At 41.6% G+C, this 71823-nt stretch overlaps 1 protein-coding gene across 3 annotated transcripts; it reads left to right on the forward strand.

Moving 5' to 3' along the window:
* Positions 1-13245: 13245 nt before the first annotated feature.
* On the forward strand, positions 13246-52591 carry JAG1 (jagged canonical Notch ligand 1). 3 transcript variants are annotated; one of them, XM_016427768.2, is made up of 26 exons: positions 13246-13787; positions 14603-14908; positions 25467-25518; positions 30434-30688; positions 33258-33318; positions 37338-37468; positions 37743-37862; positions 38402-38515; positions 39638-39751; positions 40491-40604; positions 41020-41066; positions 41405-41578; positions 42009-42159; positions 43710-43874; positions 44624-44737; positions 45437-45550; positions 45641-45754; positions 45842-45958; positions 46398-46425; positions 46598-46683; positions 47260-47373; positions 47814-47923; positions 48020-48256; positions 48737-48868; positions 49121-49268; positions 50561-52591. In XM_016427768.2, the coding sequence occupies exons 1-26, from the start codon at positions 13710-13712 to the stop codon at positions 51016-51018; spliced, it is 3654 nt and encodes a 1217-aa protein (XP_016283254.1). In that variant the 5' UTR covers positions 13246-13709; the 3' UTR covers positions 51019-52591. The 3 variants fall into 3 exon arrangements, with proteins under 3 accessions (XP_016283254.1, XP_007476747.1, XP_056669863.1); XM_007476685.3 differs by lacking the exons at positions 13246-13787; positions 14603-14908 and adding an exon at positions 15472-15976; XM_056813885.1 differs by lacking the exons at positions 13246-13787; positions 14603-14908 and adding an exon at positions 16081-16594.
* Positions 52592-71823: the final 19232 nt, after the last annotated feature.

Below are 71823 nucleotides of genomic sequence, written 5' to 3' on the forward strand. Positions count from 1 at the left end.
TATTTGGTCAATCTAGGAAGCTTTTATTTTGGTTCCCTTTCTTCAATAATTACTTTTTTAGCATCAATCTCACTGAATCCCTTCATTCCTTTGATATGAGTCTCCTTGTTCTTATCTTTTCTAGAAGCTTTCCAATTTTCTGGACACTTAATAAATATCCCATCTCTATACTTTTGCCCCAGCCCCTTCTCTCTCTCTCTCTCTCTCTCTCTCTCTCTCTCTCTCTCTCTCTCTCTCTCTCTCTCTCTCATCTTGAGATATTTTAGAAATCCCTAGCTTCATTCAAGAATCACTTAAAATGCCACCTCCAGAAAGAGCTAGTGCTTTCCTATCGAAGATTACCTTGCACTCACCCTATATGTGTCTTGTGTGTGTGTGTGTGTGTGTGAATGTATTGTCTCTCCTATTAGAACAAGATCCATGAAGGCAAGATTTGTTTTGCTTTTATTTCTGTATCATCAGCACTTAGCCCAGGTCCAAACTCATAATAAATACAATAAATACTTGTTGATGAATTCTTCTATCAAATTCATTATTCCCTACTCCATGCTGGTGCTTTGATTATTCTTTTATCTTCCCTCTGTTCAACTACTTTTGCCTGTAATTATCTTGATATTTTCCTCTATTCCCCATTTTTCTCTATAGCCTATCTTATCTCATCTACAAGTTGGTACTAGCAATTTGGCAATATTGTCCTAAGGGGCCTTTTTTTAAAGATTTCTTGCAATAAAATTCAACTCATCACAAATAATGTCTGTTGGGACCCTTTCATAGAGTAAAAGAGCTTTGACCTAAAAATAGGAAATTAGAAATCGCATAACTTCATATTCAACATATCCAAAACTAACTTCATTCTCATCTTTCCCATTTTCTTCCTGTTCCCCACTTCTATCAGATAATGATCGATCATGATTTTCCCAATGGCCAGGGCTTTAAAATCTGGTCATCTTTAACTCTTCCAGACTCTGTAACATAACTGATGATTAATCCAGATCCTCGTCATCTCAAGTGTGGTTTTGCAGGGCTCCCTATCTCCATTTTCATCCTTTCCCAACTATTTTTATATAAACTGAATGGCTTTCAATGATGGAGATGCTGCCCAGAACAGTACAACCTCTTGTGTATGTTATAAAGAGATGCTTAATCATATTGGGGTAGGATGAGATGATCTGATAGCTTTCCAATTCTGAGCTTCTGTGATTTTTTCCCCGTTGATTCTAGTATCTTCTTGGCAGTTGGTTTTATCAAGCAATATCACAAATGCTTGCTTACTCCTTTCCCCATGTGTGGATGCTCTTCCACAGGGCTCTGCACCCAATCTCAAACAGGGTTGTAAGTTCCTCCAGAGCTTCAGGAGATTTTGCTTCTCTGGAAGTGCTAATAGAATTGTTTTTCATACTTAATAAATATTGGTTTACCTAAAGCTGATGTCTGTGTTGGGAACCTAGACTTCTTAACAGTAGCAAGACCACCCTAGCATTGTTCCTCCTAAAGATATTCCATTCTGCTAGTTCTATTGCACTGAAATAAGCTATGGTACTCTTTCTACCCCTGGACCTCTGAATGAATGTGGATAGGCCAGGGAAGGGCCAGGCACTGTGCTAATCATTTTAGAGATCGTTTCTCATTTAATCCTCATATTAACTCTGGGAGATAGGTATGGTTCTTGTCTCCATTTCACAGTCCAGGAAACTGAGGCTGACAGGATAAATGAGGAAAGCTAAATTCATTACTCTAAAAATAGTTTCATATTTGTTGTTCTGTTGTTTTAGCCATGCCCGACTCTTTAGGACTCCATTTGGGGTTTTCTAGGTAAAGATACTAGTTTGCCATTTCTTCCTTTAGGTCATCACAAAAAAAAAAAAAAGTTGTTTTTTTGCTTGTTACCTTAAATTTCGCAGGGATCTTTCTCCCTCCTACTCCTTCCTGCATTAAAGAAGGCATCCTTTGACAAAATGTTTGTGTGTGTGTGTGTGTGTGTGTGTGTGTGTGTATGTATGTGTGTATGTGTGTGTGTGTGTGTGTGTGTATAGAAAACAGAAGCAAACAGGATTAAATGGCTTACCCAAGGTCATACAGCTATTAAGTGTCTAGGGATTGAACTCAGGTCTTCTTGACTCCCAACCTGGCACTCTATCCACTGCAATACCTACTTGCCTTTAGTTTAAATTAGAATAAATTTAGTTTAAAATTACTCATAGTGTTATTTCTCTGAAACACTAATGCTCCTAAAATTATTTCCCCTACCATTAAAGAAAGATCTATAAGAAGACTGCTAACTTGAGATGGATTAGATAATTCTTTAATTTAAAAAAAGTTAGGTCTATGCTAATGCTGGATGAATCTTTACAGAATTTTAGATCCAATATTTTCAATTTTATTTGTTACTTCACAGTCCAGGAGGATGGAAGGACTGGGAAATATAGTCTGGAATGACAAGAATGGCTTCCTAATGGGACCTTTCCAGATCTTTTCCCTACCCACAGATTGTTTTCCTTTAATCCTATCTATCTTGAAGGTACATAGTTGTTTCCATGTAATCTTTCCCATTAGAATGTGAGCCTGTTGGAGGCAGGGACTATGTTTTGGACTTTCTTTTTACCTCCAGGGTTTAACTCAATCCCTGAAGCATAACACAGTATGATTGACAAAATGGAGAATTTTGACTCTTTTTTTTCTACCATCAAAGTTATGAATAGAGCAACTAGGAATTGGTCGTTATTCAAAGCTCAAGAAGTTGGAGATTCAAGAATTCTTCTCTCTTACCCCTACATGCCAAACTTTATCCTCCCCTTCTCCTAATGATCAAATCTCATGTCCTTGTCACATTTCTGAAGTGATGAGGATGATGACCCATTTCCTAAAAGTCAAAGGGTAAAATATCACTTTGAGGTGTCTGTGTGCTTAACATCCTGGAGTTATATTTTAAAGTTTCCAACAGGGATTGAGAGGGTAAACTTATAAATAAATGGGGAGAAGATTCCCTAAGTTTCTGGACCTTCCCTCAGGAGCAGCCCTGTAATTTCAGCAGGCATTGAGCCAGGTGAACAGTTTGAATCAAGTTTTCAAAGTATAATCTAAGCTTAGGCTCACCTCAACCCCATCTTACCTCCAGTGGGTGCCTCAGTGAGAGAGGGGGGAAAGGGAGGATTTTCAACTGGATTAAATGATCTGAATAGCTTACAGGTTTCCAGTGGGGGCTGAGCTAGGGTGGCTGCAGCAGCTGCTCAGAGGGGAGAATAAAGGATTTGCTGGAGCTTTGTGACTCTGTGTGTCTGCTGTGGATTGATCTGAGAGCCTTTTTTATCCTTCTTTTTGGGAAGGGGGGAGGCTTTCTTTTCAAAGTCACATTATCTTTCAACAAAGGCTGACCCAGGACGAGTGGTATCTAGGGAATTGTGCACTTGCTTGAAGAGGTGGGCTGCAGCCTGTTGCAAGGAGTAGGCAGGCAGGACTCAACAGATGGGTCTAGAGCAAAGGAGGGGGTGTGGGTGGGTGAACTCCGGCCTCCCAGGCTTCTCCCACCCCTTCAGCCCCAAATCTTCTCCCAGGTGGCTTGTGCTCATTAGCATGTCAGTATCATTCAGATCCCTTCAGTGAAGGACCCGTATGTGTACTGTTCAGGGCATGTGGAGAGGGTGGCTTCACATAGCTCAGGAAAGGAGAAGGGGTTGGGGAAGATCTCTGCCTCGACTGGAATGTTAGGCAAGTTTTATTTAAGTAGATTCCACCTTTCCAATTGTTTACCACTCTAAGTTTATTCCCCTTTCTCCTTTTATAGAAGAAATGAAGCTAGAATGGGTGACTGCAAGTCCCATCCTCTTTCCCTACGATTTGTACCTAGATTATTACAGAGAAAAGACAATGCATTTTCTTACTCTAAAAGTTAAAACTCCTAATATTAAATTCTATTCGCTTCAACAAGACTACTATATGTAAGGATCTGGGGTAGTGTGGGGGTTGATATTAAATTTGGAAACTTCAAAAGCAAAAGCACTCCTATTTTTTTATTAAGAATCAAACATTCAACAGGGGGGCATATGTAAATCGATAATGTTCCCAATGACTGCCACACATACGGTCTTAATAATTGCTTATTAATTGTCTGAAGTAAATACATCATAGTTTGAAAAGGGAAAGAGGATCCTCCTCCTTCACCTTAGTTCATTCCTGACTCTCAAATAGCATTTTCTGGTCCTCGATGGTTTGTTCCTTCAAAACAAATTCCACCTGAACTCTCTGATGCCCCTTCTCTTTTTAATTCCTGATAGAAAGAAAAGCATATTGTCTTCTGTGTAGTGTATGATTAATTAGATAATGTACGTAAGGGACTTTGTGATCCTAGTAGAGTCAATTACTTGTTATTGTTATTGCTTCCAAAGATCTATAACACTATGAGAGTTCTCACATTGGCAGAAACCCTCATCACCTTAGTAACCAATAACTTGAGCCATAGAACCCAACATTTCCATCACCTGGTGGGCCATCGTTTGATGAACTTTAAATTCGGCCAGGCGGGTGATCCCCAGGTGATGGGCCTTTCCAATTTGTAGGTAGGTAGGAACTGCCACTACCTGACTCAACTTCTGTTGCATCGCCTTCAGAACTCGGGGTGACTTAAATATCACAAGGAGGTGTCCGAGTGGGACTTCAGCCAAGAATTATTAATACTATCGTGAGCCATCAAAGAACTCTAGATTTCCTCTCAAACCTTCCTATGAATATTGACAAGCCTCAGATTTTCACCTGTATCTGATATGCATTCAAAGCATCAGCAGCTCTGTCAAATTACTTGAGTAACTTACTAATTAATTGAAAGTTACAAACAGTAGAAGGCGTGTAATCATTGGGGGAGAATCAATTAAAAAGCATTCATGAAGCACCTCCTACATGCCTAACCTGTACAGAATAACCTACTTGGGGCAGTTAGGTAGGAGTGCTGGCTTTGGAGCCTGGAGGACCTGGTTCAAATCCAGCCTCAGACACTTCCTAGGCAAGTGACCTTGGCAAATTCACTGAATCCTGACCACTTTGCCTCTGCCACTCCGCCTTAGAATAAATGTGCTTATGCATTATATGTATATTTTTTAAATGAAATAGCCCCTTGCCCTTAGGAAGCTCATGCTCTAATGGGCCTTTGCTAGTGACTGTTTTTTTAAGGGGAAACCCCCTCCAAAGTGTGTGGTTAGACAAAGCTCACAGACCAGCCTTGTTACCAAGATCTCAATCACTCCTGTAATCATTCAGAAGAAAAACTAAGTTCTTCAGGCATAACCCACACAACGTTGTACAAGCCAAAGCTCTTTTGTGTCACTAATACATTATCAAAACATTCTATCCTACCTAAGCGCCACAAAATTCTACTGTGTTGCCTTCCTGCTGGTGTTCATCTCCCTAATCTTTCCCCAGGAATTATATCAATATCACCCCCCCAACTTATTTTCCCATAGTTCCAGCTAATGGAGATATTAATAGCTATATTCACAGGCAATAGCTATATTGTTAAATTCCCAGATAGTAGATATATCAACATATTCCCAGCTAATAGATATATTAATAGTTATATTCCATATATATAGTTCCTCCTGAAGGGAAGGAACAGGAAATCAAGGACAAGCACTGAAAATCCTTTCTTTCTCAAAGACATTGGGTAAAAGCAAAAATAGGGATAAGTAAAACTGAATGTGAATGGCAGAGATGGAGATGGGAAGCGGAGAAGTACGGAGAAATAAAATAACTGTAGGTGATCCAGCAGAAAACTTATATTATCCCACTTCAAACTCTAATTATCCCATCTATATGGATGGATGTGAGTAGAAAATGGCTTTAACATTCTCCTCTCCCTCCTTGTTGCCATTCATTTAAGACATTCTTTGTTTCCTTTGGAAAGAGAAGGGAGAATCATAAAGGAGAGGTTGAGGATAAAAAAAGAAAAATTACATAGTCTCAGGTCTCCATAAAAAATCTACTTTAAGTTCTTTACTTTTGCTGACCAGGAAGGTAGCTCTCATTTATAATTGTTCTTATAGAATTAACTGCTCCCCACCCCCACCCCCATATAATTGTTTCACCTGAGGCACTTTCACAAAACCAAGCAACAATGTCATTTGATGATTTTTAGGCCCTTCACCATCCTGGCCACCTCCTTTGCACCCATTCCAGTTTGTCAATACCCTTCTTAAAATGTGGTATCAAAAGCAATCAGAATTCTCTCACGGTGGTCTGACCAGTGTCTAGGACAGCAAGACTTGCTTCTATGAACATAGCTTAGGTTTTCCCTATAAGCCATTTCTTTCTCAGCTTTCTGACCTATATAATCATTAAGGAAAGGAGCCTCTCCAATCACATCTGTGTTTGGGAGGATTTGTTTTTATCTATTTACTTCCTAGATTTTTCATCAGCCAACAAATCCCATCTGAAACTACACTAGAGAATTCTTAATATTGCCTCAACTTTATGAAGGTCAAATGGTTTGAAACAATGATGCTTATAAAGGTCTATGTTTGAGACTAATGTGTGTGATTTTTCTAATGAATATATTGCACCTGTAGTAACACATGATTTATTGAATTTCATTCTTTTAGTGTAGAAGAAAAACAGTGGATTTGGAAATGAGAATTACCTGGGCTTGAATTCTTGCCCTGTTTCTTACTCCTCCTCCTCCTCCTCCTAGTTGCATTTATATAATGGCTTTAAAGCTTGCACAACACTTTGCATGGATTGTACTAGAAACCATTTGAGCTGGTGCAGCAAGTCTTCTAATTCAACTGGTGCTGTTTCCTTATCTGTAAATGAAGGGGTTAGTCTGGAAGCCCTTTAAGGTCTTTCCCAATTAGAAATCCCATCACCCTATTTGTTCTCAGGGCATTAAAACAGCAACAAAAATGCAAATCCCCAATAATTAACTTTCTAACTGAAAAAGTAAACATTAGCACAAGTTATCACATTACCAGGTTTAACCTACTTTGATGTGCTAACAGCCCTTAATGAAGAAGGGAAACTGTCAGTTAAATAAATAAATCATTGGATTGAGAACAGAAATGTCAACAGAGGCACAATCTGATAATTGGTTGATTGTTGCTGGCTCTTAACTCTAAAACACAAATACTGTCACCTTCAGTTTTGTTTCTCTGGTGTCGCTTTTGTATGCATTGTAACTGCCCCCCCCCCTCCACACCCCCATTATCTGCTTCTTCTCTCTTAAATTGCCAATTTACAATCCAAAATGAATCTTTTCTTTTTATTAGGCTCAGTGCAAGGGAAATGAAGAGATACCATGACACTGTAATTGTGTATTGGCTTCTAAATTCTAACTAGCTCTGGAAGTGTAATTTCCAAAGTCTTTTAGGCGATGAAAAGTCTTGCAAGAATTCAGTCACACTTAGTAATTATAGAAAATCACTGGCTATGTTTAGATCAGTCGGCTGTGTCAAAGGACTCATTTGGTGGAAGATGCATGCGGCTCAATAGAATTATCAACTAGTACCTCAATCACAAAGGTACTGTTAATATCCCTGAATTGTCCTTGGACCTTCTATGACTTGTGCATCCATAGATGAGTGTCAGCATCATAAAACGGAAGCAAAACATTTGGAAGGGATTTGGGAAAGGGTATATATCAATTTAGGGAAATAGCGTGATCATGGAGAAAACAATAGACTTCTGGAAACTTGGGTTCCATTCTGCTCTAACTAGCTATGTGACTCAGAATTCAAGTAATTTAACTGGAGTCTCAGTTGCCTTGTCTTTAAAATAGGAACAATAATAATTCATAATCATTATATAATGGAAAGAATGCTAAATCTGGAGTTAGAGAACTTGCCACTTACTACTTAGGCATCCTTCAGCTAGTCATTTAAATTCTCAGCCTCAGTTTCTTCATCTGTAAAATAAGGGGCCTAATTCACTTCTTAGGTTCTTTATAGCTTTTAATTTATAATTCTATGACAAAACGGCAGGGCTGCTGTAAGGAAAGGACACTGTAAACCTTAAAGTACTATGTAAACAAGAATTATCATTGCAAGTCCAAGGTTAAAAGATATGCATTTTTTCACCAAGACTATTTTTTGATAAGACAAACAGATTTCATTTTAGCCTGATGAACTGTTGAGAAATTGAAGCTTTTTTTGTTTTAACCCAAGGACCAAGGGATATCCAAAGTAGAATGATGATTTTATCCCAGAGGCACCTGATCATTACTCACTGGATCCTAGCTTTTTGAGACATTTTCTGCAAAAGTTTTGTCCCACAGGATACAAAAATATGATTCTATGATTCCCCTCCCCCCCAAACATAAAGCTGCCCCAAGCTACATCATAACTCATTGAAATAGAAAGAAAAGCAATCATAAATAACTGAATTCAATACAAGAGCAAAATAACTTTAAAAAAATAGGTTAATGCCAAAGTATTATTGAAAATTCAGAGATCTGGTTTCCAAGGAAAATTAATTCAGTCCCCTTGTGTACATGAAAGGTTTTTTTTGTTTTGTTTTGTTTTGTTTTTTTTAGTACTTAATCTACTAAACTTGTGCTTTAATGTATAAATGTATAAATTTGTGGCCTACTTATGGTTGCCTAGGGAACTATTACTTTGAATGTCTTGATTTTTTATGTTTAATTTCTTGGCCATAGAAATTTTCCTGCTGAATTCTTTGAGATGAGGAAAGGGAGGAGGAGTAGGAAACAAGTGGAACACACCAATCCTACTTTTTCCCATTCTGACCTGCCCACCTAAAGATATCTGCCTCCTTGGGCCAACATGGGAGAATTAAAGATCTGACAGACTTGCCAGGTCTTCTTTTCTGATTCCATAACTGCAACTGTTTTGATTCTTCTGCAAAGACAGAGCTGATCCATGATCTGTATTTTCCTAAAACAAAATGAGGATGTTTCCTCTGTCATCCTGACCTCATCTTCTTTAATCAATTACCATACCTGTGACCCTGGGGGAAAATCACTTAACCTCTGCCTGTTTCCCCATCTGTAAAAAGAGTTATTTATGTTACCTGTCAAATTCAAGGTGATTGTTGGGAAAATCCTTCGTAGATTTTTCTAAAAATAAATTATCACTATCAAAATAAAGGAATTGGATGAGGTTCCTAATCTGTGAACTTTAAAAATATATACACTTGATTTTTTATTTCAATATAATGGATTTCCTTTGTGATCCTTTGGATTTTATTTTATGCATTTAAAGACTTTCTTCTGAGAATGTCCACCCCCAGAGAAAGAACTGACAAATAGAAAGATGATAGACCTAGTTTGTTTATTTAATTAATTATTTATTTAAACTTTTACCTTCTGTCTTAGAATCAATACTGTGTATTGGCTCCAAGGCAGAAGAGTGGAAAGAGCTAGGCAATGGAGGTTAAATGACTTTCCAGGGTCACACAGCTAGGAAGTATCTGAAGCTAAATTTGAACCCAGGACTTCCAGTCTCTAGGCCTGGCTCTCAATGCACTGAGATACCCATCTGCCCCCTAGACATAGTTTATATGTACATTTTTTGAGGGTGAGGGTCAAATGATGCCTTCTCTAGTGCAATGGGGGGATGGAGGGAGGAAGATATCTGGGGATTTTAATGTAACCAACAACAAAATGAATTAATAAAATTCTCCAAAAATTAAAAAAAAAAACTATTCTGAGAAGGTGGTTCATTTGTTATCACCAATCTGGCAAGGGGTCCTGGTCCTTTAACAAAAGGTTCAAAACCCTTAAAGTAGAGGCAATGGGGGAATAGAAGAGCTTCTTCCTTTGCATGAGACTCTCAGGACAGCCAAAGGGATCCTCTATAAGGAGCAGTGGCTCCCCATTCTTCAGCACTGGAGGAACAGAACTCACCTCCTTATTCAAGACAGGAAAGAGGGAACAGCAATTGAGCCACCATACTTTTTTTCTGCTCGTGACCTTTGGTGGTTTAAGAAAAAACAACAACAACAACAACAAAACACAAGTCTTTCTGGGAGGACTTGTTTAAATTTCAATGAAGGGGAGGAAGATATTCCCAAGTGCAATTTCCTCCAACCCATTGCTAGGCTCATCCTTTCTTCCCCTTTCCTTCAGGAGCCCTGGAACACCGCCCAGGAGGGACCCAGTGTCCTCTGGAAATATGAGACTCTCTTAAGGATGTTTCCCCTTTGACACCCGGGCACTGATCGCGGTTGGCCTCCATCAGGTAGCTGCAGCTCTCAGGAATCAATGTTCTGTCATAGGACTGGTCAGAAGAACTCAACTCATTGACTAGAAACCAGTTTGGACTTGCAGCAGAGCCTGCCAGAGGGAGCCCCTGCCAGCCGTGCATGGGCAGCTCTCTGCGAGCCGGTGAGATGTTCTCTTGGGTATTCGGCTGAAAGGCCAACTCTGTGGGTACCACCCTGAGGTGTGGAAGGTGGCAGGCCCAGGCAGGGCATCCTGACATGCTAGAGGGCATGAAATCTGAATCTGGGGTGTGTGTGGAATCTCAATAGAACATGGGTCTTAATAGTGATACAAAGAGATCGCTTTAACCCTAAACTCGGTCAAAATGGGGGGGCGGATCTTGCTCTTTTCTCATGGGGGGGAGGGGGAGAGTGAGGAAGTGTATGTTCTGCTGTTTCCTAGGAAGTCTCTACAATAACAAAACAAAAAGGTATGAGTGAAAAAATGCCTGGTGTCCTTAGCCCAACAGGAGGAGGTGGGAGTAAGGAGCCTGCTTTCTGTGAATATCAGTAAGAAAACTGTAAATGAGATCAGGGAATACAGATGGATACAATTGAGAGTAAAAGCAATTTCTGCACTGTTCAGGGGAGCCTTGCCTTGGTTCTGAGAAACATTGAGAAGTGTTCACTTGGTCAGAGACTATTTACTGAAAACGAACCTGTCTGGAAACAGTCTTGGAAAACAAGGGGCAGTGACTGGGGTCTGGAAGAACTCTCCTTCTCCCAAGAGAATTGGTGAAGTTTCTCCACCTCACCAATGCCAGAGAAGTCGCTGCTAATTGTTTCTAAATTCATTCCTATTTAGTTGTCATCTCTCAAATTCTAAGCTTCAATTTTCTCTCCAGTACTGAATATAATAGGCTAAGATTTGTGTGTGTGTGTGTGTGTGTGTGTGTGTGTGTGTGTGTGTGTGTGTGTATGCATGGAGTGGGAGGGGAAGAGAGAACTGAAACTTTTTTTGGACATTTTGAATTTTACACAAAATGACATAATTCTAAATTAATCCTATTGATCTAACTGCCATACAACAAACTATCACTTTTCTAGGTTTAGGGGCTAAAGATTATTTTCTCTTTTTTCACTAAAAGCTCCATCCACTTATTTCAGGAGTTGAAGCCACCCTGAGAAAGCAAAGGAGAATCAGCTAGGAAGATATCTTGGTGTTTTGTTTTGTTTTGTTTTTTTAAAACCCTTACCTTTCATCTTGGAATCAATACTGTGTATTGGTTCCAAGGCAGAAGAGCAGTGAGGGCTAGGCAGGATTAAGTGACTTGCCCAGGGTCACACGGCTAGGACATGTCTGAGTTCACATATGAACTCAGGATCTTCTGTCTCTAGGCCCAGTTGCCCCCTGATGTCTTGTTTTTAAACCTCCCCAACCCCTCCAAAAAATGACCAAGCTCCTAAACTTCTTGCCTTTGCTGGAAATGAGCCATGACTTACTCCTGACATCGGAACTCCTCCAAAACAAAACAAAACAAAATAACAATTTTATAATTGTTGGGGGCAGGAAAAGAGTATCCCCTTTCAGACTGTCTCCTACTTTCGCAGAGAAATGGAAACGTCACACAATTTCCCTTAAAAGCTGGACAAGCCTTAGAATTGCTATTAATGACCACATTGTGGACAAATAAGTCAAAAATAAAATCCCTCCATTCACCCATGAATCCCAGCAAAACCCTAGAGTGCAGTCCGACCGCTAGTTCTGGATGGGTGGGTCAGACCCTTTCCTTTGGGGCTTCTAGTGACTTGCCATCTGTAGGATTTGCCACCTCCTGAATAGTTTGGAGGCCGCCTACAGGTGCAATACCCGCATTGCTGAAACAAAGCTGCCCGCCCTCCTGGGCAGCGGAGCCTGTCTGGAGAACTGGAAGGGAAAGCCCAGGAAGCGACGTCTAAGAATAGTCTAACCCACTCGCCCTTCCCAGGTCGCCCCCACGATCGCAGCAGAGGGGGAGGGGAGGCACTTGGTCTCCTTTACTTAGGTCTCCACCTCCCCCCACACCCTTGCGCTTCAGGGCTCTTTGGGAGGGAGGGAGCTAGCGAGCAGAGAGAGGCTTTGCAAACTCCTATCCCATTGCTGGGGAAGACGCGGCGACGGCGGAACTGACAGTAGGACCTAGACTCCCACTCCGAAAATCGCAGACGCTCGGTAATGTTTTTTGAAAATTCCAGGCAAAGGGGGCTGCCTGGGTCATCTCCGCCGGCCAGTCGCCCCAGCCTCTCGGCGGACCGCAGGAAGCCCGCGCCGTTGCAAGCTCGGGCTCCGCGGCTCGCTCCGAGGGAGCGCGCGGGGCTAATTGGAGGTCCCTCCTTCTCCTCCTCCTGGGGAGAAGCCGCAATTGACGCATGAAGGGGGGAGGGAGGGAAGAGAAGGAGGAAGCTTTCCAGCTTTGGCCGTGTGAAGCCCCGGCCGACTGTTCTTCCCACCCGCCCGGCGTCACCACGGGGGAAAAACCGAAATTCAAGCCCTTGCCAGTGCCGGGGCTCTAGACACACATGCATCCGTCTCCTCCCTTCTTCCTCTTTTGCTTTACACACCTGAAGGCGCCACGTGCCCCCCCCCCCCCGGCTCATTTTACCCGCCCCTGTAGGCTCGTTCCAAGCTTTGCCCACGCGTGGGATCACATGTCACGCCCCCACCACCACGCGGATCCTAAGGGAAGAAGTTTGCCAAGGCTAAGGGGAGGGACGAACGCGAAGGCATTCACATATACACACTTCTACACACATTCCTAATTAGTCCACTCTCCCTCCCCCTCGGTCCCAATTCCAGCAGTAACCCCTCCCCATCTTTTCCATCAAATCTCACTTGTTTCTTATTTTATCGCCCCACTTAAGTGTGTCTCGCCCCTACAGCACCTCTCCACGCTCTTTCCCCTTCCTTCTGGACCCTACTAAGGATCTTGAGGCGGCTGTAAGCCCCTTGGTCCTTCCTAGCCTGGGAGAAAGGGAGGAGGGGGAGGGGGCGTGCCCAGGAGGTCCCAGGAGAAACACGCCCCCTCATGAATATTAATATTAAGCGCATGCGCCTTCCCCCCGCGGTCGGATAGAATTAGTAAGTCTCTCAGGCTCCTTCACTGTGTGAGCCGGGCTGGAACGCGAGCGTGGTGCAGGCGCGTGTTATTGTGTTACCTGCGAGGAAGCGGTGGCTTTTTTTTCCCCTTCCTTCCCTCCCTCCCTCCCCCCCTTTCCCTGCAGCTGATCTGAAAGGGAATAAAAGGCTGCGAATAATCATAATAATAAAAGAGAGCAGCCAGAGAGGAGGAAGAAGAGGAGGAGGAGGGGGGAGAAAGCAAGAAAAAAAAAGACGAAGAAGAAATCAGAATAATAAAAGGAGGCTGGGCTCTTTTGCATTCAGGACCTGGACGCTATTGAAAAGGCTTTTGAAAAGTGGTGTTGTTTTCCAGTCGTGCATGCTCCAATCGGTGGAGTATTTTAGCCGGGACGCGGCGGCCCCAGCAGCAGCGTTCAGTGTCTCCGCGACCGGCAGCAGAGGTTAAGGGAAGGCGATGCTTTTACCACGGGCAGCCGTCCGGACTGAGTGCTCTTTAAGTCTGATCATCGCTCTGCTATGTTTGCGAGTAAAGGTACGTTGCACTCCCTCTGTCCTATACTAGAATGTTAGGAGTTTGTGTGCATATGTGTGTTGTGGCCTTGATTTTTCCTTGGTGAGCCGGCGTTCTTCCTAGCTTTCTCCCTCCCCCCCCACAACCCCCCCCCACATACACACACACACACTGAGTTAGTCACTTTCTCAAGAGTGGGCAATAAAACTGTTTGCACCTTGGACTTCTGTGATTGCTGCTTGTGCCTCTTCGTTTTCCTCTCACCTACTTCTGTCCTTTCAGGAATACACATACACACATTTTATTTATATATGTATACACCTATACTATGCCTAGATATTTAAACTCTTCTCCCCTTTGGGTGGTTTCTTTTTCAGATGTGGTTCTCCTGCACTGGGGACTTGGCTTGGTTTTGCCTTAGTAGGTCCGGCGGCACTTCTGCTCTGCCCTCCCTCTTGCTCAAGATTTTGTTTCTCAGCTTGTGTTCTGTTAATGCCTTCTTGGTTTGACGTTTGTCTAGCGCTAACAAATCCCTGCCCTTTTAAGTTGTTTTTTTTTTTCCCTCCGTCTCCAGGCTGGGGAAAACAATCTCTTGAATTTCATTTCATAGTTGTTGGTGGATTTTTTTAAAATAGCGTACTCAATTTCTTAACCTTTTTTTTTTTTAACTGGGAAACGTATTTTCACAGTTGTCACAATGAATTTTACTGTTGCATGTCTAGTCAATGGGATGGGGTTTCTATCTCCTCCTTCCCTTCATCCCTCCACCCCCTCCAATTAAAAAATAGCCTAAGATAACTTTTTCGAAACTCTTTTTTCTGGGGGGGACTTAACAGGTGTCCTCCGCATCTGGACAGTTCGAATTGGAGATCTTATCTATGCAAAACCTGAATGGGGAATTGCAGAATGGGAATTGCTGCGATGGCTCCCGAAATCCAGAGGATAGAAAATGCACCAGAGACGAGTGTGATACTTACTTTAAAGTTTGCCTGAAGGAGTATCAGTCCCGGGTCACTGCTGGGGGGCCCTGCAGCTTTGGATCGGGATCTACTCCTGTCATCGGAGGGAATACCTTTAATTTGAAATTAAATCGGAATAGCGAAAGATACCGGATTGTTCTCCCTTTCAGTTTCGCCTGGCCGGTGAGTCCCAAGTTCTTTCTTGCTGTTTGCGTTTCCCTAGCGAGCGGCATTTAAAGGTCTCTGTCCCTGAGCGTGTGTTCTCTTTAAACTCCCCTTTGGGAAGTGGGGGTGGTGAAATCTTTGCTGAAAGATTCGCGGAAATCCCCACGGGAGTTATGGAAAGCTCCAAATCCCCGCAGAACGCGGCGGCGAGCAGGAGCGGGCTGCTGGCCAGGGCTTTTGGAAGGTAGATTTATAACCGTGCAACTGTCTTGCTTGTTTCCTGAGTGTGCAAACTTGGCTGGTTTGCACTGTGATCTTATGAGCACGATGAAAAAATCTCCTGCATCAGGTGTGCAGAAGGGATCACTTTAAAATGTGCACTTAGAGAGCCTGCTGGAATTAGGTCTCGGTGGCGCGCTCTATCTAACTCCTTTCTCTCTCCCCTCCCGCACCCCGCCCCTGAGGAAATAAGAGGTCAGGAGTTCATTATAAATGTGTCGTGTTTAAAAAAAAAATTAAATCTAGTGTACCAGAGGAGGGAAAATGCAGTTATCGCATGTGAACGCCATCCAAATTGGCACCCTCCCCTTTTCCGTGAGCGGGTGGGGTGTGTCCTCATTGGAGGAGAGGCGGGTAGGAGAAGGCTGTAGAGAGGTAGCCTGTTTCCCGCTTCTCTAGAGGGAGACTTCCCTGCAAGGACCAAGTTGTCAACGCTCGGCTTGGGGCTCGAGGATCGTCGTCACCCCGTTTAAGTTACTTTGCAGCTGCCAGTGGTGGGGAGACCCGTGGGAATCGGAAAGGCTTTTTGTTTGCTTTGGGAGGGGGTAGGAAGGGTGTGCATTTTTCCCACCCTCGTCCCGTGCCCCTTTCTCTCCTCTCTCCGCGGTGTGGCTTCGTTTTCAGCGGTTCCCTGGCTCCTTGGAACAGCTGTGTTTTGCAAACTTCCCTGCTAAGTGCAGACCGCAGAGAGGAGGAGGTGGAGTCTGGAACCATGTGCTCTGGGAGGCACTGCGAGGAACCGCCAAGAGAGCCTCCGCCTTCTTCCATACCCAGGAGACTCGGCTCCCGGGGAAGTGACCCGGCCTAGTAAGAGTCTGCAGCCCCGAACCAATTTTTATTTCTATTTTGAGGGTGGGGAGGGGAGGCTTGCCCATTACCCCCTTTTTAAATAAAGGCCTCTCCGGGGGACTTGCGTACTGCCCACTAATATTGGGGCGTCCTGTCCAGTGCAAAAGTGCATAATTAGATGGCCGTCCTTTGCAGCTTTCCCCCGCCCCGTAAAGGAATCTATAATCGAGGTGGACCCTCGTACAATAGCCAGACTCGGAGAAAATTAGTGGGATGCATCCTCTCTCGGGGGCATGCCGAAATCTCCAGAAACTGCCGTGAGATGAGGAACTTTGGATTTTAAGAGGAAGGATGGGGGGAGTTACTGCTGTCCAGGGGCAGGGACGGACCTGCCGGGCACCAATGGAAGGGCTGCAAAGCCGTGGGTCTGCCCTACGAAAGGGTGGGTGGATTCCGTTCCTGGGAAGAATGCATTCAGCCATGTGCTCTCGAATCCGTGCCCTCTGCTGCCGCCTACCTGTGGTCTCCAAGAGTCGCAGGCTGTGATTTCTCTCCGCTCCCCGAACCCTGGAGAGGGTGGTGTACTTCCGCCTCTGTAGAGTGCTGGGACAGGAATCAAGTCCGCATTTTCGGGAGGTACCGTGACAAAGGGTAGCTAACAAGAGTGTTCTCTGTTGGGACCCTCGTGGGCCTCCCTCACCGGGGTGTGTGCTTGAAAGGAGATAAAACTTATCAAATCTGCCATCCAAGGGAGAAAGACTTCTCTAAAAACCTGTGGCATTTGAAGTTCTGCCAAAGTCCGCAGGGCAGCCCCTGCCCTGGGATCCGGCATTTTGGAAGGGCAGCTTCTGCTAGAGGGCCTCCTATTTTCCCCCACTTTCAAAAAGAAAAGTCTCTGAGCAGCACTTGAACCGAACACTCATTTTCCAAACTCGGGAGTTTAGAGTGGCTTTGCCTGCTAAGAGAACCTTCTTTAGACCTTGGCGGGTCACTAGCCGCCCTTGAACCTGGCCTGGGTTGGATGGGAGGGCTCCGAGGCCTCTTCCCCCTTCCCCATCCTGAAGTGGGGCGAAAGTCATGTGAGGTTGGTTTGAGATGGTGGAGAGGGCTTTATGGTTGATGAGGAGAACCTAACTTCATTGTATAGCTTATTTATCAAAATTTGGGAATAGTAAACTAGCCCTTCTTGATAGAAATGGGAGGACTAGACATCAGACATGGCAGGGGTGTAGGATGTGATTCATGATGTAAAATATGTGATATAAAAATGATTCATTTTTTAACAGGACATTTGTTGTTGTTCCAAGACAATAAGGGTTACGGTTACCTGCTATCATAAATATCTTGACAGACTTTAAGTTTCATGTTTAATAACCTTGTTTGATGTTGGAAGTGGGAAATTTGAGGCTTATTTTTCCTTCAGCATAACTTGAAAGTGTAAAGTTTGGTAGTTTCCCTTAAAATCTCCAAGGGTGGTTAGCAAGATGTTTATATTCGTGTTGAAACAAAAGGTGCTTAATCATTCACCTAACCTGGTAATTAAATAATCATAAAATAGACTTTGGATTTGAAGGATGGCCTTGAAAATCTGGGCTAGGGGGAACATGGTCAGGGTATGAAATGCAAACTTTGAAGTTCCAAGAAGTCTGACTTAGTTGTTCTTCCAGCCCAATAAGTTCTGCAAGTGCAGGCATTGCACTCAGATAATGACCTTGATCAAACAAGGGTTTTCTAATGCTGGAGAGGAAGAGGTGGAAGTGATTTAGGAAGATATGAAATACAAAACACATTCCAATGTTAATATATTAAGCCCACTAAAAGTTTGCCTGCCTGCCTGCCTGCCTACCATCAGTATTTTGTTACATTTACTTGGCTTGGATGACCCTGACCCCATTTCATAGTTTTATTATTTTTTAAGGCATTAGCTTTATGCCCTTATTGTAAACTTTTTTTTTTGAGAAATAGGCTTATGATTTTGGAAAAGGGAGACTGTATCTTCCAATAATGCCCTTTATTCAAACAAGAAGATGAGGAATTATTTTGTAACCAATCAACCTTATTAAAGTGCCCCCCCCCCTTCCCCAATGATGCTGGTCCCCAGTTAGTGACTGCTTATTTAGAAAATCTATTGGAAAGGCAGTAGGATGCACTGGAACAGATGGCTAATGTGGAATTAGAAGACTGATTCTGTTTCAAATATTAGCACTGCCATTTGTAACCTTTCTAACTTTAAAATTTAGGGGATGGGCTAGACTAGATGGCCTTTCAAGATGCTGTGATCCTATAATTCCCTCTACAGGTCCTAAAAACTTATTTTAGGTCTCTAGAAAAGTAACAAGTTAAATTGTATTGATGAAAAACATTCAGTTATAAGGCTAAGCTTTCTTGGCCCAAGGAAGAGATCAACATAAAAACTTTAGAATTGTTTTTAATTTAAGTTTTCCCACAGGTACAGTTAAGTCTCTCTTGCCTGACCAAACACCTTAGTGGATAGTGATAACATTGACCCAGTATTTAAAACAATTGCAAATATCAACTTAATAGTAAAGCATAAATCATTTGAAATATGAGCTATGTGTACCAATGAGGCTGCCAACTCTGACCTGCTTTTTGCTTATTTGGTGAATGACCCAACTACTACCCTCTGGAGACCTTTAGGTAGAAATGTACACTGCCAAAATTTTAATCTTAAAGTAATTTTACCCCCTTTCCACACCTTGATTTATTCCCCAGATGTTCTGTCTGTACCTTGTATGCACATAACCTGAAGTTTCTGTAGCATTCCTTTTGGATTTCAGCTCACATCTCCCAGAAACAGGTCAAGTGTTTCCTGGGGATGTATTCAAATTAATACAATGCATACAAACATGGGGCATGTGCTTGCTCCTGGCAAGATACTTTACATACATAGAGATGTAAAACATACTTTGCCCAAACAAGCTACCTTTAAAAACACAAGTGGGAACAAGTAGGGTGGTTGTTGTTTTTCCCCCCTTTGAAAACAGCCATAGGCTTCAGGGAAATAATGAAAAAGAAAGTCACTGATCACCCTACCTGCTGAAGTGGCTTGAACTAAGGTGTCTGGAGAAGGAGTTACCAAATTCATTCATTTTTAAGGCAATTGCATTTACTCTGTTTCTTCTCTTGCTAGCTCAGGTGCAGCTTTCCCTGTTCACTCTTTTCCTTCCTGTAGGTCTGTTGCCCTGTTTCCTAGCAACTTATTCAAACCTCCAATCAATTAAATGAATTTACAACCCACCAACCACACAGGCAGTATTCACCAGGGAATTAAAAAAAAATTCTACAAAATGAAGTGTGCAAAGAATATGTATTTAAAGGACCAACCAGTGATTGCTACTTAAATGCACAAACTACTGAAAGTTCAGATTAACTAGAAGCACTTAAATGTATCCAGTACTGGAAAGCTTTATACCCAATGGTAATGGTAATGTCTTTAAGACTTTCCCCAACAGAAGGGCAAAGGGAAAGAGTTTAGCATGGGAAAAAAGTTATCAAAAAAGTAGCCAAGGCAACAAGGGTTTACACACACACACACACACACACACACACACACACACACACACCCTTTTGATTCTAAAGCAGGAATGCAAACAGAGGGCTGAGAAAAGGATGCATGGGCAATGATGGTGCAGGACATTTATTGGACAATCATGGTATGTCTAGAATTTGGTTATATTTAAGCTTTAAAGATTAGTCTCAATTTGGGAGAAAGTATAACTAATCTAATGATCCGCTTAATCCCCTGGATGTGCATAAAATCAATTTGGGAAGATTTAGTTTTGTGAATGAATTGCCCTTGTTAGGAATCTTAGTACCTTATTTGACTCTACCAGGTTGTCTCAGCTTCCCAATATATGGAATGACATTCCTTGGAAATATGGGTTGAGCTCATTAATTAAATATGGCCCATAAATAGGACTAACATCAGTTTTCTGGAGTTGCGCAGAATACCAATTGAATGCCTCTAGAAGGACAGTTAGGTGATCCTTGGCCTCTCTGGAGGAAGGACACATGATTATGGAAAAGTCAGGATTTAGAAATAATGCACCTGGGCCTTGAGTGAGGGCCCAGAGAAGCCTTGTTGTGGCCTGGCCTCTGGTGTCCAGTTACTGGTGGCCTCTGAAGCCCTGTGGCCCTTGTTTTTACAATGTAAATGACATTCATTACTGGTATGATGGAGAGAAGAAATTTTAAAATGTGGCTAGAAGTGGTTAAAGTGGTCTGTAAATAGTCAAACATTCCGAGTCCTCTACCAGCTCAACCCAGTTTTTATGCACTTTTGGTAAATAAGTAGAAGGGCTTCTTGTCCAGGCTTGCTCCGTGTGAACCTGAGTGTTGTGCTTGGCTAGCTTCTAGGTATTCTATCTATTAACCTTGCCACCCTTTTGTAACTGGTGCATTTAATTATCAGTGGGATGCTTTTGAAACAGGTAGGGGTAATGATAGGAATAAGTATAGCCATTTTTTAGGAGCCTATAAGAAAGGATGGCTTCTGGGGGTCTGCTGTGGTACGGTTTCGTGGGAAAATAACTTTGTCACCAGATAAAGTTCTAATGAGACGTCCGGCACACCACAGCTGAAATCACTTCTCTACCACCAAAGTCTATTTAAAATTGGAGATGTATGCTATAGGTTAAAATAAGGGGGGGTGGGGGGTGGAATGGATTTGAAATCTTTGAGGCATTGTTGGGTTAATGCATGCTAGGCCACCCAGACCGAAGCAATGCTGGCTAATATTAACCAAGAACAATAGCTTGGTCGTATTGACTGCAGGGAGGATTACAGAACATAATGGGGCCCATCCAAAAATAATGCTAATACAGGACAAGCAACAGGAAGCTGCAGTAGACTCAGCAGAGCCCAGCTCCCAGACAAACTGTGGACTGACTTCACACAATGGCAGCTCCAACCCATTAGGTATTCACAGGATGCTCATTATTCTAACAGGCTTGCTAGATCAGAGCCTGGCCTGGTTTTATTGGCTACAGCAAGCCCGCAGTATCGGGACATTTCGTGTTCATCATTTTGGCAAGGGGTGGGAGTGGGGGGCAGCTGCCTTGAAGTTCTTGACTACAGCTTTGTTTTGTCTGGGGCTGCTGAGAGGAAATGGCTCCTAACAGCACTTAATATAATTCCTTTTTTTTTTTTTTGGTGGCACCCCCCCCCCCCTTCCCCCAGTGTCAATGAGGTGATTACCTCTATCAGTGCCAAGAAAATGTAACTTTGTGACATCTAAATATTCCTTGTCCATAGTCCCATGTCCAGCATCCAGGAGCGTGCAGGGGCTGGACCAGAGAAGAGTGACTTAGTGGGCCTTCCTGGGGAAGGGTCCAGCTGGCCTTTGCTCTAAGCCCTTTTTGTTCCTGTGTCTCATGAAGGAAGGAGGGGGGAATTCCCTCCATCGGAGCTCTAGCTCCTCTCTCTTCACCTAGTAGGTGTCTAACCCATGTGCCACCCCCCCCATTCCTGCTACATTCTGCAAGAGGTGATAATCATTCACTTTGCAAACCTATTCAGAATACTGTAAAGGACCCCAGCGTTGCCCTCAGGCTATTGTTCCTGGATAATGGGGGGGGGGCACTCAGTAACCTTTGGTTGAATTTGGAGGGAAGGGAGAGGGAAATCCTTGTAAGACAGAACCACAATTGAATATTTTAAAGTTCTGCACTGGCCCATTTTGGCTGGGGGGGTGGGGGGATGGGGCCTTCCAAGAGGGGAAAACTCCAATTGTTTAGAAAACTTCTCTTGGCTGATGATCCTGCAAATAGTTACTGTGCTTTGAGGAGGGGGGGCTGTTCTAAAATTCCTGAATTTTATGAGAATGACCCCTCTAACTGTTGGACTTGGTATTCAGCTGCAAGTAGTGCTCTTTTGATAGCTTTAAAGAGAGGTATTTAAGGGTAGGGTGGCTTCTCCCCCTTTTCCCCCTGGGTATTCATTAAACCTCTATGGTTTGAACATTTACATACTACTTGTTGGATGTTTCTTTTAAAATCTGCCTTGGTCTCTTAGAATCTCAGCTTTCTGGTCCAGATCAGATTTACAGTGGCTAATTGGGTGTGACTTTATCATAGTTCACTGCTGATTTGTGGCCCAGGACCTTGCTTTGATGGAATAAGGTAGTTGATCTGGAATTTTTGTGTCCAAATGTATATTTGGGGATGGGCAAAGGTCAGGGGTGGGCATGGGAAAAATCAAACTTCCTTGGCCTGAGCTGTCATTCCTAAGATATCTTAGTTGTTGATCTATAGGGGGGGGGGGGGGGCGGCAGTTCCCATACCCCATGAAGTGCATAGGTTACTCAAAACTTGCTTTATACCTGAATAGCTGGGATGGACCTTGGGAGAAAAACATACCTTTCCAGCAGACACATTTCTCTGATGGGAGTAATCTGAGATGGTGATTTTGTTCTGTCTTAATATGTGTGTGTGATCAGTCCAGCAAATAGTTGTCAAATGCCTACTATGTGCCAGGCATGGTGCTCAAAGATGGAGCCCTAAAAATTATCCCCTTCCTTGGGGAGGGGGGAAACATTTTCACAGAAAGTCATGGTGAATACATTCAGGTGATGTGGAAAGGGGAGAGCACCAAGCCCTGGAGAGAGAGGGAGAAGGAGACACCTAGGCTAAGAGGTGACCTGAGAAGGGAGCCAGGACTTCTGGGCTCCACAGCTGCAGGGATGGGGGCAGCCGCTGCCTGGCACATAGATATGGGTTAGGAATAGTGTGCTTGAGAAGCCAGAAATGGCTGGAGGGCAGCATTCATGAGTGAAGTGGAATGAAATGAAATCAGTCTAGAAAGATAAGTTGGAGACAGATGGTGAGGGATGTTAAAAATACCAAACAAAAGTTGGGGTTTTATTCCATGGAACAGTAGGGAGTCAGACCTGCTAGAGTAGGAGAGTGGCCTGGGTAGCCCTATGCTCTGGGAATAGCCATTTGGAAGGATTGTGGAGAGGGTAAAGATGGAGGAATGGATGGCCTGTCCTCTGGAGGAAGAGTGGAAGGAAGAGTGGGGTCATAAAACAAAGGAACCCAGCACCCCTTCTTTCAGATTCTGGGATTCCTCAAAGGCCCAAATTTAACTGTAATCATTAAATGTCAGTAAGATAAGAATAGGATAAAAGTAGTGAAAATAAAGGCAGAAAAAATAGATAGATACACACATATTCATATACACAGAGTATAGTCACACAGATACAAAATTTAGCCATTTGCTTGAAAAATTCTCCAGTCTGGTATTTGGGGATGTTCACCACAAAGATTTTTTTTGCCCTTCCTTTCCCTCAGGGTGAGGAGGTGTTGGTAAACAACTCTTGAGAACTCACTCCTTTAACTCGGAAAAGCTTGGGAGACTAAAGTACTTGATCTTCCAAGGACTTATGCAAGACCTGAAGGAAAACAGCTTTGAATATTAATGGCTGCAAAGAGAACCACTGCCTCTATGAATTCCTATCTATTTTTTTGGCTTAAAATTTTCTTTTGCTGAGGATCTAATTTTTAAAGCTTGTGCAAGGCTGTCAAAACTTTTAGTATCATTGCCTTTAATCAGAGGATTAATTACATCCACATTGTTGATGAGAAGGTGAAGGGCACAGGTAGCAAGCCACACTGCCAGCAAATGGAGGACTTAATTACAGCACAAGCCAATGTGGTGCCTTCATTTTATTTTTCAGACTTGGACCTTTTCCTTAGTTGACTTTCGAAATAGCAGATTGTTACTGCTCTGTGAAAAGAGTCCTGTGATCTGTAGGAAATCCCAAGAAATTTTAAGAGGCTTTAAATAAGGTGTAACTTTCACTAATAAAATATTAACAACAACAACAAATAGTCTTGACTGATAGCCACAACACAAGAGGTGAGGCCATGTCTCAGCTTGCCCTGCTTTGCTTACTTTTCTAAGCATTTTCCCACAGTTATCAGTGAAGGAAATGGAATCCCAGTCAGCTTTGAATATGAAACATATTTAGGCCATATTCCAAGGCAATGCCTATCACTAAATAGATTTCCATTCAAAAGACTACATGCTGTGTCATGTCGTGAGAAATAAGGCCTACTTTAAGTCTTGAAGTTAGCTTTCTGCCTACGCCTTACAGGTGTTTACTTTTCCTACTTAAATCATTGTTTGTTTCTAGTAACATAATATTTAATTGATATATTCCAGTATCACAAACGGTTGATATCTAACTAGGGCAGAGCAAGTATGTGTTAAGTAAATAAGCAAGTATCTATGATTCAGAGAATTTAAAATTCTTCTCCCCTTCATCCCTCCAAATACACACACACACACTTCCCTGGTACCAAAATAGAAGAAAGTTTATTTAAGCCTGGAGTTTTGTGACTGGCTTTATAGTGGAATCACAAGTGAAGATTTAACCAGGTTGAAGTAAAGGTGGGAATTTGCTAATGAACTGATAAAATCTTTCCTTTCTTTTCTCTCTCTCTCTCTCTCTCTCTCTCTCTCTCTCTCTCTCTCTCTCTCTCTCTCTCTCTCTCTCTCTCTCTCTCTCTCTCTCTCTCTCTCTCTCTCTCTCTCTCTCTCTCTCTCTCTTTCTCTCTCTCTCTCTCTTCCCCCCCCCCCAGAGATAAAAGGTACGTTCCATATAATAGTTGGCACATTGCCAGTTTCCAAGGAGTCTGTCTAGTTGGTGGATGCTCACAATTATTATTAGAATGTTAGATTCCATTGACAGATAGTTTCATCTATTAATGTGACCCATAAGTTTACCGTTTTCTCCTGGGTTTTTCCCTCGTATTCACCTCCCCCTCTCTACCACACCCCCCCCCCCCCCTTGCCATTGCAGGCTTTGTTTCACAAAGTCTCTCTTTTCCACCAACCCCTCCCCTCTTAGTTCCAAGATTCATCAGTTCTTTCCTTTAGTTACTTGATACTTGTGGGAGCAGTGATGGTCTAGCACAGACACAGCTTTCAAAGGGGTGCTGAAAAGGAAAAAAGGTCTCTAGAGATTGCCCAGTCAGGGTTCAGTGTGTAATCTTAGCAATGCCCCTTACTTTTCACTGTGTGCGGATTTTTTTCCCCCTCTCTGGGCAAATACCTGGTTAACTTAGAATAAATTCATTGTCTGCTTTTCTTATGTGCTATGGTTAGAGCCCAGCACATTTGGGAAAACTATATTCCAAGTGTCAGTCTATAGCAAGGTGGCATTTCCTGATTAAGCCCAGGAGATGCATTAGTGATGACAATAATAAGCTCAGGAAGGTGAAAGGTCCTGTTTATCAGGCTGGATAAGGTAGCTTAAGGGGTTAGGAGAGTTTGTCTTTGGGAAAAATCTGTTGCTTAGTTTAAATTTAAAACAGACACAATCCAAACTGATTATGAATGCCATTTTTTTTTCAGGTGAGCTTTCTCCTTATAATTGGCATTTGTGGGAAAGAGGCAGGATTATATGAAACTTGGTCAATCTTCCTCCCCCCTACCCCCCTTTCCCATTGGAGTCACTACATTGATTCTTTTGTCTGTTTTACAGAGATCCTACACTCTCCTCGTGGAAGCTTGGGATTACAGCAATGACACCAATAGTAAGTATTACATGTTCTATAAACCTCTCACCAAGATCACCTGCAGAAATCCACAGAATCCACTTTCAGACCAAAAGTGCCATTCCCAATCTTCCCTCAGATGCACTCTCTCTGGCTAACCTGTTCCCCTGCCTTTACTCCTATTTCTCCTGTCCTGAGCTTGGATGACACTGTAGCAACTGTAGCAGGGGGGTGGGGGGATTCTTTTAACTTTTTTAAAAGATCACATTAATGAAAAATTGGTCATATATCACTTTTCATGAAATTATTACTTGGACCTATAAAGTATGATAAACCTACTTACCCTTTACCCTAGTATCTGAAAGATATTTCACTAACTGTTTTCAGCTTGATCTTGAAAAATTTCTTCTGTCCTTAGAAAGGGTAGTCTTCAAAAGGAGAACTAGGTTTTAAAACACCAAGTAAATTAGTAATTTCAGAGTTATCTCAGTGTACAGCAAGATCCCTTGAGGATGGCAAAGATCTTAAGTGACATTTCCACAGACTCTCCATTCCTTTATTCTTTGAAAGAGTTCCTAATTATCCCTCCCTCTCTACATAAGGCCTTGATCAATACAAAAGCTCTCCTCAAAGCAGGTAAAGTTTTCATGTTTTTGGCCAAAAATGATAGTACTTTACAATTACAGCAGCATCCTCTGTCTAATTGTATTTAAATACTGCTTTCATTCTTGAATGACTACTTACACAGTGAAAATCTCCCAGCTAAGTGAAACTTTTAAGAAAGTATATCTTATATAGTCAGAATAGAGCTCTTGGTGCACTATTGCATTTCCTGGCAAATCCTATAACAACTCTGAGACTTATCTGTAAAATGGGGATAATAATTTTTGTAAATCCTGCCTGTCAAGTAAGACACTGTATTCTAATTGCCTTGATAACCTTAAAGTGCTACATAAATATAGTTTTGTGTTTTCTTATTCCTATGAATCCTCAAGTATCTACTTCTTGTTTTGAATGCCTCCCAGACCTATGTTATCCCTAGCACCCCCTTCAGTCTTTTCCCTTTGCTTTGCTGCCTTCTTTTCTGAGGAAAATCTGCTAGGGATGAGGAAATTCAGCGTTGCTCTCTCTACCTACATTCTGGGATGATATTGGGACCTTGTTATAGAGAACCCAATGTTAACTGCTGAAAGAGTAATAACATGTATTGTGCCAAAATTCTCACAGGATAGTTACTGCTCATCTTGTCTGGATAACTTCAGAGAAAATCATTTATGCAAAGTTACCAGCTTTTACTTTACTTCTGTCAAATAAAGAAAGTATATGAGAAAGTATTCTCTCTCTTCCTCACTCTCCCCTCCCCCCCCCTCTCCTCTCTCTCTTTGTCTCTGTCTGTTTCTCTGTTTCACCCCCCCCCCCCCCCACACACACACACACACACTTTATCTCTCCTCCTTTCTCTCTGCCCTCCCTGTCTTCTTCTCCCCATTTCTCACACACATATACATTTGGGCTGTTCCCCTCTCAGATGTTATACTTACAGGTAGGACTGTGGAAAGACTGAAGGAGAAAACCAGGGAGAACATGTCTTATTTAATTCTGGCAATTTTTTTTTTCTTGTACCTATTGCCAAATAGCTAATACCAGTGTGACCCATATGTACCTGTCCGTTTAGCTCATTTTCTCCCTCAGTCATTGGAGCCAAGTTTAACAATATTACATTGACCTATTTTATAAAAGCCCACCCTCTCCATTTTTACCCTGGATCTCTCATTTCATTGACACAGGAAATTCTGCAAGAATAAATTCTCCTTTACTGATATGCATTGATCCCTATTCTTTAACTGATAGCTTTCAAGAGATCCTGGGGCACTGCGTAGTTTATTGATTTGTCCTGGGTTGCAAAGGCAGGATTTTAACTCTGGTCTTCTGATATTAAGACCTGTTCTTTCTCCCTTTTTTTACTCTGTATCTCACCTAATCATTATGACTATTTTTTAAAAATTCTAATTAAAATCTCTTGGCATATATGCTTATCTTTCACCCTCCTAAATTTTTTGAAACCATTAATATGTTATATATAAGAGGTGGCATTTATATTGCAACTTAAAGTCTATAAAGTTCTATACCCTTGTTCTTAAATTTTTTCATAATAATCCTTTAGTAGCTACTTCCTAAGCATTCTTATTCCCATTTTCCAGAAGAGAACAGTGAGGCTCGGACAATATCTTACTCATTACCCAGTGTCAGAGGCAAGTACTGAACTTGAGGTTTTCTTTGACTCCCAAATCCAGAATCTCTCCATAATATACCATTGCCTCACAATATATTCCAGACCTAGGCACCAGGGACAGAGAAAGACCATTATACTCTTTATGATGTGGTCACAGATCTACAGGTTTTATACCTTTTTTCTTGGGAGATCATCTACCAAACAGGTCAGATAGGGCAGTGCATGGATGGCTATGGCATCTAGTAATAAGGTAGTCATTTTTTTTAAGCAAGCAAGTTCCTGCTATTTGTTAAGCACTGTGCTAAACACTTTAGAAGTAGTATGTCTTTTGATCTTGATAACTGTTTAAAGATATAACAATTATACCCATTTTATAGTTGAGGAAACTGAGGCAGACAGAAGATAAAGTGATTTGCTCTGGGTCACACAGCTACTAATTGTCTGAGGCTGCATTTGAACTTGGGTCATCTACATGCCTCAATGATCTGCATTGAAGTCAGAAATATATAATTCTGCATGTCCCAAATTTTGACAAGTTACTTAACTCACCATGATTGATTTTGCATTCCCAGCCTTGAGATATTTTGTTAAGGGCCCCCCAAAGTAAGGGGATATGAGGATAAGAGGAAAATACTGCTTTAAGACTTGTAGTAAGAAAAGACAAGTTGCTATTATTTTCTACCTGTTGAGTGTTTGTAATTCAAACTCTGCTCTTCCACCCTGGAGAGAGGGAGGTTAGGTTCTTTTTGTTTGTTTGTTTTGTCTTTAATTTTTTAAATTACTGTCATTGTGATAGATTATCTGGATTGAGTTAGCTACCTTCAGAGCTTCTGTGTCTATGCCTCTAAATGAACAAGGGCTACAATATTAAAATAATTATTCTGGAGCAATGGGTACTGCCAGCCCCTGGTCTGGGAAGAGCATGTCACTCCAAGAGGCTGGTCCAGGGGAAATTGAGTGTTTACATGAACTCCTTTTAGAGAGCAAGTTCTGAGGCTGGTTTCTTGTCATCAATCCCATTACAGTGTTTTTATTAGATTACAAGACTGCTTTGTATAAAGTTCCACGTTTTTATTTCAGGGAGGGTAAATGGTTTCAGTTCCATTGTAATTCTTAATAAATATGCAAATGTAGAACCCAAGACAGGAGATTTTTCTTCAAAGCTCAGCCTTATTGGCAAAGAGTCTTATCTGGTGTCCTAGTCAGTCCCCTTTCTCCCTCCCCTCCCTGCCTTTGATCCTAGGGCTTTGCTTAGGAAAGGGGAACCTATTCTTACTGGACTCCCTCTTCCCTTCTCCTGGGTCTGCGATGGTATATTCTGGAAGTTCTATGGGAAATCACCCCTCTGCAGTCAGGGTTGAAGCCTCGGGTCCCAGACAGCCATGTCAGATTCTTTTCCGTCAGGGGATTCCTCCTGCCCTGGGAAATAGCCCACATCCTTATACAGTGCTCCAAAGGGACACCAAAGATGAGTTCAGGCCCTCCTTTAGAAACATTTAGGCAAGTGTGCATCCCACAGACTTGGCTCCTGAGGGGCATGGCCTTTGCAGGGAGAGCTTCTGGCATGTTCTCTGTCTCCAAGAAAGCATGAATCATGCAGGTAGAAAGGGATCTGTAGAGACCTTCTCGCTTTCTTAAAGTCCCATGAAGATCTGACGCTTGGACTCTCGCAGCTTGGCTTGGCAGGGAGGGAGTGCTTTCAGCCGGAACCTACATGCTTCCCCCTCTGAGACAGTCACCGCTCCTGATAGGCAGGTATAAACAACACTGGAGACATTTTTGGCCCTCTCTGCGGAGATTATACGTGTTCCCTTATTAGGATATCCAAGGGCCTCAGGCCCACCACACTCACTCATTGAACCTACACAGCAAAAACAGCTTCATAAACCCGCATTTTTGCCATTCTTTCAGTTGTGTTTATTTGCAAAATTGAAGTTAAGCTAGTAAAAATTTATCTGCAAGCTGCTCTGTTTATGGGCCCTTTAATGAGAGTGTAAGTCTATGTGAAGGCCTCATTGGAGAGCTAGATCCTGTGTGTGTGCTCCAGCTAATGAAACCCAGAGGGCAAGGCAGGGCCAGGTGGGGCAGGAGAGAGCCTCAGTGCTCCAAGCGCTGTCTGATCATGGTCACCTGGCCCACTGCCTCCCCAGGTGTGCAAGCTATCCAAGTGCTGGGCCTGAAAATAGCAGGCGTGTAGGTGGGGAAGAAGCGCATTAAGGAAAAGGAAAGTAGACTTCAAAGGACTCTTCTTGAAGTGTGATAGCTCAGACATTCACTGGCAAGCCTGTGAAATGGGGGGGGGGGGAGGGCAGGGGTGTGTCCTCGGGCTCTGAGGGGAACTTGGGGTACCTCCACAACCTAAAAAGGCCTTTGCACTGCACTAGACAGATAGTAGAATATTCAGTAAATATCTGGATGAATGCTGGTCAGCCCTGTCTCCTTTGAACCCCCATTTACCTATCTAAATCAAAGGACATATTTTTGTACAATTTTGTACAATTTTATTCAGATATTTTAATTTACTGGTTAAGGCTGCTCTTTCAAATGCTGGTTCCTTTTTCATTTTACAATACTTTGTATTTTTAATATAGAAAGCCACCAGGGATAGACTAACCCCCATCATCTACTTTCTTGGGGACCCCTTTTGGCTTTAAGAAGGCTTGTGCTTGCCAGTGGCTCAATTAGATGGAGCCTCATTCAGCTGTTGAATTTCCCTCCCAGACCCGGACAGCATTATCGAGAAAGCCTCCCACTCGGGCATGATTAATCCCAGCCGACAGTGGCAGACTCTTAAGCAGAACACTGGCATGGCCCACTTTGAGTATCAGATCCGAGTCACCTGTGATGAGCATTACTACGGCTTCGGCTGCAATAAGTTTTGCCGGCCCCGAGATGACTTCTTCGGCCACTACGCTTGTGACCAGAATGGCAACAAAACCTGCATGGAAGGCTGGATGGGACCAGAATGTAATAGAGGTAGGTTGGGAGCAATTGAGAATGATGGGGGCTGCTTTACTCCAGAGTCCTCAGCCTGGAGCCCCTGTTGGGAAGCCCTCTTTCTGCCACCATCCATTTGGCATCCTTGGGGCTGTGTTAGACCTGCAAGGTGAATCCCAGAATGGACCGAGGAACCCATTCAGGAACTGCCTCCCCCCCCCCCCCCCCCTTGGTTTTGAAGTGTTTCTGAGGGAGTCAGAGATCATTATGGAACAGTCTCAGGTTTGGAACTAGAAGTCTAGAAAGAATGTATTCCACCTTGTAATCCCAGAGGAGGAAACTGAGACACTCAGCAAAGTTAAATGGCTTGCTTAAGGACCAAAAGTGTAGGATGTGGCAAAGCTGGGGTTTGAATCCAAGCCCTGTGACCTGAGAATCAGCAGAGTTTTCTGCATCACAGAATACTTGATTTGAAAGAGACCTAAGAGATAATCTAGTCCACCCCCTCATTTTACAGATGAGGAAATCGATACTTGGAGAGCTAAAACCACTTGGGCATACTTTCATCAGAACTAGGACTAGAACACAGATTTCCTGACTGTTCAGTGATAGTTTCCCCTCTCTACCATACTTCCAAGCCAATTAGATATTTTTTAATTTAAAATTTTTTTTCAGTCTTCTGCCTACAAATAGAAGGGAAAAAATGTCTCTCTGTTACCTTCAGTTAATTTTATTTTTTTGTGAGTGCTGAGTTGGTGCATGGTGTGTTAGCTTTCACATCAATATTTGCTTAGTTCTGAAATAATTAACAGTCTTATAACTTTATGGATATGTTCCCTAAATCCTGGCAGGTTTGAATGGGCAGTTGATTGACTCATCCACAGAAATGTTCCCACATAAACCCTATTAGAGGCTGGCTTTAAAGCCTAGGACTTCCCTCCTTGGAGGATTTAGAACTCCTTTCCCTGACACAAATGGCCCATAAGTAGATCATTCCAGGACTTGATTTTTGTCCAGCCTTCTGGCATTGAGCTGAGTCTTGGAAAATGGATGTGATCCTCCAGTGGATCTATGCTGGCGAGCAATTCCAAAAAGCACTTTGCATGTTATTTAATTTGATCCTCTCCTAGTTGTGAGGTGGGGGCTCTTATCTCTTTTTTTTTAACAGATTTTACAGATGAGACAGTTGAGACTGAGTGACTTGCTCAGCCATCCCTTTAGTAAGTTTCTGAGTCAGGGTTTGAACCTGGATCTCCTGAGAAGCACAGCACTCTCTCCATCATAACCTTGGGTTCCAGTTTGATAGGCTTACTAGTGTATCAGGGTTACTTCAGTACCATTAGGAAGGAATGGGTCAGCTTCAGAGGAAATCTGAACACCAATTAGGTGAAATTGGGGTTTCAAGGAGAACTGAAACATTTCAAGAGGTGTTCAGGGAAGAAATAATCTATTCTTGGATCCAGCTAAGTTTTTCTCCTAATAGTGGACTTGGTATTTTTCAAAGACTCCAGGTAGAAGACACAGCTATTTTGTATGGCTAGGAGGTTTGACAGGGACAGGCCAGGAGAAAGGAGAAATCTAGTGCCCCTAGTTTTAGGGAAAAGATCACTCAACCATCTCAGAGACCTTTTCATTCTAACCTGGTTTCTAGACACTGTCCTTACTAACTTATAAAGAAATGGGACTAGATCTCTTAAAAAAAAAATCCCATTTGACCTCCCCAAATCCTAAGATGCCTTTTTTTTTTTGGCTGGACGAGGGATGACACTAATCTTTCAAGGATGATATTATGTTGCATGTAGTGGAAACATCCCTGAGAAGATGACCCATTCAAGTTAGCTTGTCATATAAAGAAAAAGAAAAGTCCAATACATGACATGTTACTGAGATCTGACTCTTACTGGTTAATAAGACATTTTAGTGCTCATTTATTTATTGACCTCTTTCAGAAAGTAGGATGTAATATTGTTTTGTTACATTATAATATGTTACAAACCACCTATTTAATTAAGCCTGGTTTTATTTGGACCAATGATCTTTGCTGTAGTGCTGGAACTTCACTAGATAATGAGTTCTACCCAGAGAGCTAAGCATTCCTTGGTAACCTTTTTTAAGAGCTGGGAGAAGAAAAGAGGAAGATTTGGAGTATTTTATTCTTTTTTTTAATATATAAGTTTATTTATTTGGGGTATTTTATTCTAAGGAAGGAGAGAGTAGGAAAAAGGATGCCCTAACCCTTGCCCCTTTGTCTCCTCCTGCTCATGTTAGAAAATATGTAAAAGCCCTTTCTTACCCCTGTCTCCTTGGACTGCAGATGATCAGAAAGCCTGCTTCTATGTTTGGGGATAGACAATGACATGTGCTTACAGTTTTAAAGCTAAAGATATTAGTTGAATCGCTGGATTTGCTGTGGTGGGGCACCTCCTACCTTATTCTCTTTCCAGAAGACTTGATATTAGAGACCTTTTAAATCGTGGATTTTGGAGGATTACAGCACTAGTCAGAGATTTAAAAACATTCCCACGATGGTGTGGAAGCTAGAAGCTGACAGTATGCTGACATATGTTTGTATACTTCTTAAAAAAAATTCTTAACTCTATTCCCACAGCCATTTGTCGTCAGGGATGTAGCCCTAAACATGGTTCCTGTAAGATCCCAGGAGAATGCAGGTAATATTTATATCTCTCTCTTTCTCTCTCTCTGTATCAAGCAATTTTATTTTAATCTTGGTTTAGCATGCTATCTCTCGCCATTGTACTGGGGAAGACTGGGAAACATATTAAAAAAATGGGGATCTTAAGTGCTTATTAAATCATACCAGCTGTCTGATGAAACACAAACACTCCTTTGCTTTCTTGAAAAACTGGAAAAACTGTATGAGAGGGCAAATTCAGTCACCTCCTGCATTGACTATTGACCAATTCCACCTCTAAATTGGGAGCAGATTTTTGTAATCTTTTAAGACTGCACAGCCATTCTGGCTCTTTCTTTAGCCAGTCCTCCACCAGAGTGTTTATTTTCCTCCTCACCCTCCCTAGTCTCTTCTCCTTTTTCTCCTGGATTGCCCTTCCCTTCCCCCACTTTTCCCATCAATAGGCAAAAGTCAAGCATTCTTTAGAATGGGATTAGTAAAATCTCTTGGTTCCTTTGCCTTTGAGAGCCAGGCTCCAAGTGCTGAGAGGTTAATAACAGGGATGGAATCTTGTCAGGAGAGACTGATGAATGCAGAATTTTGTTTTTCGCCTTTGAAGTCGGTTCCATTCTGGCCAAGTAACAATACATCCCCAATGCTGGGACCTACCCAAACCATCTAACAATTAGATTTTGGGAGCTCTTTGAGTTATATTTTGTATTATTACTTGACATTTGGGAGGACACTTTAAAAGAAAATTCTTACTGGTATTCTATGTAAAATTTTAGAGAAAAATGAAATGAAAAAACGAAAACCCATCATAACTGAGGTTTTTAAAATATCCTTAGTATTTGGTTTTGTTTTTTCTTGGGGAGGGGGGTGATCACAACAAAAATGACAACTAGCCCAAATTGTATCTGACCAAACAAAGGAAGTTAAGGAAGTTTGCAGAGCTGGTTTTTTTGAATGCTACGCTTTATTTAGAGCCCAATAATCTGATAGGTTGCAAGGCCTGGTTGCAAAGCTTCCCCATGGGAGCTACTCTGGTTTTAATCAAAGGAGGTTTGTTCACCCTTCTCCAAAGGACTCTGAGGAAACCAGACTGACCCATGGATTTTTTTCTATTTTAAAATAGGTATAGTAATCTGGTTAGTTCTAGAGAGTAGTGATGACTCAGGACAAGACTGGAAGCTCAGAATTAGGGTACATCATTCCTTTGGTTTCATTCATTCTCTCCTTTGTAGTCCCACACTTTTGTATTTTATGAGCCTTCTCTTTTCAAGAAGAAAATTGGGATGTGACAGTGGCATATCAATAGAATGCTTTTTTTTTTTTTAAAGTGGTCGAGAGCCAATAGAGGGAAATGCCCCTCTCCCTCCCCCCCCCCCCCCTTTTTTAAAAATGAGAACAAGAGATGCTCATCTGGTAAAACAGCCCCTTATACTAGATTTTGTTTTTCTGTATAAGAGTCATTGCTCCAGTCCTTCTAATATTTAACTGCACTGGTGTTGGATGATTCTAATGTTTAACTGCATGGCTGTCAACCGTTTAGCTGAAATACACCTACATTAACTTTTCCTAATTAATAGCCTTCTAGAGTCAATCAGACTTGAAGTGTCATTAGTGCATCTGAACTGGGCCAGATGCTTAGATGTCTATCAGCTGAGTCTAACAATGATTTGTGCTACTGTCATCAAACTAAACATGCCTTATAGGGGGTGCTGTCTCCTAGCCAGAACAACAGGCTTTGTTTCCAGGTTTTAGGCCTTTCTCTTTCTAATGCTCACCTCCCACTCACTGCCCAGACATGCACTGGTGCCCTTATTTACTTAAGGTGCAACTTTCCCACACTTCATTTGCATAGTTAAAAAAAAAAAACACCATTCTACCTTCCTGACTTTAAAAGAAGGAAGGAAAATTTCCTACAGAATCTTTATTATGTCTGTGCTTCAGAAATGGTTTTTAATGTCCACCTACGTTTGAGTTGTCATTTGGGTTTTATGTTCTAAAGTTCTCTTTCACATGCCAGGGTTTATTGGTTGTGTTGTTTCCAGTTGTTCCCAAACAGACTTAAAATAACTTCTTTTCCTTGGTGCGAGCGATTACTTTTTTTTATTGTGAGTCTGCCAATAATATCAAACTTAATTATGAATCATCATCCTAAGCAAAGGAACTTCATTTTCTCATGAGAAACTTAATCATGTATTATTAAACTGCTGGTATAGCTTTGTAGATTCCTGTTTTAGGGTCAATATTTTTATTTGTTTTCTTTTGAAGTCATCCATAACCTCTTCTGGCCATCTTTGTTGTACTTATGGGGAGAGCCCTCATTAATTAAGAAATGAAGTCAGGTCCTCAGCTGCCCTTTTTATTGTATTTATTAGCCAAAATCAGGGTGTATGGGGATTTTAGTTCTTTAATTTGTAAGAAAGTGAGTACTACAAAATGCTGATGTTGCCAATAGGCTTGCAAGTCTGATTGGGCATTGAGGAAATCGTTGTCTTTCTCCCCTGGCTTTGGTCACCAAGCAGTTTTCCACTTAATTTCAGTTTTCCCAACATTTTAACTTGGTATTTCCCTTTGTCATGGAGACTGGCATTCTCCTGCAGGTTCAGCAAAATACTTTGATTTTCATTATTTTTAAAGTATTGCTTCTCATTGTGTGTGTGTGTGTGTGTGTGTGTGTGTGTGTGTGTGTGTGTGTGTGTGTGTTTGGTGGAAGAGGGGGCAGTTTGGTTTTTGGTTTTGGTTTTATTCAATAGGAAGTGGTTAGTCAGTCAAGATTCTCAGAGGGTTACATTTATTGCTCGCTGTGTGTGATTAGCTATTAGCTAGATCCCTATAGTTTTCCCATGACAAGGATTTACTGGTCCTAGCACAGCTTTCTGAAAACCAAAAGCCTAAATGACTTCTACACAAGGGTTTATTTTCATAACTTAGTGACAGCTTAAAGGGTAATTGCCGCTGATCACTTATTCCCATGTCTCATGAACAAAATATTTTAGTAGAGCCTGTTTCTCCTTTGACTTGGGGGTCCTGCCTTCCCATCTGCCTCTTACACATTTTTTCTTCCTTTTTTTTTCCTCCTCACTCAAAAAATCCTTGGTTTCCTTGATTTTTGAGAAGACTGGTTAAGGTTTCAAATGGACTGAAATTTGAGGGGAAGAAGAGTTTAAGCCCCTTCCCCTCCCCTCCTATCCCAGGTGTGGGTTTGTGTTTTGTGTTTTTGTTTGGGGATCAAAGAAACCATTTGGCCTAGATAGATTCCGATTAACAATGCACTTATAGGAAACTGAACTCCATTCCTCCACTCTAGATAAACCTCGATGACCTCTTTTGGCAGAGGGAGAAGTAAGTATTCCTAGGTACCAGCAATTAACATAAACATTAGCTGTCATGGGTCAGACGCCATCTCTCAAATGGATTCCACCAAGAACTGGTTCTCCATAGGTTTTTTCCTTCCTTCCTCACCATCTCCCCATCTCTGCCACATTCTTACAAAAGAGAGTGAGGGGACGAAGGATGACAGAGCGAACATTTCCCTTTGCTGGCTGTAGTACCTCAGTCCTTTTTTGTATGTGTCGGGTCATGACTTGCTGTTGACACACAAAGCACAGAGACAAAATGCTGCAAATCTTGCATTCATGAAAATTTTTCACATGGCCATTGTTGTCAGTAACTGCTTGCTCCCCCCCACCTTCGAGTCCATTCTGACACCATTCAGATTGATTTATCCTGCACACCCACCCTCTCTGTCTCGTTTGTGTGCGCCTGAGAATAGAGTTGTATTGTGTTCCGTGGCACCACACTGGGCTCTCCCAGAACAGTTCTCCTTTTGTAAGGAGTCTGGCGTGCAGAGACCTGGGCCAAACAGTTAAAAATGTTTGTTTGTGAGGAACCACCAAACAAGCCTTGAATGTTTCCTTTCCCTCCCTTTCTTGGGCCCAGTATCTCTTTAGCTAGCGTTGTTGGATCCTGAAAACCTTGGCTACTCTGGGATCCTCTTTCCTTGAATTCGAGGACTTTTTAAAAATTGGTATTTTGTTTTGTCTTAAGGTGTCAGTATGGATGGCAAGGCCAGTACTGTGATAAGTGCATTCCGCACCCAGGATGTGTCCATGGCACTTGCATTGAACCGTGGCAATGCCTCTGTGAAACCAACTGGGGTGGTCAGCTTTGTGACAAAGGTATGCTAATCTTCTGGATAGCCAAATGTAAATTTTGAATTTTAATGCCTAGTATGTGTGTGCAGTTGATTGCAGAGGGAGTCCCTGGTATTGTGGCAGGAGGTGTTTATTGGTTGTAGTTTGGCTTTGGTTATAAATACAGTGAATTTGTGTTCACTTGTGTTTTAACTAGGCCATGCCTTGAGGGACTTTTTTTAAAGGTAGAAACAAAGATGTTAAGCTGTATAAAGTTTCCTGACGCTTTTTTTCCCCTCCTGGTACTTTTATTTTGTAGATCTTAACTATTGTGGGACTCACCAGCCTTGTCTGAATGGTGGTACTTGTAGTAACACAGGTCCTGACAAATATCAGTGTTCCTGCCCAGAGGGGTATTCTGGAGCAAACTGTGAAATCGGTAAGTGTTCTGAACATCCTTTTCTTTTTTTAATCATCATTAACTTTCTTACTTTTAATGAGTTGTTTTAATTTATTTTTTTTCTTACTGTAAAAATTTACAGCTAAGTACCAAAGACATCTGCCAAAAAAAATCTAGGTTCTCTCTGAAATCTAAAAATGAGAACAATTGAAACCCTTCTAAAATCTGCAAAGTTGTTTCCTTGTTGCTGATAAGTGTTGTATGGGCTTTATGAGGTCCTAACTCAGATGTCTTGGAATGTTGATCGTGTCGGCTTAGCATGAAAGATGACTTCCTATCCCCCTGATACAGTATGAATGTGTCATAAGCTGCTCAGAGAAGACAAGAAAATATTTAGGCAGGTAGCCAAGGGGATTGGTGTGTGTGCGTGTTGGAAGGGGTGAAGGAAGGAAAGTCTATTGGTAGTAGCCTAGAAAGCAGAAAGGATGCTCTTTTATTTTATTTTGTTTTTCTCAAATTATTTCTTGGAGCCATTTTTGGATGCCACCATTTTGAATTATTCTCTTTGATTCATTTAGCGGAACACGCATGTCTTTCTGATCCCTGTCACAATGGAGGAAGCTGTTTGGAAACATCCATGGGATTTGAATGCCGGTGTCTTCCGGGCTGGACTGGGCCAACGTGTACCACAAGTAAGTATATGTTTGAGTTCCCGTCTTTACAGAAGGATTAGCATTCCTTGAAATACGAGAGGAAACGGGGCAGAACGTTACAGTTAGTTGTTGCTTTATTCACTAGGCTGCCTTTGCACTCATGGCAACAGTTTCTGTTATTCTCATTTGTGTTTATAGTGGTGTTTGGCCAATAATTCCTATTAATATGTTTGGTAACTCCTTGGACTATACCTTGAAGTGTTCACATTACTTATTTACCTCATTATAATTATTTCTTGGTGGAAAACAATGTCTTACCAATATTTTATTACTTTATACTTCAGCCCTGGGAGGGAGCCCTGACCAGGCAGAATTCTGTTCATTTTTCATTCTAGCCCTGGAATGTTGCAGTGAGGTGACTAGACTGGTAGTCAGTGCTGACTCATTAGTACTACTCCACTTATTTGGGGTTGGGGGCCTTGGCAAACTCTTATCTGCAGCTGGGGCAGCCCATTATGAGGGCAGGGTCACCTGATCAGCAAGAATTTTTTTTTTTTTAATAAATTGGCAGGATAACTAATGTTGGAAAGGCCATTCTTGCTTTCTGCCTTAGTTTTATCATCTGTGAAATAGTCCTGATTCTTTTCAGCTCTCTTTCAGGGATATGATGCAAATTTTGAGGGAATGTATAGTGAATTCATTTAAGTATGTAAATTAAACTAAAATAGTACCATAATTAGGTTTTTGGGTACCAGTGACTTGGAATGGTGGACTGTTCAGACCAAAATAAAAACTAAATGCAGAGTGGTTGCCTCCCTTTTTACTTCTGATACTATTATTATTATTATTATTATTTTTACCAAATGGCCTCTTAGGATTTATTGTCATGGGACAGGGATCTTAGCACTCAGGTAGTATTATCTTCTCATTTTATAAACGGGGAAACTGAAACCTAAGAAAGTAAATTAATCAGCCCAGTGCTATGCAGATAAGAAGAGCAAAGCTGGAATTTGAACTCAAGTCCTATGAATCCAAACTCTTGCCATGCTATCATGCTATCTGCTATGTGTATGAGCTTTAGCTATTTGTCTCCTTTAGTGCTAGAAAGACACTAAATTCCTTTGTCTTTGCTCTTCCCCATCCCTACTTTTTGGGGGACAGATATTGATGACTGTTCTCCAAATCACTGTGGCCATGGGGGAACATGTCAGGATCTGGTGAATGGATTTAAGTGTATTTGTCCTCCTCAGTGGACTGGCAAAACATGTCAAATAGGTAAGAAAAAAGAAAGTCTGTCATTTTAACACTTTAAAAATGTTTGCTTCATGATATCAAAATGGTCAAGGTAAATAAAGTTTTAGTAAAATGAGTGGTTTTTAGTAGTTTTAGTAAAGTGAGTTTTATTTAACAATAAGACAAAAATACCCAATTTGCAAAGTAATTTAATTTGCTATCCATGCCTTAGGAGGCCTTGTGTGGGCATATAAATGGAAAATGGACCAGCTAACTTTCTGATGCTCTGTGGGGAGAGTCGGGAGAGTCTCTGAAAGCACATTAGCTCCCCCAGACAAAGGAGTTTACTGCTATGCTCCAAAATGCGAATGATCTCATGAAAAATGAGCTTGTTTGCATTCTTCCTCTTGTTTAAATCTCAGCAGTCACACTGTAGCACTTCCCCAAATGGTTGATGGCTTCTTTTATGATTAAGTTCCTTGGGAGAGTTATTCATTAGTGACTGGATAGTTATCAATTTTTTACCTAGCACATTATAATTAAAGAAATGAGGGTGGTGATAGACAGTAAAATGGAGGTCCTTTGGAGACTATGGTACGGTTCAGCATGGAATAAAGCAATACCTCTGATCATCCCCTTGGCTGGAATTTGGATAAAGAAATTGTCCTATTTTTGTCAAATCTAGAAAGTCTGTTCTTCGTTTTTGTTTTGTCTACTTTGGGAAGAGGGCAAGAAGAAATTCCAACTTATCATCCTGACCCTCTGCATTCCCTTTTTCTAGATGCGAATGAATGTGAGGCCAAACCTTGTGTAAATGCCAATTCCTGTAGGAACCTGATCGGGAGCTACTATTGTGACTGCATTCCTGGTTGGACGGGTCAGAATTGTGATATAAGTAAGACTTCCACTTTCTTGATCTTTTTTATTTTGTTTTAAGGATGGGGTTGCTAAAAGGAACTGAACTATCAGTCCAAGCCTGGCTGGGTAATGGGAAAGCCCAAACGTGATGTTTTTAGAAAGGGAGTAGTCAGTCTGGAATGAAAATACACAATTTTATCAACCTCATTAGTTGGTAAATGGGGTCATAGTCTGATAAGATGGCTTAAAACAATGATGTGAAGTTTCATTAACTCTGCTGGCAGAATTGGTGGAGGGTTCCCACCCATTAGAATAGCCTTATCTAAAGGAAAGCATACAGGAAATCTGACCACAACTTTAACTGGCCTAAGCTCTAGATACCTGTTAAACTGTACCTAATTTAAACGTAAAATGCTTATTGATGATCCTCTGATTCATTTTGTGTTTTTTAGATATTAATGACTGCCTTGGCCAATGTCAAAATGATGCTTCCTGTAGGGTACGTACACGTCCCCTCTGAAATCAAAATTGTAGCTATTCAAAGGCTGCTGGTTAAGCCTTCGTTCTGGAACATGCAGAGACCAAACTCTGGGCATGCGGGGTCTGTCCAAATTCTGCGGTTCCTAGGGAGAGTCCATGTGTCAGTGAATCAGGCTTGCCTTCTTACTCTGGCCTCTGGGGAGTCCTTTTGAAAGAATGGCAACTATAAACTCCTCCTTCTGCAAAGGCTGATCAGCTTGGCATGAGCAAAGAACATCAGGGTTAGAGCAAGAGGCAATCTAGGCCTCCGGAAAAGGTGCTAAGTTGGATTTGTTGTATTCTTTTTGTCTCTCCCAGGATTTGGTTAATGGTTATCGCTGTATCTGTCCACCTGGCTATGCAGGAGATCACTGTGAGAAAGACATCAATGAATGTGCGAGCAACCCTTGTCTGAACGGGGGTCACTGTCAGAATGAAATCAATAGATTCCAATGTCTGTGTCCCACTGGCTTCTCGGGAAACCTCTGCCAGGTGAGCCCAGCTGAAATGCACCCCCTGAGAATTGGGTTCCCACCAGAGAAGGCTTTTCTTCCCTCCTTTCCCTCTTGGGACTTTTTTTACACCAAATACCTCCCCAACCCAATAAAGCCCTCCTCAAGGCCAGCTGCCCCACAAATGCTGCTGGAAAAACTGAAGGGCTGCCCAAAGGAGCAATGCCTGTGTATCCCCTCTGGGGCCTTTTCATAGTCTGCCCATGTCAACCCCCCACACACACACACACAAGTATAATTGGTCATCTTATGTACCGCGTACCATGAATAGACAGGCAGATAAAAAGGTCAGATTCCACCGTGTCAGCTGCCCAGAGCAGAGCAAAGAGTAATAATGAAATCCTTTATTTCACTCGAGCTTCCAAAAAAAATGCCCTCCTTTCCTTCTCTTCCCTCCCTCCACCCCCAAGTTGGACATCGATTACTGTGAGCCCAACCCGTGCCAGAACGGAGCGCAGTGCTACAACCGCGCCAGCGACTACTTCTGCAAGTGCCCCGAGGACTACGAGGGCAAGAACTGCTCCCACCTGAAGGACCACTGTCGGACATCTCCCTGCGAAGGTACCCGCCCCAGCTCAGCTCCAGAGACCCCGAAGTGCTTTGGGGGAGCCCCTGAATGAGGGGATGGGCTCCTGCCTCCTGACAGTTTCTTGTTTGGGGGGTGGAACATGTAGAGGGCGCCCTCCCCAATGGAGAGCTCTAGCTTATAGTCTCCGAGGTCCCCAAGACTGTGCCATCTTGTCTCATGGATGCATGGTGGAGATGGACAGGGAGGCCAGAGTCTGGGTGTGAATCTTGTCTCTGGCCCTCAGGGTCACCCCAGGGAAGGGGCTTAATGTCTTGAAGCCTGCTTTCCCAACCTTCCATAAGAATACTTGCAGAATCTACACCACAGAGTTATGAGAAGATCCAATGGAAGACCTATAGGCATGCACAGAGAAATGGCTCGTGTAGGCACACACCCAGAAAAGCATCTTTTGTTCATGGGCCAGTTTGAAGGATCCTTTGAGGTCCTCTAGTGGGCTTCCTCCCCCAAGGCTACAAAAGTAATAAGTTGCAGCATTGGAGAGTCATGAAGAGAAGCCAAAAGAATGCAGAATATTTTTGACAGACACAGAATCTACATCCCCCCCTTAACCCTCCCCCCAAAAGTTAGGTAGTCTTCATGAAGTCATCTTTTTTTTAAATTAAATCTTCTGGTTTTGTATCCATTCTAAGATGGAAGATAGGCCACATGGGTCAAGTGACTTGCCCCAGAGTCACACGTCTAGAAAGTTTCTGAGGTCAAATTTGAACTCTGGACCTCCCAACTCCAGGCCTGATCCTCTATCCACTGTGATACCTCACTGTCCCATGTAAATAGATTTTTAAAAAATTATATTAAAAGAGGAAAAGGTGGTAGGTAGAAACTTCCTTTTCTTACAGAGAGAAAAGCTTATCTTCTATAGAGGGAAGCACCACATAAGATTATTGGGTGTTTTTGTTAACCTTTCTCTAAGTCCTTTTAGAAGAAAACAAGAATAGCTAGCATTTATAAAGCATTTTAAGGTTTGCAAAGTGCTTTATAAATATTTTCTCCTTTGATCCTCACAACAACCCTGGCAAGTATTATTCACATTTTACAGATGAAGAAACTGAGGCTGAGAGGAATTAAAGTCCAAGTAGCTAGAAAATCTCTGAGGCAGGATTTAAACTCTAGTCTTCTGACTCTCAAGTCTAGCACCCTCTCCACCATAGCACATACTTGTCCCTTCATATTCACAAGGGAAGGCCTCCATGAATAAGAAACCTAGGATAAGCAACCTTGGATGCTTTTTAGCTCATTTCACTCAAATTTGAGAGGTTAAAAAGTAAGTATTCAGAGAAGAGGGAGGTCAAATTCCACAAAGCACAAGAGTTTTATAGTTAGTGGATAACATAGGAGTGTTCGATGTGGTCAGAAGACCTGAGCTCAAATTTTGATTCAGACCTGTGCTAGAGTCGTCAACTCTGGACTCCCCATCCCTCCATGAGCCAAAAGGTGCAGACTCTTAGGGGGAAGTCTCAGTTTGGGTGCTTAGTTACCTTCACCAGGTTTTATTGGTGAGATGTCTGGTCTGTGTCTCCTTCAGTGATCGATAGCTGCACCGTGGCCATGGCGTCCAATGACACGCCGGAAGGGGTGCGCTACATCTCCTCCAACGTCTGTGGGCCTCACGGGAAATGCCGGAGTCAGGCCGGAGGCAAATTCACCTGCGAGTGCAACAAAGGCTTCACAGGGACCTACTGCCATGAAAGTAAGACCCCCAAAGGGCCGGGGGAAGCATGCCCGTAGGCTTCCTAACCCCAGGAGGCTCACTTAGGCTTTCCTAGGGAGCCAGGCGAGCCCCTTTACTCCTGGGAGGACAATAAGGAGTGAGCGCTGTGGCACTGAGAGGTGGCTTAGAGGTTCTAAGGTTTACCATATTACTAATTTTTCTCATGTATAAATATTTTATTTCAATTATTATATTTTATATGTAATATATAATAGATAAAATAAATATAAAGCATTAACTTCTCATAAATATTTTTATTTAGATTATTATATATATTGCATAATATATATTTTATATTATGCATATAAATTATAAAAGATGACTAACTTTTCTCATCCATAAGTATATTTAAAAATGTATTTTAAACCTATTTACTTCCTGAATAGTCTGACCCTTTGGGTGAGAAAACTTTGCTTTTTATTTTCTTAATGGTTTTCTTGTCTTAAAAGTGGATTTAATCCTACCATAGCACTTTTAGAAAATGTTTATACCTTTTAAAAAAAAGGCCCTCAGGGAGCTATCTAGTATACCCCCTTTGAAAGCCCATTTCCTTCTGTTTTCATAAAGACTGGGGCTTCCTGGGTGTTTGCATTTTTGTGCTAGCTGGATGAGAATGGCAGAGGTTGGCAGCCCCACGGCCCTGCTGTGCAGAGGGGAGAAGGCCTGATGAGCGTGGCTCAGGCCGGCCTGCCTCGTCTGAAGGCTTGCTTGCTTTCCCCCTTCTGTAGATATTAATGACTGTGAAAGCAACCCCTGTAAAAATGGCGGCACCTGTATCGATGGCGTCAACTCATACAAATGTATCTGCGGCGACGGCTGGGAGGGCACGTACTGCGAGACCAGTAAGTGAGCTGCCGCTGCCACCACCACCCCAGCATGCTTGGGCTCCGGCTCTGGGAACAGAGAAGGAAGTCCGCTCCGACTGAGGCCGCCGCTGTGGTCATAGAGAGCTCAACACTGTTCGGGTGGTTGTTTTGGTTCTGAAACAGCCTCCCTATTCAGTTGACTTTCATTTATGCTGACCATGGTGCAGGATGGGGGACTACAGACTGTCATTAGGATGATAAACTTCCAGAGAAGCAAGCACTTTTCCACCAGCTTTAAAAAATACAATTTCAGGAGGCAGCTGGGTGGCTAAGTAGATGGAGAGCCAGGTCTAGAAATGAGAGGTCCTCTGTTCAAAAGTGATCTCAGACACTTCCCAGCTGTGTGACCTTGGACAAGTCATTAGCCCCCCATTGCCTAGCCCTTACCACTCTCCTGCCTTGGAATCAATACACAGTATGGATTCTAGGGTGGAAGGGAAGAGTTTTAAAAAGTGTATATATGATTTCAGGGGGACCCTCCAGAGAAATGCTTCCTGACTGACTCAGGTCACTCAGCAGTAGAGAGGGGGAGGGGAACCGTGAACAGTTCAGTCTTGGAGGAAATTAATCAATCCACTGTGCAGACTTGGGTTAACCGATGGCCACCCTACAGCCCTTCGGCCTTTCTGGTGCGGGCAAACCTTTTTCAGTTTGCTTTCTCCATTTTAATTGCAGATATTAATGACTGCAGTAAAAATCCTTGCCACAATGGAGGGACATGCCGAGACTTGGTCAATGACTTTTACTGTGAATGCAAAAATGGGTGGAAAGGAAAGACGTGCCACTCCCGTAAGTAGAAGCTCACCTGCACCGAGGGGACCCTCCTGACTCCCGGAGAAGGCTGCGGGCTGGGACTCATTGGGACCTGCTTCTTCCTAGGGGACAGCCAGTGTGATGAAGCGACCTGTAACAATGGCGGCACGTGCTACGACGAGGTGGAATCCTTCAAGTGCCTGTGCCCCGCCGGCTGGGAAGGGGCCACGTGTAACATAGGTATGCAGGGCAGGTGCAGGCGCAGAGCTGTCCCTCCTCTCCCCACCTCTGGACCACTTTAAAGGGTCTTTTTTTCTCTCCCTACAGCTAGAAACAGTAGCTGTTTGCCCAGCCCTTGCCACAACGGAGGCACCTGCGTGGTCAATGGAGACTCTTTTACATGTGTCTGCAAAGAAGGCTGGGAAGGACCCATTTGTACCCAGAGTGAGTCTTTTCCCTTGAACCCTCCTAAGTGTTGCATGATGAGAAGCCGGCTCCTCCTGTAGCCCCCTCTGAGACCCTAAATGGAAGCCAGAAGGGAGACTATTTGAAGTCTGCTCCAGGCTCACCTGAATCTTCTTGTCTTAAGGACTTTCTCTGCTGTAGCCTTGATCTGGGCCTGAGAAAGTTACAGAGAAGCTAAGTGGAGCCAGATGGGGTCCTTGTGCCCTGGCTGTGCTTCTCTGTGGCCCGGCTCCCAAGGCCAATCCAACAAAATATCAGAGGGAGACCTGGATTTAATTTAGGAGAAGATGGAGGCCTAGTGTGTTCATGTTAAGGAAGGACAGCAGGATGCTTGGGCAGAACAGAAAATAAATCTTGGTGCTTTTCTAGGGAGAGAGGAGCTCTCATCACTGGCTTTCCTTTTTTTTTCTTTCCCCAGATACGAATGACTGCAGTCCTCATCCTTGGTGAGTATAGAAAACTGTATAGGCCCCATTCCCTTCCCCCAGATGTTCTATTTGCTTTGTGGTCCATAGTGTTTACTGTGTCCTGGCCCATCATCTTGCCATCTCCCCCCCTCCCCCCACATTATTGGTTTGTGTGATTTGAAATTAAGAGGCTTCTCTGCTCTTATCTCAGTTACAACAGTGGAACCTGTGTTGATGGAGACAACTGGTACAGATGCGAATGTGCCCCAGGGTTTGCAGGGCCAGACTGCAGAATAAGTAAGTCACAATTCCTGGCAGCTCTGCTGTGTGTGTGTGTGCGCGCCCCTCTGCCTCATGCCCTGCTCCTTCATCTTCTCTTCCCCTCTTGTCCCCCAGAGAGAATTTTCCCCTCCATACTTCAGGAGAACTCGGGGCCAAAGTTCCCTTCAGAGTAACATTGACCTAGAAAATCCCATATAAAAGGTCCTCTTGCCTGTAGCTGGGGTGAACATGCCTTTCCACCATATCCTTTTCCCAGTTAGCCCTCCTTTCTTGTCCTGCTTGGTGTTCCAGGGGAAGGAAGGCCAGGAAGCAAAGTGGGTCCATTCCACCCCAAGGGGGCATGTAGCAAGGCCATTTGTAGCACTGATTTTCCAAGTGGCCATGAAAGGGGACTTTGGCTCCTGGCCTTTAGAGCAGTGAAGCAGCAGTAGATGGACATGAATCATATTTTGTTTTAACATGGATAAAAACATGCAGCCAGAGAGCACTAAGAATTGTTTTGTTTTTTTTTTTCATCTAAGCCATCATAGCTCTGCTGTAAAAAAATGTATGTCTAAATAAATAGAGGACCCTCACCCTCCTCTCTCCTAGACATCAATGAATGCCAGTCTTCACCTTGTGCTTTTGGAGCAACGTGCGTGGATGAAATCAATGGCTATCGGTGCCTCTGCCCCCCTGGTCACAGTGGCCCCAAGTGCCAAGAAGGTAGGCCTGCCCTTCCTCCTCCTGAACACGTGGGGACATGTATCCTATAGGGAATGGCCTCGTGTCCATAGGAGTGGGTGGGGAAGAGGGGCCTGGCCGTGGCAGGGACTCCTATCCAGGACAAAGTCTCAGAGGAAGGGGATAAAAAAGAACAGAGGAGCCCAGGAGGGAGAAGAGCATAGACCTGGGTCGGAAGGGTAGCAGGACTCCTGTTCTGTAAGTACAGCCAGAGGAGACAGCTATTTGATCCTGGAATAATGGGGAGCCACTGGAACGCTCTTACAATCATTTGCCAATTAGCTTGCATTGATGGTGGGTGAGAAGGCTGCAGAAGGAGACAGAAGGAGGGCCATTGGGTTGCTAAAAATATGCCATGGCTCCAACTGCTTACAATTACAGAACTGTAATTTGCTCTGACACTTTTTCCCCCACCTTTTTAGTGACAGGAAGACCTTGCATTACCACTGGGAGAGTGATGCCAGATGGTGCTAAATGGGATGATGACTGCAATGCCTGTCAGTGTTTGAATGGGAAGGTTGCCTGTTCCAAGGTATGCAGAGGAGCCAGGAGGAGCTGGGATGTGCATTTTCTGGGTCATCCCTGGGGCAGGCATTTTGTAAGCTTTTTCTTGGTTCTGCTTCTCTAGGTCTGGTGTGGCCCGAGACCTTGTCTGATCCATGGCCAAGGCGCCAGTGAGTGCCCTGCTGGGCAGAGCTGCATCCCCATCCAGGAAGACCAGTGCTTTGTGCGCCCCTGCACTGGTGTCGGGGAATGCCGGTCTTCCAATCCTCAGCCAGTGAAAACCAAATGTACCTCTGACTCCTATTACCAGGACAACTGTGCTAACATCACATTCACCTTCAACAAAGAGATGATGTCACCCGTAAGTACTCGGATACGGACGTTTTTAGTGGCCAGAGTTGTTCATTTGCTTTTTCAGACTGGGTTTCCCTATCTTGTGTGGGCAGAAAGTGTTGTGACTGCTGCCAAGCAGCCCCAAACTCTGACTAACTGTTTCCTAAATGAACGGGTTCTGTTTCCCTTTGGGCAGTCTGACGAGGTACCCCTTCCATCCCCAGCTCCTTGGACTCCTAGATCAGCGTCAGATTTAGTAGTCCACTTTCACTCTATTGTAGCTTAAACCTTCCAAGTACCTGTTAAGGTCTCCTTCATAACAGAGACTACAGGTCTTCGTGTGTTATCATGCCTATTTTATACAGAGTTTAATTAGTGGTCGGATGGGTGACCTCCATTTTGGTGGCAAAAGAAGCCTGAAGAATGCAAAGTTGGTTTAAAGATTATTTAGCCATTTTTCTGGTCCATGAGTCATAAGACTTTCCCTTTTTGTTTTGAATGATTTTAGGGTCTCACCACTGAACATATTTGCAGTGAACTGAGAAATTTGAATATTTTGAAAAATGTTTCAGCTGAATATTCTATCTACATTGCCTGTGAACCTTCACCTTCTGCAAACAATGAAATTCATGTCGCCATTGTAAGTGTAGGATGGGATTGATTATCCCTAATCACTTGATTTGTTTGGAACACTGATCTAATTTGAAAAATAATTCTAAGTTATTATATAATTTTTAAAAATTTGAAATTTGAATTAAAAATTCAGTTTTAAAAAACTTAATTTGAATTTTAAAAATTTTGAATTAAAAATTTTTTCTGCATTTAGCATGATGTCTAGGATGATTTAAATAGTCCTGTGGCACCTGAGTCTCACCATTTGTCTTTTTTCTAGTCTGCTGAAGATACCCGGGAAGATGGGAACCCCATCAAGGAAATAACAGACAAAATCATAGACCTTGTGAGTAAACGAGATGGAAACAGTACTCTTATCGCTGCAATTGCAGAAGTCAGAGTCCAGAGACGGCCTAACAAAAAACAAGGTGAATATATGAGTAAAATGTTAAAATACCATTTTCTGCCATAATGAGGGCATGGCAAACAATCCATTTTATTTTGGAGTCAGAGAACAGTAGAATTGTAAGGGCCTTTAGAAATCATATTGTTTATATTAACTTTTCTGTTATTACTCATGAGGACACTGGAATTCAAGGATGTTGAATGCCTAATACCCAATCCTTCAGCTCCCTAATGGCTGGTCTGGAACAGAAGTCTCCTGACTTCAGCGGATTCCAGTGCGTTGTGAGCTCATTAATAAGTAGACTTCCATTTTATAGCTATAAGTAATCCTCCTCCTTCAGGTAGGAAGTGATGAGGATTTTTATGTTAAGGATTGAGAATGACAGTAAGCCTTTTTATAGGATTGGTCTCCCCTTGCACCTCTCATCTGCGTGGGGCACCATGGCCATTGCTGTTGAGAATCTCTCTTGCCGTCCTAAGATTCTTTACTTTTGAATCGAAGCAAGACAGAATTGATTAAATACCTGCCAGGCATAAGAATGTATGAATTCAAAGACAAAAACAAATTCTCTGACCTCCAGGAGCTTGCTTTTGTCTCTCCCTGTGACACACATGGACATTAGTCCTTTGGAGAAGCCACACTCAGTGCATGTGGTGCTCGCTTTCAGCTCATTTTCTGTAGACCCACCGTGTCAAACTTGAGTAGAAACAGGTCACTAAGCCAGGTAGAAAGATCGGAGCAGGCCGCATATTGAGTTAGAAAACCACTCACTTCTTCCTCTTGTTTTATTGTTTTCACATTTTTATATCTTCTTTTTTTAATGTTTCTTTTTATTAAAACATCAACACATTAAAATCAGCTAGGAAGGACATTCTACTCTGGTTCAGGCTGCACTCAGGAGTGTTGCAGGATGTTAGTTTGACACCTGGTGTGAGCCATTCACTTCCACTGGAGGGATTTTTTTGTTTGTTATGTTGTTTTGGCTCTAAGTAGCCATGCTAGAAAGGCCTTGGGATTAAAGGACAGGCTGCCAGGCCAGATCTTCAGCCCCTTGGCAGGATGCATTGAGAGAGCAGCCTGTGTGGCTGCTGCCCATCTTGGCCCTCTCCTGGGACCAGAAGCTATCCAGCCTCCAGGGTGCCCCATCCAGCACCTGTTTAACAAGCAGTGAATTGGCTTAATTTGCAGTGGTGGAAAAGAAAAGGGACCCATCCCTGTGGCTTTCATTTTCATACTGTGTGTATGGGAGAACTAATGAAGCCCTTTTAAACTATGATTATTTGGAGGCTAATTGGGTTTGTGCCTGTCCTGCAGATTTCCTGGTTCCATTACTGAGCTCAGTCTTAACCGTGGCTTGGATCTGTTGCTTGGTAACCGCCTTTTACTGGTGCATCCGGAAACGTAGGAAGCCAAGCAGCCACACGCACACAGCCTCCGATGACAACACCACCAACAATGTGCGAGAGCAGCTGAACCAAATCAAAAACCCCATTGAGAAGCACGGAGCCAACACAGTCCCCATCAAAGATTATGAAAACAAAAACTCCAAAATTGCCAAAATAAGGACACACAACTCTGAAGTGGAAGAGGACGACATGGACAAACACCAGCAGAAGGCCCGGTTCGCCAAACAGCCGGCTTACACGCTAGTAGACAGAGATGAAAAGCCACCCAACAGCACACCCACAAAACACCCAAACTGGACAAATAAACAAGATAACAGAGACTTAGAAAGTGCCCAGAGCCTCAATCGGATGGAGTACATTGTATAGCAGGCGGTAGGGGCTGCCTTTAAATATCATTAAGGGCACTCTTGAGTTTGTAGGTCTTTAAACTGTTGTGTAATATTTGAGTCTAAGGCTGTTATTTACTTAGAATCCCTGTGTTAATTTAAGTTTTGACAAGCTGGCTTACACTGGCAATGATAGTTGCTGTGGTTGGCTGGAATACCAAATGTGGCTGCATTTCACATCTATGCAAAACTAGTCAAAAATGCCCGAATGTAAATTCCACTGCAGCTGATCCATCACAGAAAGGTTTCCTCAGATTATCGCATCGCCTTGTTAGCTCTCCTTTAGCTTCCATTTTTGCCAGGTGTCCCCAACTTTATTGTGGTCTTAGACTAATACATTTTATTTATATTTATTGAATCTTTTTTGAGTTTTTTTGTATATTGGTTTTATGGTGACGTACAACTAGTTCTGTATTTGAAAGTGCCTTTGCAGCTCAGAACCACAGCAACTATCACAAATGTTTATTATTTATTTTTTTTATTGTATTTTTTGTTGGGGGAGGGGGGAAATTGATGTCAGCAGTTGCTGGTAAAATGAAGAATTTAAAGAGGAAAAATGTGTCAAAAGTAGAAGTTTGTATAGTTATGTAAATAATTCTTTTTTATTAATCACTGTGTATATTTGATTTATTAACTTAATAATCAAGAGCCTTAATATCATTCCTTTTTATTTATATGTATGTGTTTAGAGTTTGAAGGTTTTTGATAGCTTTGTAAGTATAATGGCTTTATTTTTTTTTTGAGCTTATTTACTTGTTACATGTTGCCTATAAGCCAAAATTAAGGTGTTCTAAAAATAGTTTATTTTAAACAATAGGATGGGCTCTCATGCCCTGATGCTGGGTTTGGTTTTTTGTTTTGTTTTGTTTTTGTTTTTTGTACAATGTCAAATGTTTGAAACACCTATAGTATCACTTTAAGACTCTTTGTAAGTACTGACTGAGGCAGTTTAGAGAATTTAGACTAGAACAGGTTTGTGTTTCATTGTGTTTTGTTTGCTGCTTTAGACTTGAAAAGAAAAGAGGCAGATAATCTGCTCCAAAGCAGTTCAAGGGAACAAACTGAGAGTTATGATGTCACATAGCAGAAATGTGAGTGGTTGCATATGACAAAAAAATCAAATTTAGCATGAAGTTGGAAGCACAGCAATCTTATTTTGTAAATTCTGATTTTTTTCACCATGAATATGTAATATTGAACCACTTGTAGATTTGATTTTTTTTGTAATCTACTGCATTTAGGGAGTATTCGAATAAGCTAGTTGAATACTTGAACAGTAGAATGTGTCCAGTAAGATCACTGTGTAGATTTGCCATAGATTACACTGCCCGCCTTAACAAGTGAGGAGATCAAAGTGCTATTACAATGTGTAAGATCGAAAAACAAAAGGCTTATAAACAGAGTAATCTCATTGGTTAGCCATTGAGATCATGAAGATACCTTGTATTGTGCTATGAGTGTTATATGAACATGAAAATGCATCTTTGATGTGTTGTTCCTGGCAATAAATTTTGAAAAAGTAATATTTATTAAATTTTTTGTATGAAAACATGGAACGGTGTGGAGTTTGAACTTCCTAATGCTCGATGCCCAATCTTCTTCAGGCCTTTGCCATCCCCAGCAGATCCTCTTCTGGTCCCTCGCTTGAAGCAGCCTGGCAGCCTTGGTGGAAAGGACTTAAGGGCTCCCTCATGAATAACTTCCTTCCTTCCCTCCCCTGGATGGTGACAACTCTGCCTGACTCTGTTTGGTGGGAAGCATGGAACTTGAGGACGTTTTAGGCCTGCCTTCAGAGAAGCCCATTTCTGATCCTCTCTCATCTTCCCTCTCTGGTGAGGATGATGAGGATGACCTTTAAGGTCATCCGGTTCCACCTCTTCATTTTACCCATGAGGAGTCGCAGCCCAGAAGGTTAAAGTTCAGGTGGTCGAGCTGGGATTCAAACTCGGTCCTTTGTCTCCAAATCCGAACACTCTCTTCCATCAGTAATCCCATAAAAGCAATATGGATTAATTTGACAACAACTATGAACCGTGCCAGAATAATCTCTCCTGGGTTATTTGCCTAGACCATCCTAGCCAGGGTTTGGTTTGGCTCTGGGAGACCGTCTGCTCCGGCCAAACGCTTCAAAGCCAGGTAGATGGGGGAAGTTGCTGGGGTGGGGTAGAGGGAAATTTTAATTCATTTCTAGCTACTTGGATTAATATGAATGCAATTTTATTATAGACCACACCTTAGTAAATGTTTCCAACTTGATGGGGCTGAAGCCTCCAGGGATATTTCCTCACCACAGAGGAAGTCGTTGTTACAAGCTTCTGGAACACCCAGACAATCTACTTTCCTCGTCGTCCCCAAGAAGTCAGTAGGCCTTTGTCGTGGCATCCTGGCTAAGCCTGGCATTCCGAGGGCTGCGAGTTGTGGTAATTTGGCTTCTGGCCCATGATGTGGCCCAGAGGTCACAGCGGTTTCCACTTGCTAGGAGAAAGCTGCCCAGAATGGATTCAGCTGCTCCTTCCCTGGGCCAGAAGCCAAATGACACGCCAGAAGGGAACTGCCCCTGCTCTCCGCAGAATGGGGGAGAGCTACTGGCACTTCCCCCAAGCTGTGGTCAGAGCAAAAGGAGATGAACTGAGATGCCAGAGTACAGGCGGATACATTCCAACAGAAGGTAAGGCCTTTTTCTCTTGTGCCCAGAGACAGAAAAGCCTAAAGTGAATGAGTTTCTCTGCCTCCCTCTTTGCTCTTGGCCTTTTGCTAATGCTGACTCATTTAAGGGAAATTAGAATCTCTCTTGAATTTCTATATCACCCAACTCCATTTGGATCCATGCTCTGCACAAGGGGCAAACCCTCAGAATCAAACAAAAGCATTTCTTTAGGGCCAAGCAATAAGGAAATAAATACAAAGAATGAAACAAGAATTGCCTTCTTAATGAGGAAAATCTTTTTTTTTCCTCCCTCTTTCAGCAAAATAATTGCATTTGAGGTGAAAAGAGCAAAGTAGCTTGCTAAATGTTCTAGGCTTGCCCAGAGTCATACCTAGCATTTTCTTGGGATCAGTGTGGGGCTTAAAGTTCGAAGGCTGGTGTTAAAAATGACAAGATGTGTTTCGGCTTGTAAGGAAGGGAAACCTGAGCAGCAAAGACTAGCCATATTCACATGCTATAACCCTGCCTTAATGAAGCAATATAGATTTGTCATTTTGCTTTCCATTCAGACAGCTGGGTTTCTGCAAGGTGGGGTCTGCAAGGAGAGAGCTTGTTTTCCCACTGTTGAAGCACACCTAATGAGGAAGAAAGTCTGGTTGTGCAGTGACAAATGTTTCTTGGGCACTTGCCAGTGCTTTGACCAAAAAAAAAAAATCTATTTTGCTTAATGAGCCACAATGATTTCTTATTGCCATGTTGGAAAAAGCAAAATTGTTCCTTGAAGGAGATGCCTTTCTGCAGTTTTACCTAAGGTGATATACTCAGTCCTGCTAAGGAATTGTCTTTTCTGAATTTCTTTGGGGCTTTCTCTAGAGTAAATCAGGCTAATCTCTAAATGTATATGGGGAAATCTGATTTCAGTTTTCCACCCCCTTTTCTGCTGAGAAGTTCACAGAAAAGGGATTAGGAAACACGCCTCTGGCTGTTCTGGGATTGGAAGGGGGTGGTTAAGAAGCAATGTGGTACCTTTTTTGTTCCTCATTAAAAAACCTGAACACAACTTCATTACAGAGGAGCACTCTAGCAGAAAGTTTTCTGAGGTTCATAAACTTATTTTTAAGTATATATATTTTAATAACTTTTAACAGAACTGATTGTCCTTATAATCCTGTTTATTAATTTTCTTAAAAGTATTATTTCAAGAAGGAATGTATGGGCTTCACCACACTGATGAAGAGCTCCATGCCATAAAACAGTCAAGTATTCCTGATTTAGAAAGATGGGTTTGATAATTCTTTAATGTCAGAAGGCGTGGAATTCCAGGAAAGGCTTTGTAAAAAAAGTTAGATTAAAGCAGTAGAAACTCTTGTTCTAGAACTGTCCTTAAGCTGACACAATACACACATACATTTATATGTATTTATGTATGTACATGTGTTAGTTGGAAGCATTTGAGAGCTCCTATATTTAAAGACATTTGGCCGTAGATGACCTGAAAGTCAAATGTTTATATGGTTGTTATAAGTGGCAAAGTCCTTTAAAATTTTCAAAGCACCTTATGAAAAAAGCTGGTCATCTAAACTGAACAAAGTGACCCCTTTGGAACATCACCAGAGAATCATTTTCAAAATTCCAAGCTAAGGGTTGATTTGAAGTAGGCAGGGTGAAAAAGGGAATGAAGAACAGCCCATTCCATTTTCCTCTGTCCAGAGACTGTGGAAGTTCATAGGGAGAAAAAGTGTTGGTGGTGATGGGATTGGGCATTTCTGATTATTCTCTGAATTTAATGATTGCCGAGCAAGGTATGTTGGATTTGGCATCAGAAAGCCTGGATTTGAATCCCAGATCTGTCATTTACTCCCTGTGACCTTTAGTAAGCCATTTAACCATTCAATTTGTTAATTTGCAAAGTGAAAGGTTGGACCAGATACTTTCTAAGGTTCCTTCCAGGTCTAAATCCTATCACTTAGCAATGTAATATTAATGCCAGCACATATGTGTTTTAATGTGTTTGTGTGAGAGCCTAATGGAAAAGATAAACTAGAGGGGAAATATTTCATAAGTGAGGTTAGTGTAAGGAGCACAGGCTTCTAAACCAAATTCCTGTCCTTCTTATGAATTTTGGAGTACCTTAAGCTGAAAAGAGCTTTTAGAGAGAAATCACTCACTGAAAAGATGGCTAGTGAACATTTATTTAAAAAAGCAGCAGTAAAAAAATGGCTTCACCAAATACAGGCCAGGTCAGACTGGATCCAGATCTTTTTTGGACAAACCAAGACTTGTAGATGGGGAATTCTGTGGTTTATCATTTGTCTCAATTCCAGCAAAGTATTTGACAGCTGGTTATGCCATTCTTATGGAGGAGGAAGTTTTGGCTGGATAAGAGCATACTATTAGGTAGATTTGTAACTGGTTGAATAGTTGAATGTTCAAATAGTCATTTGTTATTTTATTTCCATTTGCAAAAATCTCTCATGTCATATGGTGCTTCACATTTTTATCCATCACGTGGATTATCTAGGAGATGCTATCGATGCTCACAGAAGAACCAAAGCCAGGAAGTGCCATTACAAATCTGGGGGACTCGATCCTGAAAGGATTTGCCATCTGGAAGGCTGAGCTTGATCTAAGACCAACAATTTAATTAGTAGAAATATAAAGTCTTCCACATGAATTTTAGAAACCAGCATCCAAGATTTGTCAAGGTTGGTGGGATTTTAGTTTGTTTGAAAACAGATCTTAAAGTTTTAGAAGACTTTGAGTTCCTCTGGGTCAAAAGTATGATATAGCAGCACAGAAACAAATGTGATTTTAGGCTGCCTTGAGCAGCATTGAGGTCAGGACCAGGACAGAGATGATACCATTCCCTGACCACAGCTAGAGGATCTTGTTCAGATCTGAGGATTCCGTCTTGGAAGGAGGTTGCAGAGTACTCGAGTATCCATAGGAAGCCCCAACCTCTTTCTGTGGTAGAGCCTTCAGAGCTCATATTGATGAGATACTGTACATTGACCCCAACATGGAAACGTCAGTTTGGGCCTCTTGCTTGGAATACGAAGGGACAACAGTATTCTATTTTGGAGGGACATGGTGGAGTGATGGCGCATCCATAGGAAGGCAGCATGGCTTCAAGACTGTGCCAAGTAAAGGCAGTTTAAGGAACTGAGAATGTTTAACTTGGAGAAAATTTAAGGGGGAACATAACTGTCTTTAAGTATCTGAAAATCTGTTTTTTGGATAAAAGTTATGATGTTTATTTCACTTGGTGACAAAGGGCTTAACTAGGAATAATGGATTGAAGGGAGGAAGTTTCAGGTTTGATTTTAGGAAAAACTTCCTAATCAGAATATTTTAAAGGGAAATGGACTGGCGCAGAAGGTAGCAGGCTCGCTTTATAATGGTAAGTTCTCAAGTAGAAAAAAAAAGGTTAGAATGACCAAATTTCAGATATTTTGGAGAGAAGGTTCTTGATCTGGGGGGATTCTGAGATCCCTTTAAATTCTGACATTCTGTGATTTATTCCAAATGCTTCGATTATGTAGGGGAAGCCCAATGACCAAGAGATTATAACTTGATCAGGGTCTCTTTACTAATACTCCCAACTTCACAAATTCAGTTGCCCTTTCCCCTTCTCAGGAATAGTTTGCAAAATAAAAATACCGGTCTCCTGCTCTATTCATGCCTTCTTTATGTGAATATTGAAAAGGTGGATTTCAGATATTGGACCTACTGTTCAACTTGAGAACAGAATACTTTTCTAAATAAATGCATACGATTTTTCTTTCTTTTTACCTACTATGTACCTCTAGCATTCTTAAGGCTTTTTTGCAGTTATTTTATATTTTTTAATTTTAATTTTTTTCAGTTACAGGTAAAACATTTTTAACATTTTTTTAAAATGTTGATGTCCAAACTCTTTCTCCCTTCCTCTCTCCTCTTCCCCCTCCTTAGAAGGCAGGCAATTTGATATATACAATACATGTGTAGTCATACAAATTGCCTTCATTTTGAAAAGAAAAAAAATTCCTAGAAACATTTGTGAACCTTCTAAACAAGAACCCTTTCTTTCCCAGGGTTAAAATGGACAAACTATTTAAAATGCTTTGAGCTTTTTGCAGTCAGTGAATACATTTAGGGCATCATAGGAGGCTTAGGGTGGGGAAGGAGCAGGAAGAATGATCAAGCTCTCATATCCACTTTCCCCACAATTTAGCAGCAAATGTTACTGAAAACTGAAAAACAGCCTATGGACAAAACTTAGTGATATTTATTGATAAAGTTGGATTTTTCTTCTTTTAAATTATATCCAACCAAGGCCCCAAGACTCTGAAATAAAGAGTACTGTAGGTACTTTTGGGGGAAATCCAAATCTAGCTTCAGGTTTGTAGCTTGAGTCAGCTCTTGGGAAGTAGCCACATAAAAATAACTTCCTGGTTTTCACTTTATACTGTCTATAGGAAAAGTTCCATCTCTGATGTGAATCAATGATGCTTTGCCAATTTTCCTTGCTTTCCCAGGGGTTCTAGTAAGTGATTATTAGGGTGACACAAAAGAAACCTTCTTTCATCAATTTATTCTTTGGGAATCTTTGAACAAATGTATTATCATTATATGTCACTGAAGGATAAATGAGGAAGAAAAAAAGGAGAGAATCCAATTTACTCCATGACTGATAATGTTGACCACATAAGAGATAAGGGCTTGTTCTCCTGACTTTGGGTGGAGTGAATTCTTTCCCCAGACTACCAGAATCCAGGAGCTCTCTCCCTCACATAAATAAATATCCATAAATTAATAAAGATGCCTTAGACTTCAGAGAAGGCCTGTTTAGCAGTCCAAATACAGAATAATTTAACCAACAAGATGCTACATCCCTCATGATTATCAAGTAAAAATGACTCTTGGGTTGCAAAATCGGTCAATCAAATGTGTAAACTGTGAACAACTCCTAGACAATTTTAATGAATCAAAGGCAGCAAAATGTTTACTAGCTATGTGACCTTGGTCAAGTCCACTTGCCTGCCTGTTTCCTCATCTGTAAAATGAGGATGATAATAAGAGCACCTACTTCACAGAGTTGTTGGGAAAATCAAATCTCAGCACTATGCCTGGCCTATAGTAGGTGCTTAATAAGTTCTTGTTTCCTCCCCTCAAATCATCAGAGAGATTAACCAGATGCAGAAAAGTCCTTCATTTGAAAAGTAAAGTGTTTTCTAGCCACTGGCTGGTGTTATGTAGGAAATGTATTAAAATTGGTTTAAGAGATTCTGTCACATCCTATGTGTGCTATGGAGCTTGGATAAAACAGTGAGTGAGTTCAGACCTCCAAATTCCAAGAACAGCCTCGTGCAGGGGCGGAATAGTCTTGGGCAAATCTTTGCCATTGAATCCCCCAGAAGGTTGGGGTTGGGGACATGAGTGGGTAGTTATGGCCATGTCCCCTCCCTCACTTGACCTCTGAGCTTCTTCCTGGCAATGGCAGGTGGTGGTGGCCTCAAGGTAAATCAGACAGCCTGAGCCAATGCAGTTTCAGGATGCTACAAAGGACCCTTGATATTTGGAGCCAAGGAGAGGGCCCTCCTATGAGGAGAACTTCTGAGGGTTTCACAAAGAAGAAAAGGACTTCTTCCAATTGGAAACTGTAAGGATGACCTTCTGCCATATTTGCTCCCTGAGCTTGAGCTCCTGTTCCCTTTGATTCTGGATGCATTTATCCATCCTACCCTTTGGAGAGAATAGTTTGTACCAGTTGTTCTTACTGCCTTAGCATGTTAGGTATATAAGTGCCACACACAAGAAAAACAACTTGGATTTGGGCCAGTGTTTCATTTATTGACGTGTCTTGCAGTCATGAAAAGGACCAAAGGAACAAGGCAAGGGGTTGGACAGGTCGCTAATGTCCCAAACAAGTTAATTCCACAGATATTTATAAAGCTTCTAATAAAGCAAGAAATTAGAGATAGGAAGACAAACCACACCGAGTCAAACCAAACCATTCCTACTTTCAAGGAGTTTTGATTCTATTAACAGGACACATTACACAATAAGCAGTTAAGTGGAAAACTGAGAAAGAAGAGAGTTCTGCCAATTGATGGGGCAGGGGATCCAGGAAAGGTTTTGCAAAGGTTGGATCTGAGCTTAGCTTTGAAGAGACAGGTTTTAAGAAAGGAGTTCATTCCAAGAACATGAGATAAATAACTTATAACAATGCTTTCACATAAGCGATGTAGTGCCCCGTATTTGGGGAAAACCTAGAAGTCCATTTTGGCCAGAGTATAGAATCTATGAAGAAGAATGAAATAAACAAGGTTGGAAGGGGGTACCATTATGTAAAGACTATAAAAATGTGATGTCCAGTTACTTGACACAAAGACAAAATGTAAGGAGTTTTCAGTTGTATTGGTTCTAGGGCACCTTCAGACAAAGTTCTCAAAGAATGCAATACAATAGAAATCCTAAAAATTAAAAGTGACGTTAACAAAATTGAATGTAAGAAAAAACATTGAAACCACTAATGAAATTGAAATCAGTTATTATTAGAAATTATTTTGCCCAATTATAGGCCAACAAAATTTTAAGTGAAATGGATAAATACTTACAAAAATATAAATTACTTTGACTAACAGAGGAGGAAATAGACTATTTAAAGAAATCTGTTTTAGAAAAAGAAACTGAGCAGTCAATAAAAAGCTTCCTAAGATAAAAGCATCAAAAACAGCTGGATTTATAAGTTAATTTTGCCAAATATTTAAAGATCATTGAATTCCAATATTAAATAAATTATTTAGAACAATTGGTAAAGGAGTACTGCCAAGCTCCTTTTGTGAAACAAATATGGTATCGATGCCTAAACCAATAGAAGAAAGACACAGAAAATTATAGGTCAATTTCACTAATGAATATAGATACAAAAATTCTTAGTAAAATATTAGCCAAGGGGCTATGACAATGTATCACAAAGATTATACATTACAACCAAATAATATTTAAAATAGTTATGCAGGGATAGTTTAATATCAGAAAAACTATTAACATAATTGATTATATAAGCAACAAAAACCACATGGTTATATCCATAGATGTAGTACAATACACATTCCTATTAAAAACACTGAAAGACAGGTATAAATGCATTTTTCCCTAGATTAAGAAGAATTATATATTTAAAACCATGAGCAAACATTATCTGTACTGAGTATAAATTGGAAGATCTCCTTATAAGATAAAAATTGAGTGTAAGAAAAAGATCAGGAATAAAACAAAGATTCCCATTATCACCAATATTATTTAATATAGTACTAGAAATAGTAGGACTAGCAATAAAAGGAAAAGAAATTCAAGGTACAAAATGGGCAAAGAAGTAATAAAACTATATTTTCATAGATATGATATGTAGACATAAAATTCTAGAGTTTTAGCTAAAAGTTAAAAAAATTTTAGCAAAATAGTGGGATATGAAATCAACACATAAATTATCAAAATTTTGTATATTACTAATAATGTCTTCCCAGAAGAGATAGTAAGAGAGAACTCATTAAATTAACCATGGATATAATAAAATGCCCGGAAGAAGATCTTTCAAACCAAATCCTGAAACTCTATGAACTAATTATAAAACATTTTTATACAAGTAAAATTATATTTAAATAATTGGAGAAATATTAATTGCTCATGGGTGGGCAGAGCCATTTTAATTAAAATGACAATTCTACCTAAACTAATCTACTTATTCAATTCCATCCTAATTAAATAACCAAAAGTTTATTTTATTGAACTAGAAAAAAATAATAAAATTCATCTGGAAAAACAAAAGGTCAAGACTATCAAAGGATTATAGTGGGAAAAAATGTAAAGAAAGGAGGTCTAGCTATATAGATTTTGAACTATATAGATATCCCTTCCACAACAAGGAGTCAGGGGCACAGAACCCCGTGATCTGGAAAATCCATATAAAACTTTTTGGCCTTAGTCTAGAGAAAAAGTCTGATTTTTTCTTTCTTTTTCTTTTAGGGGGTGTTTACAGTACCTTATTTTAAAGTTTGGGTTAAATATTTGGTCCTAGGCTACAAAGTTACTAAACTTTTTTTGTATCGCCTGCTGGTCTTCACATGTCATCTGTGGCTTCTGCAAAACTTCTCCCAAATTCCAATTTAATTTCCTATGCCAACCCGCAACATAGTGAAATCATGATGAGGAAAATTGCGATGTGGAAGGGATGACTATTATAAAACAGTAATTATCAAAACTACCTAGTACTGGCTTAAGAAATGGAAATTGTAGATCAGTGGAACAGAGTAGACTATACAACAAACAGTTGTAAAAAATTCTAGTAATGTGTTATACAAATGTAAAGACTTAAACTTTTGGAATAAGAATTCACTATTTGGTAAAAAAAAAATCGTAGGTAAAACAAAATAGCATTTTGACAGAAATTAGTTATAGACCAACATCTTACACCATTTACCATGATAAGATCAAAATGGATACCTCGATTAGGTATAAGGCAATTTTGAAGGGCAGAGAACATATTACCTATCAAATTTATGGATAGAAGAATTTATGAGTAAAATGGATAATTCTGATTAAATACATTAAATTTTAAAAGTTTTGTACAAGTAAAACTAATGTATTCAAGATTAGAGGGAAAGCAGTAAGTTGGGAAAAAATTTATAGATGGGTTCTCACAAAGAAGGTCTCACATCTAAGATATATAGAGAACTTTCTCAACTATATAGGAGGCAAGAGTGGCAATCATGATCTTAGACAAAGCAAAAGTAAAAATAGATTTGATTAAAAGATAAGGAAGGAAATTACATCTTGATAAAAGACAGTATAAATAATGAAAATTTATCACTACTTAACATATATTCACCAAATGGTATAGCATCCAGATTTTGTAAGGAGAAACTAAAGGAGCTTAAGTAGGAAATAGATTGTAAAATCAAATATATAAGAATATAAGCCATTCCCCAAATGATAATGGTCAAAAGATATGAGCAAGCAGTTTTTGGATGAAGAAATCCAAAGAACTTATAACTATATGAACAACTGCTCTAAATCATTATGGAGTTAAGAAGGGCAAATCACAACAACTGAGAAATCATCTCACACCTATCAGATTGGCTAAAATGACTAAAGAGCAGAATGACAAATGTTGGAGGGGATGTGGAAAAATAGGGACACCAATACATTGTTGTGAAACTGTGAACTGATTCAGTCATTTTGGAGAGCAATCTGGAATTATACTCAAAGACTTATAAAACCATGTATACCATCTGGCCCCATATTACTACTACTACTACTACTACTACTAGGTTTATTTTCTAAAATATTCAAGGAAAAATGAAAATTAACTATATATTCTAAAATATAGCAGCTCTTTTTTGTGGCGGCAAAAAACTGGAAACCAAAGGAATGTCCATCAATTGGGGAATACTGGACCAGCTGTACTATATGATTGCAATGAAATACAATTGTGCCATGAGAAATGACACATAAGATGATCACCTAAAAAAACCTGGAAAGACTTACATGAAGTGATGCAAAGTGAAGTGAGCACAATCAGGAGAATCTTGTACCCAGAACCAACAATAATAGATAATGTGAATCTTAAAAATTCTCAGACTCTTGCGGAACTCCCTCTGAGGGGAGTCTCAAGACAGTCTCAAGGAGTCTCTCTCAGAGAACTCTCTCTGGAGATGGCAGCTGGCCAAAGCTGAACTGTTGTCTCTCTGAACACTAGAATCTTGAACAAATCTTGTGGTGAGTGGATAAAAGACTGACTGATCTTTCTCTTAGGTCTTGGGCCTGGGCTGGCCTATCTTTTTCTCATTATTTCCTTTTTCTCTCTCTCTCCTTTCTTTAATTCCTCATTTGTATTAATTAAAATCTCTATAAAATCCAGCTGACTTGGGTATATTTAATAATTGGGAATTTTTCCCTGGTGACCACCTTATATTTGATTTAAAACAAGACACTGTCTTGAACCATATTTTCTATGGTCACAATTTAAGGCAACCACTCTTTTAACTGCCACAGTTTATGCCTCCCACTATTTTAATTATTACAATAATGATCAACTGTGAATGACTATCCACAAGGCAAGGATCCAGGCCAACTTCAAGGGACTCATGATGAAAAGGATGCCACCACAGAAGAAGACAGAGTTCAAATGCAGATGGAAACATACCATTCTTTGCTTTATTTCCTCCATTAATTTTTCTCTAGTTCAAGCAATACTTGTCTTGTTTCACAGCATGCATTATATGCTAATATATGTATAGCTCTATCATTCTACCTGTCTTCTTGGGGAGGCAGGAGGTGTGGAAGGGAGGGAGAAAACATGTACTCTGGAAAAAAAATAAAAAAAAAGAATGCATACTTCTTCCTAAGAGCTTTGAATTCTGGACCCTGAACAGTTGTCACTTACTATCCACGGTTCTTTATTATTTTTCAGCCATTTCAGTAGCGTCCAACTTTTTGTGATTTTCTTGACAAAGATACTAGAGTGGTTTGCCATTTCCTTCTCCAGCTCATTTTACAGATTAGGAAATTGAGGCAAATAGTCTTAAATGACTTGCCCAGGGCCACAAAACTCTTAAGTGTTCTGACATTGAGATTGAACTCAAGTCTTCCTGACTCCAGTCTCAGAACTCTATCCACTGTGCCACCAGTCGCCCACCTATGTATACTAGAGAAAGTAATTTCATTTCTCTGGGCCTTAGTTTCCTAATTTGTAAAAGAAAGAGATTAAAACTAGAGGACCCTAGATCTTTCTGAGCTCAAATCAGTCATCTGGTGAATAAAGCAGTCCCATTTTCTAAGGTTTATCATCGTCCTGAATTCCCGAGATCTTTTCTTTTTTTCTGTTTGATACAGTCTGGTTACAATAGTTCACAAGACCAATTCCATGGGGCTGCATGGCCATCTGACTTGGCTTCAGCAAAACAGACCGCTCCCTGCTCAATGGTCAGTGTATTTAACCGTTTTGGAATGTCTATTAGCCAAAAGAAAGGGTCAGGTGACCCAAATTGAACATCTGAATGTAGCAGCCTGTTTTCTTACAGCATCAATTCCGCTCGTGTCCTTCTGATATATTCTAAGTGTTCGCCCTTTGAGATCTCCTGACTTTCAACCCTCATTCTATTTATCTATCCCCAAGGCAGTGCGGTAGAGCTCGGAAATCGGCCTGGGTATGGTGGATGAAAAGAAAATTTCAGTTAAGTACAGACTTCAGCGGGCCTTATCATTTTACACGGATCCGATACACAGAGTGACAGACAAGTCACTCTCCACCCCCCCCCTAGATTTTGGATCCATTTTATGGACTCTACTGGGAATGAGAATTTAAGGGTTCAGAGGTTACTGGTCTGGGAAGACACCAAGCAAGCCGGTTATGGGAAGCCTCCTACTGCTAATGTGTATTTATACTTTGTAAACTCTGATTCATCCAAGAACTGGAACAGAAATCTGCTTCCTGAGGTTGTGTTTTTAAATAGATAGTTTGCAAAAACAACAAAATTATTTCCCTTAACTTTTTTTTCCCACCCCACAATAGGCTAAACATCCCAGATCAGATTCTGTCGGGCTTGAACAAGGCAACAGGCAAACTAGTTATCTCGGGGTAGAAAGGGGCTTCTGAGGTCCCGTAGAGGGGCACGTGAGCATCCGGGGACCCAGAAACCTAAAACAAATTTGAGAAACCATTAAGGTAACGACATTGCATCATCTCAGATCCCTAAGGTGTTCCCGGGTCTATTAAAAATAACGAACTTCCTTTTGTGAGCAATTGTCTCTGAATGATTATTACAGAAAAGGAAAAAAAGCCAGGGGTGGGCGATGCTTATAAATCAGAAGCCATCCCCGCTGCCTAGTAGCCAGGGAAAGAATGTATGGAGCTTTGGGGCTTAAGAGACTGGCCGGGCAGCCTCCTCTGAAATCCTGAACAAATGGGTGAGGCCAGCCTTGCTTTTGATATACATTAACCAGCCTGGCTTGCTCTTGCATGCAGGGCACAACCTTCCTGGCTGGCAGTGCCTTTCTTTCAAGTCCAAGGCAGCTTTTACAAGTCTCAAATTATGTATTATTATGGATCGGTCCAGTGTCAACCTGTGGTATTCCAGGCAGGAGAATTAACTGTTGCCAAGCGCAAGCTTTTAAGTCCGGCACCAGCCTTCTGGGGCCTCTTCTCCCACCTTCCCCATCCCCAGCAGAGCGCTTCGACGCTTTCTTCTCCACACGCCCAGACAAAGCAGAGAGATTCCAGCCGCATAAAAGTAAGGGACGCCCACCTGTCAAGACCAAGGGTCGGTTGCCTAGGCTGAGTCCAACAGGGCAAGGACCATTTTGCGGCTAGATGCCTGACGACTTAGAGCGTCCAGCGTAATTCTAGTTTTTCCACACTTCTCATTCGATGAATGAAACAGAGCCACGTTGTAATCCCTGGAGCAGTTAGAAGGCCGTTGGTTTAGCATGGCAGACTCTTAGAATGAGATGGAACTGGAGAAACCCTTCATTTTATAGCTGAGGAAACCGGCTCTTTTTAGTGCCCCCGAGAGAGTCGTGGTCCCTGGGGACGCACGCTTTTCCCGCTTTGCCTTCCGACCTGGGAATTTGCCCGCTTTGTGTCGGGTCCTTCTTGCCATGCTTTCAAAGTCCTTTACACTACGTGGCACCAGCTGGGATCCCTGATCCATGGAAAGATGCATATAAGCATTCAGAGAGGTCACAGCCGTGGGGCACCTCGTGCAAGTCACTGTGTGCGTTGTGGGGAGTAGAGAGGAGGGAGATGGGTTTTACCTTGAAACTTCCCAAGGTAGCCTCGGACTCTGGAATTCTATTGACGACCCGGGACACCTTCCCAGGGGCAGGCAGATTTCTAGCCAGCCTTCTCCTACAATTCCCGGCTCTGCCTGGGGAACCTTTCAGGGATTGCCCCACAGCCACCCACCTTTCCAGTCTCATGAAGGGGGAGAGGGAAAGAAGGTATTTTCCAGACCCGCAACAGACCCTTGCTAAGGTTTCCCCTTGTTCTCTGGTTTCATATTGCCTCTTCAGTTACAGTTTCACAGAAGTATAAAATGAATTGCAGGAAAGGGGAAATAGAAAGCCCTCCACTCCTTCCTCTAGCCACAGCGCTCCAGGAGGTAGGACTGCTCTTTATGGAAAGACAGATGGGGCAGCGGGCCTTGCCAGGCTTTCGGGCAACTTCCAATATAATTAAGCATCATCTCACATTCCCGAAGCACTCTCGCTTCCCCCTTTGAGCAGGGTACTAGCAGGTTATCACGGATGGATCAACCAAGCATTAAAAAATACTAAAAACTAAATTGCTTGAATGTGATCCATGCAAACCACTTCCAGGATGGGGCCTCCACACGGTTGGTGGCAATCAGAGAAGCTCCATAATTGCAGGTTTCCGGGAGTGCTGCCTCCCCTGTGCAATCCACTTCACTCCCACCTGACGCTGCTGGGGCAGAAACGGGTCACAGACCAGATCTTTGGCCAGAAATCCCCCCAGAGAAGCATGCCCAGCCGTTAAATTTGAGGCGAAAGCTTCCTGCGTCCCGAGGCATCATGCTCGGTGACTCGGAACACCCTCATATCACAGAAGGATGATGAGAGCTCTGGCAACTTTAGGACGTTTCCAGTCAGATATTTTGCTGGGAGCTCTGCTTAGATTTGCAGTGTTGCCTTCAAAAGTCTTTTTGGAATAATTCAAGGTACAAAGCACTGTCAGAAGCTGGAAAATAAGAACCAGAATTAGATGGCTGGAGGTTGGGGTGGGGGAGGTTGCAATGTTCTGGCAGAGAAGGAAGCAGTTTACTGCTGCAAGGAAAAGGGAGTTGAGGGATCCAGAGCAAAAGCTTAAACCTTTCTCCAAGTGCGCTTTACAGGGTTCCCCTCACGGATTTAAGCAGCTGTTGTTGTTAGACTGAACCAAAGAGTGCCTGGAGTGGCTCTATGTCATTAAAAGAAAGTCCCACTTTATATTCCCTGGAGGATGTTTTGCTAGGGAACAGGTTTTACTTTCTCTTTCCACACTTTCACTGAAAGACAATTGGGGCTGGAAGGGACCTTAGAGATCATCTGGGGAAACCCTTTTATTTTACAGAAAATGAAAGGCCCTGAGAGGTGAGGTCTTGCTCATGATTTTACAGATAATAAGGATTCCAGTCTAAATTTGAATTCAGATCTCACTCTAAATTCAGTGTTCCTTTTGTTATGCCATGATGATAAAGAAAGGAAGGGTAAGGATTTTCCTAAGCATCCTTTGATTCACTATGAGATCAAAGATAAGGAATTGGGGATGATATAACTGTAAGTTGAATTCCATTGAAAACAGTCATTCTAGCTAGCAAAAGAGTCACCATCATAAAGGATGGCTTAGTGGCTAAGGGAAGCAGAACATATTTTGAAATGAAGCCGATATAAAACAAAAGATAACTTAAAAAACTAAATACCTATTATTTTCAACAGAAACAAAATCAATTTAATCTAGTCTCATTAAAAACAAAAACAAAAATACCCAGGCAGAGTCATTCTTCTTTGTTTTAGAAAGAAAAAAGGTTTGGTTGATTTGGGAAGCTGAACAGCATCTCATAAGCTTTATGATATTCATTTGAAGAAAAGAAAATTCAAAACCCAGAATGAAGTATTGAGGTCTAACAAATATTGTCACTGATCATTTTCCAACTAAATTTATCAACCTTATGTAGGCTTCACTGTGACACAGAATATGTAAAATTAGATGAGGTCCTTTTGTTCACGAGCTCACTGGTGGGTTTTTTTTTTCCTGATCTCACACTGATCCATTGAAGATATATGAATAAGATGTCTTCAGTCTGTTTTTTTCCTCCATAAACATAGACTATAACTGGTGTCTAAATAATTGAAAACATTTTGTGATTACCAACAATAGAATGATCAAGCAATGTCCCAAGATTTTCCAATGAAAGCATTATTTACATACATCAGTCTCTGCTCCCTGATTAAGCAGGACACTGCTTTCCCCCAGTGTTTTTAGTAATAATTAATAATTTTTAAACAATCCATGCAGGAGAAGCTCTTACCTGTCCCAGATAATTCCAGGGCTCTCGGATTCACAAGGACAAATCCAAGGATCTTTTAGCATCACAGTGTCATTATAACTGGGAGATGTTAGAGATCATCTAATCTAACTCTCATTTTACAGATGAAGAAACTGACCTCTCCCTCCTCCTCAAATCCTGAACTCTGAGAGCTGGCCTGGGCATTTTGCCCAGGGAGCCATATCCAGCTTGTAACAGCAGGTGGGTAGGATTTCTCTCAAGTCCATATTGTTGGTGTAACACATCATAATGCCCAATCTGAATCATGACAAACCTGAAACATAGAAACCAAAATCAGGAATTTCAGAATCTAGGAAATTCTGAGGCAAAAGGCAATGGTACAAGATGGGATTTTGCTGTGCTGACAAATAGAAAATAGAAAAATGGAGTTGATGTTTTTTGGTCTTAGGAAATTCACAGGTGGACAAAATAGCTAGTCATCATTTTCATCTAAAAACCTTTGCATCTAACCAAGCAGGTTCTTCTAGCTCGAAAGTTCCACTACCCTTAAAATAGATCATCTGTAATCTTGAAAGATCTATACCTCCGTAGAATTTCCTACCCAGTGTGAAGGAGGCCCTTTTCCCTAGGGAAGAGTTTGAGAATACTTTTTCCAGCTGTCATAGGCTTCTTCTTCCCAGAGGAATATTGGAGCTCTACTCTTTCTCTTTATGACCACTTGGGCTGATGAGAATGACACTGCAGAAGGGAAGAATTTGAAAGAGAGCACAAGCCAAGTCATTCCACCTCCCCCCCCCCCCCCCCTTTCCTATTGAACAAGCCCCAGTGCACTCCAGCTTCATTAGAGAGAAGGATTTCTTCGTCTCTCCTACTGGGAACATTCACAGAAGCCGGGGCATGGTTTCCCACATTCTGACTGGAGGTCATCCTCCTATACAATGGCACCTTCTCCCTCTGACAACAGGAATGGATGGGCTGCGTATTAATCCTCCCAAGTATTAACAGTGGATTTGGGAAAGAGTTCCCAAGGTTACTCCCACCAGTTCTAAGTTGTAAGAAAGAACTTTAAAAGGCCCAAACCCAGGGAAAATGGAAGCTCTCCTTCTCCCCCCCCCCCAATCCCCCCACCTCCCAGGACCGAGTTTATGCCAGTCTTCCCCGGGGCCAGTGGCAGGTAAAGATAAAGTGTGTGAGAGAGAAGGAAAGCCAGCGAATGTATGTCAGAGCAGAAACTGGACTGGTTGGAGTAGCCAGTGAGAGAGCGTGGGAGCCTGGAAACTCATTTACAAAAGCTCTTCTGCCCTCAAGCAAGTCAAACTCCCTGCTGGGGAGCTGCTTTTTTTCCCTCCCTTTTTAGTCCTGTGTGCTGCAGTGACCTTTCCCCTGGATAGGTCAGCCCTCTGTTCACCCAGGGTACACATGGCCTTCTGGGGTTTGAACGCCTCAGAAGCCCGCGGAGATTTTCTTCAGGGCTAATTCCTGAGAGAAAAACCTGAAGCAAATGTCATGTCAGCTAATAACCTGGCCAATTTTTGAAGACACTTACATAGATTATGTTTAGTAACGAGAAAATGGAGCCAAATCTATATTGGCTGTAAGTGCAAGGACTTACAAACCAACGTGAAACGAAGGGGTCAGAATCTCGTTAGGTAATTCTTGTGGGAATTGCTGAGTTCTCCTGCTTTTCCCAAAGAGTCACTTAAAATGAGAATCCTAAGCCAAAATATTTTAAAAGCATGACTTCCTTTCAGACTCTTGCCAAAAACTTAGTTTGAAATTCACATGTACTCTAAGATATTCTATTAATGATATTAATGATGGAGGATCAAAGGCAAACCACAGAGGTTTATGTAAAAATTCCAGATAATTACTTAGGTGCTTAAAAAAGTTCTTATTCATAAGAGTGTCAAGTTCCTCCATGTTCAGTCAAAATTCTTTATCGACAGACTAGATACATCAGCTCTAGAGCAGGATACAGAATCTGGTAGAGAGCACTTAGGAGGAAAATGGGGAAGGAGGGGGGGGGGATTCTACCAATATTGTTCTAAATTAACCTTTCCTCTTTCCCCTGCCTTCCCCTCAAAAAAATCTTTACACTTCAAGTCATTAAAAAAAAAGAAAAGAAAAAAAAACCCAGCCTTTGATTTGCAGTTCCTTTCTTCTCAACAAGAGCTTAGTTCTTTAGCAGACCCAGGCTTGTAAATACCTTGTTTTCATCTTAATTTCACAAATGGAGGAGAGAAGAGGAATAATTACCTTGAGCTGGATTTTATGGAATCCAAGGGTGGAGTTTAGAATTATATGCTAGAGATGGAAAGGGATGGTAGAGGTCATCTAGTCCAAAACCATCATTTTATATTTGAGGAAACTGAGGCCCAGAAAAAGGTTAATTAATTTAGTGGCACCACTAGTAAGTCATAGAGTAGGGGCTGGAATTAATTTCTTTAGATTCCCAGGTCACAGCTTTTATGTGCTGTCCTGGTATTTCTCAACTTCTAAATCAGGTGATTTCTATGAGTGAGCTCTTATACAAAGTAAACAAGTTATAAAGCAAATTTTAAAAATAGCATTTCTAAAAGCAATTAATGGAGGGATTATTTCACTCACAGTTGTGCAATAATTACCATTCTTTGTTCTGGGTCTGGGAGTCAGAGGCCCTAGGTTCAAATCCCCATCTCTGCTACTTTCTTTAACCTCTAGATCTTGGATTCCTCATCTATAAACCAAAGGTGAGAGCAAATCAAATCAGAGGTTCTTAATATTTTGGTGTGCCATGGACCCCTTTGGCAAGTCTGATGATACCTATGGACAATTCCCCCCCCCCCCCCCCCCCCCCGTCTCAGAATAATGCTTTTAAGCGAATGAGTTATAAAAGAAACTAATTATATTAACATCATTGTTAAAATAGTATTTATATATTTATATAGCTACTTTATATACTTATATCTAATTTATCATATGTAATTTTTAGATGTTCATGGATCAAAGGGTAGAAATCCTTGGACATACTATCTAAATCTAGATATCATATATGTGTGGAGAAATGTATTTACAAATGACCCAAGTAAGATTTAATATGCAAAGAAGT

Source organism: Monodelphis domestica, chromosome 1 (genome assembly GCF_027887165.1).
Source record: "Monodelphis domestica isolate mMonDom1 chromosome 1, mMonDom1.pri, whole genome shotgun sequence".
Classification (NCBI taxonomy): Eukaryota; Metazoa; Chordata; class Mammalia; order Didelphimorphia; family Didelphidae; genus Monodelphis; species Monodelphis domestica.

What these genes read in the sequence shown, in the direction of transcription:
- JAG1 (XM_016427768.2), top strand. Translation starts at nt 13,710, where the DNA reads ATGCTTTTACCACGGGCAGCCGTCCGGACTGAGTGCTCTTTAAGTCTG. An exon ending in GGGTCAGAATTGTGATATAA is followed by an intron (nt 40,605 to 41,019) that starts GTAAGACTTCCA and finishes TGTGTTTTTTAG; the next exon opens with ATATTAATGACTGCCTTGGC. An exon ending in AGGGGCCACGTGTAACATAG is followed by an intron (nt 45,755 to 45,841) that starts GTATGCAGGGCA and finishes CTCTCCCTACAG; the next exon opens with CTAGAAACAGTAGCTGTTTG.